Genomic DNA, 72,089 nt, shown 5'->3' with positions numbered 1-72,089 from the left:
TATTGTTGTTGTTACTAATATTGCATACAAGTAATGTAAGTGACCCGCCTTAGCCTCGTCACTACTTCGTTGAGGTTAGGCTTAGCACTTACCAGTACATGGGGTCGGTTGTACTGATACTACATTCTGCACAAATTGTGCATATTTTGGAGTTGGTCCGAGCGACGTACCATAGACTTGCTCGGATTTCAGCTACTCAGAGAAGACTTGAGGTATAACTGCACGACGTTCGCAGTTCTGAAGTCCCCATCAACTTTACTTTAGCTGTGTGTTTGTTTCCAGACAGCTTTATTTTATTCAGACCTTTATTTATATTTATTCTAGAAGCTCGTGCACTTGTGACACCAATTCTGGGATGGTATTTAGACACCGTTGTTTTTATGAATTATTCACTATATTTTAGACTTTACTTCCGCATTTGTTCTTTGTTATTAACAAATTTAAAGATTGTTTAAAAATTGGTTAATATTATTCTAACGTTGGTTTGCTTAGCAAGTGAAATGTTATGCGCCATCACGGTCCGAAGGTGGGAATTTCGGGTCGTGACAGTTGGTATCAGAGCATTAGGTTACATAGATCTCACGAGTCACGAGCAAGCTTAGTAGAGTCTGAAGGATCGGTCCGGAGACGTTTGTAATTATCTCTCATAGGCTATGAAGTTTTGGAACAATATCACTTCTTTCTTATTTTGTCGTGCGATTTTATTCTATCATCGATGATTGAACCATTCTACTCTTATTATCTCGCAGATGGTGAGAACACGTAATACCTCTACCGATGGACAGGGACCAGAACCCCCGATGGCAACTATGGCCAGGGGTAGAGGTCGAGGTCGTGCTAGAGGCCGAGGTAGAGCTTAGTCCGGAGCTCGAGCAGCTGCACCTGTTGTAGAACCTCAGGTGGACCTTCAGGAGGAGGTTCCAGTTCAGAATGTACCAGTTGGATCAGTTCAGGTCCCAGAAGGATTCATAGCCACTATAGTACTTCAGGACGCTCTAGTCCGTTTGGTAAGTCTTATGGAGGGCGTGGCCTAGAATGGTACATTTCCAGTGGCATCAGCTGCCTCACAGGCTGGGAGAGGAGCACAAACTCCCATTACTCTCACTCCGGAGCAGATGGCTCCCCAAAATCAGGCTCCAACGGCCTCGCCAGTTGGGGTAGTTCAGCCAGTGGTTGCGGCACAGATCGGTGATTGGCTCGCCATGTCTTTTGAGGCCTTATTGAGACTGGATAAGTTTACCTAGATCTTTCCAGTTCACTTCAGTGGTACATCTTCTGAGGACCCACATGATTATCTTGAACGCTGCCATGAGGTGCTGCGGAACATGTGTATAGTTGAGACCAATGGGGTTGATTTTGCTGTATTTCAGATAACGGGTTCCGCCAAGATGTGGTGGAGAGATTATAGATTGACCTGACTAGTCGGATATCCTGCACTTACATGGGAGCAGTTCTCTCAGCTATTTTTGGAAAAGTTCCTCCCTATCACACTGAGAGAGGAATTACGCAAGCAATTTGAGCGTCTACAGCAGGGCAGTATGACTGTTACTCAGTATGAGTCCCGTTTTGTGGATTTGGCATGTCATGCTCTCCTTTTACTACCTACGGAGGGAGAGAGAGTAAGGAGGTTTATTGAGGGACTCACTCATGCTATCAGACTTCAGATGGCCAAGGAGACCGAAAGTGAGATTTCTTTTCAGGCGGCTGCTAATGTCGCAAGGAGGATCGATATGGTTCTTGTACAGGAGAGAGGGTAGAGGTCTGATAAGAGGCCTCGTCAGTTTAGTGCTTTCAGTTGTGCCTCGTCTGGAGGCAGGGGTAATTTTGGTAGGGGTCATCCTCCCAGACCGTTTCTTTCAGCACTTCATGTATCTCTCGGTGCTTCAAGGAGTCACAGTCCTATTATTCCTTACTCTGGGCAGCCAGTATTAAGTGCACATTCAGCTCCTATCAGTGCATCACCACTCCAGAGTTACTATAGTGGTTATTCGGCCCATTTCGGTCAGCTTCAGCTTCAGCAGCCACGACATCAAGATGGGTGTTATGAGTGTGGAAACATTGGTCACATTAGGAGGTATTGCCCTAGATTGGTGAGTAATAGATCTCGGCAATATTCTCGTGCCATCATACCGGCACCGATTGCTTCACCGCATGCTCAGCCATCTAGAGGTAGGGGTCGGGCAACTAAAGGTGGAGGTTAGGCCATTAGAGGTGGAGGTCAGACCGTTAGAGGTGGAGGCCAGTCAGTTAGAGGCCATCCCAGAGACGTAGTTCAGAGTGGTGGGGCGCAGCCCTGATTTTATGCTTTTCCAGCTAGGCTTGAGTCCGAGTCATCTGATGCTGTGATCAAATGTATTATTCCAGTTTGCCATAGAGATGCTTTTATTCTATTTGATCCAGGATCTACTTATTCCTATGTGTCCTCCTATTTTGCTTCATATTTGGTTGTTTCTTGTGATTCTCTGAGTGTTTCTGTGTGTGTATCTACACCGGTGGGAGACTCTGTTGTAGTAGATCATATCTATCGTTCGTGTGTGGTTACTATTGGTAATCTTGAGACTAGTGTGGATCTTCTACTTCTTGATATGGTAGATTTTGATGTCATGTTGGGTATGGATTGGCTGTCCCCTTATCATGCTACATTGGATTTTCATGCCAAGACAGTGACCCTAGCTATGCCGGGGTTGCCTCAGTTAGAGTGGAAAGGAACTCCTGGCCATTCTGCCAGCATGGTTATTTCTTATATGAAAGTTCGACGTATGGTAGAGAAAGGGTGTCTAGCCTATTTGGCTTATATTCGTGATCCCAGTGTGGATGCTCCTTCTATGGACTCAGTACCAGTTGTTCGTGAATTTCATGAAGTATTTCCTGTAGATTTGCCGGGGATGCCACCCGACAGAGATATTGACTTCTGTATTGATTTGGCTCCGGTCACTAAGCCTATTTCTATTCCACCATACCGTATGGCCCCATTGGATTTGAAAGAATTGAAAGAGCAATTACAAGACTTGCTTGATTAGGGATTCATTAGACCAGTGTCTCGCCCTGGGGTGCAACAGGTATTATTTGTAAAGAAGAAAGATGGCTCTATGCGGATGTGTATAGATTATCGGCAGTTGAACAAAGCCACTATCAAAAACAAATATCCGCTGGCAAGAATTGATGACTTATTTGATTAGCTTCAGGGTGCCAAGGTATTTTGGAAGATCGATTTGAGGTCTGGTTACCATCAGTTGAAGATTAGGGCATCTGATGTCCCTAAAACAGCCTTTCGAACTTGGTATGGGCATTACAAATTCCTAGTGATGTCATTTGGGTTGACAAATGCCCCAGCAACATTTATGGATTTGATGAATCAGGTGTTCAAGCCTTATTTGGATTCTTTTGTGGTTGTATTCATTGATGATATCTTGATTTACTCCAGCAGTCGAGAGGAACATAAGCAGCATCTTCGAAGTGTGCTTCACACCTTGAAGAATAATCAATTATATGCCAAGTTTTCAAAATGTGAGTTTTGGTTAGACTCAGTTGCCTTTTTGGGGCATGTTGTATCGGCAGAAGGCATAAAGCTGGATCCTAAGAAGATTGAGGCTGTTCAGAATTGGCCTAGACCTACTTCAGTTATAGAGATCGAGTTTCCTGGGTTTAGCAGGTTATTATCGTCGGTTCGTGAAAGGGTTTTCATCTATAGCAAGCCCATTGACCAGATTGACCTAGAAAGGTATCCCATTCAGATGGTCAGACGAGTGTGAGTTGAGATTTCAGAAGCTCAAAATCGCTTTGACTATGACGCCAGTGTTGGTATTACCCACAGGTTCAGGATCGTATACGGTATATTGTGACGCATCTCACTTTGGGCTTGGTGCAGTATTAATGCAAGAGGGCAAGGTAATTGCATATGCGTCACGATAGTTGAAAGTTCACGAGAAGAATTATCCTGTTCATGACCTAGAATTCGCAGCCATTGTTCATGCGCTAAAGATTTGGAGGCATTACCTTTATGGTGTCTCGTGTGAGGTATTTACTGATCATCATAGCCTTCAGTATCTGTTCAAACAAAAGGATCTTAATTTGAGGCAGAGAAGATGGTTGGAGTTGTTGAAAGACTACTATATCACCATTTTGTATCACCCTGGAAAGGCCAATGTGGTGGCCGATGCTTTGAGTAGAAAGGCTGTGAGTATGGGCAGTCTTGCGTATATTCCGGTTGGTGAAAGGCCATTAGCTTCAGATGTTCATACTTTGGCTAATCAGTTCGTGAGGTTAGATATTTTAGAATCCAGTCGGGTTCTAGCTTACACAGTCGCTCGATCTTCTTTATATGAGCGCATCAGAGAGAGGCAGTATGATAATCCTCATTTACTTGTCCTTAAGGACACTTTGTAGCACGGTGATGCCAAACAGGTTACTGTGGGGGAAGATGAGGTTCTGCTAATGTAGGGTCATATTTGTGTGCCTAATGTGGATGGGCTTCGTGAATTAATTCTTGAAGAAGCACACAGTTCCGGGTATTCTATTCATCCAGGTACCGCCAAAATGTATCAAGATTTGCGGCAACATTATTGGTGGAGGAGAATGAAAAAGGATATAGTTTCATATGTAGCTTGGTGTCTGAATTGTCAGTAAGTTAAGTACGAGCATCAGAGACCTGGTGGTTTGCTTCAGAAGTTAGAAATTCCTGAGTGGAAGTGGGAGCGTATCACTATGGATTTTGTTGTTAGGCTCCCACGGACTCAGAGAAAATTTGACGCAGTTTGGGTCATTGTGGACAGGTTGACCAAGTCACCACATTTCATTCTAGTGGCAGTTACCTATTCTTCAGAGAGGTTAGCTGAAATTTACATTCGTGAGATTGTCCGCTTTTACGGGGTGCCCGTGTATATTATTTCAGATCGAGGTACGCAGTTTACCTTATATTTCTGGAGGGCTGTACAGCGTGAGTTAGGCATGCGGGTGGAGTTGAGTACAACATTTCATCCACAGACAGACGGACAGTCAGAGCGCACTATTCAGATATTGGAAGATATGCTCCGCGCTTGTGTTATAGACTTTGAAGGTTCTTGGGATCATTTCTTGCCACTTGCAGAGTTTGCTTATAATAATAGCTACTAGTAGAGCATTCAGATGGCTCCATATGAGGTATTATATGGAAGGCAATGCCGATCGCCAGGTGGGTGGTTTGAGCCTGGGTGGTTCGAGCCGGGGGAGGCTCGGTTATTGGGTACAAATTTAGTTCAGGAGGCCTTGGACAAGGTCAAGATTATACAGGATCGACTTCGTACATCTCAGTCCAAGCAAAAGAGTTATGCCGACTGTAGAGTTCGTGATGTGGCATTCATGGTCGGAGAGAGGGTATTACTTTAGGTATCGCCCATGAAGGGTGTTATGAGATTTGGGAACAAGGGCAAGTTGAGCCCTAGGTATATCGGGCCATTTGAGATCCTCGAGAGAGTGAGAGAGGTAGCTTATAGACATGCGTTGCCTCCAGGGTTATCCTCAGTTCATCCTGTATTCCATGTGTCTATGCTCCGAAAATATCATGGTGACCTGTCCCACGTGTTAGATTTCACCTCTGTCCAATTGGACAAGGATTTGACTTATGAGGAGGAGCAGGTAGCTATTCTAAACCGGCAGGTTCGTCAGTTGAGGTCAAAGAGTTACCCTTCAGTTCGAGTGCAGTAGAGAGGTCAGCCTGTTGAGGTAGCTACTTGGGAGTCCGAGTCGGACAATGCGGAGTAAATATCCCCACTTGTTCACCAGTTCAGGTACTTTTCTATGTCCGTTCGAGGACGAACGTTTGTTTTAGAGGTGGAGATTGTGATGACCCAAAGGGTCATCTTGTGAATTAAGACTCTATTCCGGGCCCGTTAGCCTTAAATACCTTATTTTCACTCATCTCGATTTGCGTGCGCTGTCCGGGCGTAAATCCGGAAAGCCTTTATGTGGAAATTTATGAAGTACTAATTTTTGGGATTTAAAATTAATATTTAGTTGACTTTGGTCAACGTTTTGAGTAAAAGGACCCGGATCCGTGTTCCGACGTTCCCGGAAGGTCCGTAGTAAAATATGGGACTTGGGCGTATGCCCGGAATCAAATTCCAAGGTCCCTAGCTCGAGAAATGAATTTTTGATAAAAATTGTAAAACTGAAATTCTATGGATTTAAAGAAATTGAGTAATGTTTGATCTCGTTGGTATCAGGCCCGTATTTTGGTTCCGGAGCCCGGTACAGGTTTAATATAATATATAAGACTTGTCTCTAAAATTTGGTGAGAAACAGAGTTGATTTGACGTGATTCGGACGTCTAGTTGATAAGATATGAATTTTAAGTATTCTTGAGAATTTCATTTGATTTGGTGCTAAATTCATAGTTCTAGGTATTATTTTGGCAATTTGATCGCGTGAGCAAGTCCGTATGATATTTTTAGACTTGTGGGCATGTTCGGTTTGGGCCCCCGAGGGCTCGGGTGAGTTTCAGATAGGCCACGGGATGTTTTGAACTTAGAAAATTTTGCTGGTATAACTGAACCTGTTGCAGGCCTCTGATCTCGCAATTGCACGATCAGGCTTCACAAATGCGAAATAAGCAGGCCTGGCAATTGCGAGGTATCTATTGCAATTGCGAAGAAGGCCTGGGCCAGCATGTTCTCGCAATTGTGAGAATTTCTTCGCAATTGCGATGGGAGTCTGGGAAGGGCAGGTTCACAAATGCGAACATCTACTCGCATTTGCGAGGTTCAGTGGTCGCAAATGTGACACTTTCCTCGCATTTGCGAAGGCAACAGGATTGTGAAGGGCATCACAATTGCGAGCTTCGCATTTTCGAAGCTCAGGTCGCAATTGCGACACCTACAGCTGAGTAAAAGGGGCTTAGACGGAATTTTTCATTCATTCTTCAATTTTTCGAACCCTAAACCTCAAGAGGCAATTTTTGGGCGATTTTCACGGGAAAATATTGGGGTAAGTGTTCCTTATCCTATATTGATTATATTTCATGATTTCATACTCATTTATATCATGAATCCGTGAATTTATGGAAGAAAAATCAGATTTTTATAAATTCTTCCAAAAACGAAAATTTAAGATTTGAAGGTCCATTTGATATCGGAATTGGATAATTTTTGTATGGTTGGACTCGTCTCAGAATGGGTGTTCGGATTTCGTAATATTTTTTGAGATTTGAGACATGGGTCCCATTATCAAATATTTTAATGAATTTTGGATTTTATCCGGAAAATTAGTAAATTCATGTGGAATTAATTCCTATGATTCGTATTGAGTATATTGAATTATTTGTGAATAGATTTGAAGCTTTTAGAGACAAATTTAAAAGGAAAAGCTGTGGTTGAGTAATTGATTGGAATTTGCAAAGCGAGGTAAGTGTCGTGGTTAACCTTGACTTGAGGGAATAGAACCCTTAAATTATTTGTTATGTGAAATGCATGTGAACGACGTATAGGTGAGGTGACGAGTGTCTATACGTCGTCAAATTATTTTTTTTGCGTATTTACTTGAAAAATCATAAATTGTTTTAAATTATGAATTAATTGTTATAATAATTGTTTCTCTCCTATTCTTCGTCAAATATTAATTCTTGAATTCCTGCATTAATTGTTACATGCTATTTGAATTATGTGCCTTAATTGTTATTTGACATTTGGCATATTAAATATTAAACTGCATATTTTCTCTCTGATTTCTATAATAATTTGCTATTTGCCTTTGTTTGTTTCGTAATTCAATCATAATTATTGTATGCTTGTTGTCTTATAATTTTATATTAATTATTGTATTTTTTGATGAAATTCTTCTATAAGAATTGGTAAATGAATATGTTGGAGGAGCGGGTGGCACGCCGCAACAAAATTAATTATAATGAATATATTTGAGGATCGGGTTGCACGCCGCAACAAATTTATTAAAAGTCCATATTGAAGGATCGGGTTGCACGCCGCAACAGACTTATTAAAAGTCCATATTGGAGGATCGGATTGCACGCCGCAATAGACTTATTTAAAAGTCGACATACATATATATATATATTGGGAAATCGGATTGCACGCCGCAACAGACTTGATTAAAATGAATATATTGGAGGAGCGGGTTGCACGCTGCAACAGAACTGAATGTGAATATATTGTGGGAGCGGGTTGCACGTTGTAACAAAATTAAATGTGAATATATTGTGAGACAGGTTGCACGCTGCAACAGAATTGATAGAAATGATAATTGGTTATGACTGATGAGTTGGCTTCAATTATTATAAACGAGTTACCTGATTTATTTCTACTATTATTATTGTTACTAATATTGCGTACAGGTAATGTAAGTGACCCGCCTTAGCCTCGTCACTACTTCGTCGAGGTTAGGCTCAACACTTACCAGTACATAGGGTCGGTTGTACTGATATTATACTCTGCAATTCTTGTGCAAATTTTGGAGTTGGTCCCATCAGCGTACCATAGACTTGCTCGGATTTCAGCTACTCAGAGGAGACTTAAGGTATAACTGCACGGCGTTCACAGTTCTGAAGTCCCCATCAACTTTACTTTGGCTGTGTGTTTATTTTCAGACAACTTTATTTTATTCAGACCTTTATTTATATTTATTCTAGAAGCTCGTACACTTGTGACACCAATTCTGAGATGGTTTTTAGATACCGTTATTTTTATGGATTATTCACTATATTTTAGACTTTACTTCCGCATTTGTTCTTTGTTATTAACAAGTTTAAAGATTGTTTAAAATTTGGTTAATATTATTCTAACGTTGGAATACCTAGCAAGTGAAATGTTAGGCGCCATCACGTTCCGAAGGTAGGAATTTCGGGTCGTGACATGCACGTACTCGTCACCTCGAGTACACGACGCTCACACATCACAACAGTACCAAGTCCTAAGGGGATTTCCCCCACACAAGGTTACGCAAGCCACTTACCTCGAACCAAGATCAATCAATTAGTAAGAATGCCCTTTCCTCGAATTTCCGACTCCGAATGGCCCAAATCTAGCCAAAAATAATTACATATCATAAATACAACTATAATAGACTAATCTAATTAATGAAATCAAGATTTTAACAAAAATTCCGAAATCCATCCTAAAAAGTCGATCCGGACCCACGTCTCAGAATCGGGTAAAAGTCACAAAATATGAACACCCAATCAACCACGAGTTCACTCGTACCAAAAATTTCCAAATCTGATATCAAAATCCGAATCAAAACTCAAAACTTAGTTGAAGAACTTCCAACCTTTTTTCCCAAATTTCTCAACTAAATTCCTTAATTAAATGATGAAAATAACTATAGATTAGTGGAATATAATCATAAACGAGTTAAGAATCATTACCCCAAAGTTCTCTCTGAAAAATCCTTGAATTATCGCCTCAATCCGAACTCGTAAAGACCCAAAATTGAAAATGGGATAAAACCCTCGAACTTGGCCTTTTCTACCCAGCAATTTTGCACTTGCTGACCTCTAGTCGCACTTGTGACGCCGCACCTGCGAAAATTCCATCGCAGGTGCGAAAATGACTTAAGGTGACTGGGACCGCTTCTGCGATCAGGTGGTCGCACCTGCGGACAATGGTCCGCTTTTGCGGTCTCCCTCCGCACATGCATTTCCTCTAGCGCATCTGCGGACATAGCAGATGCGGCATTTTCCACGCACCTGCGACCCCTGAACAAACCTCCCAATTCCGCTTCTGCGCCATATTGCTCACACCTGCGGTTAACCTTGCGCAGATGCGATTACACCAAAACCAAAAAGTCTTTAGCAACTAGCCTAAGTCCAAAATCAATCCGTTAAGCATCCGAAACACACCCGAAGCCCCCGGGACCTCAACCAAACATAACAACCAGTCCTAAAATACCATACTAACTTAGTCGAGCCCTCGAATCACATCAACAATGCTAAAAATACAAACCACCCTCCGATTCAAACTTAATGAACTAGAAATTTTAAATTTCTACAACTGATGCCGAAACCTATCAAATCACGTCTGATTGACCTCAAATTTTGCACAAAAGTTATATTTAATATTACGGACCTACTCCAACTTCCGGAATCGGAATCCAACCCCGATATTAAAAAGTCCACTTCCAGGCAAACTTCCTAAAAATTCAACTTTCGGCATTTCACGCCTAATTTAGCTTCAAGCCTCCAAAACACCATCCGGACACGCTCCTAAGTCCAAAATCACCCAACGGAGCTAAAGAACCGACGAAACTCCATTCCGGAGTCGTCTTCACACTGTTCCAATTACGGTCAAAATCCTAAGACTTAGGCTTCCGTTTAGGGACTAAGTATCTCACAACACTCTAAAACCACGATCAAAACCTCCCGATAGGTCACATAATCAGAAAAAAATACGGGGAAAACTGTAAACAAGGGATCAGGCCTACTACTCTCAAAACGACCGGCCGGGTCGTTACATGACTTTACGTTAATCATCTATATATATAAATGAGGGAAACAAGGAAGTGACATGGCAACTCTTATAGTCTAGGATTTATATTTCTCTTTTTTCTCAGAATTTTGGCTTTTTCCCTACCAGTTATCTGTTACATTTAAAAAACACTGAAACGGCACTTTAAATTCTTAAGCATTATGACCTTTCCATATCTATGTAGCGGTTACATATCCTCTCCAGGAAGAGATCTTCTAAAAGCTTCTTCTTTGTTGCTCGTGTTTTTCAATTACAATTGCTTAAAATTGGAGTGTCAATTGTTATTACTCCCTTCGTCCTATTTTTATTGATGTTAGTTGGAAATATTGTGCTTTTGATCTTTATTTGAGGCTTTCAGTTAGTTCGTGGTGTTTCTTTCTACCTTTTTATTTGTTTATAATTTTCCATATTTTATTGATTTTAGGTCTGTTGTTTTCTGCAGGTTGGCTTCCTTTCATTTTTGCAGTTTTGTGGTAATTGTTGCAGTGATCATTACCTTCTAAGAAGAGTAACTTCTTTCTCTTGCGTTTTTGTTTCTTTTCCCTTCTCATTTTTTTCCGATAAAGGATAAAGCTTTAATAGAGTTGGAAGACCACCACAAATAAATTTATTTTTTCCGATGACAATGGTAGCCACTTGAAATTATAAGAAGTAAAGTTACTCAAGAATTATTATGGATACTCTTGGAAAACTATGATCTTCCTCCTAAGAGTTATAGTTTTTGACTATAAATTTTTTGTATAATATGGGTATCAGAGTTACATTATTTGTAATTACATATATATGGAATTTAATTAAAATCCATGAATACTTTCATATCATTTATTCAGTTCTCCAATTAATTTTTGAATAATAATGAGCTTCTTTTCATGGATAAGTGACATCTTATGCTATAACCTATACTTGAGTTTAATTGGTTCTTTTCAGGGACTTCTTTTTTTTAGTTGTACGATTCACTAAGCGAAGAAAAAATCATCTTTCTATCTCTCCTTAATTTATAAAAGATCATTCCACATTCATTATTAGATCGCGCGAAGCGCGGTCAATTGCACTAGTTAATTAAATAATTGAAAGAATTTTTATCCAAAAAGATTAATCAATCAATCTTTGACCGAAGCCAAAGTCAAGCGAGCGATGACGTCGACGCGAGACCTACCTTCTTTCCAACCATTTAACACCAAGGAAAATATTTTCTAAATATAAACACATTCCATTTTCTTTCCACCACCACTGAAGGGCAATTGCTCTTTCCAAAGCATAAGAGAGCTCACTTCACCCTCATTTCTTCCCTCCATTACCAAACGTTAATCCCAGCAAATATTTAACCGGAAGTCTTTCATTTGAATTCTTTTATTCATCTAATAATTTGCATTTGTCTAGACATTATTATAACCCTCATAATTATTACTACAAGAATATATATGTCGCCTGAATCAGTGGACTTTTCTCTATTTTTTGTTTCGTTACATAAGATTATTATCGTATATGTGGAGGAACAAAATCACACGTACGTGATGTCGTTTCAATTTTCCCCTCCGTCTTATATCTTTCTCTAAAATTTTCTTTTAGGTGTGGGTACTGCACATGTAAATATCCCTTTCCGAAATTTATATCACATCATCAATTAAACAAGTTTTGGTTTTAGTACAAGCACTTGAAAAGTAAAACATCGATCCAAAGTTGCTATTCCATTATTCAAAGTTGTCTTCATGTCATATCCTCACTAGAATTATTAAAGTAAGTTTGAATTTTCTTATTTTTACTACTCCCTGTTTCGATTTATGTGAACCTATTTTCTTTTTAGTCCCACTATTAAAAAATAATGTAATTCCGTCCACTATTTCCGACCGAAATCGGTCAAAAATTGATAATTTCCGACCGATTTTAATTGGTCGGGAAAAGGATGATCGCAAACGTATACCGACCGAAATCGGTCGAAAACTTCAAAGCGTTGACTGACTGTCAAACTTTAATTTCCGACCGAAATCGGTAGGAAATAAATAAATATATATTTTTTTAATTTTCAAATTTCCGACCGAAATTGGTCGGAAACTATTAATTATTTTTTAAATTTTCATTTTCCGGTCGAATTCGGTCGAAATTTTTTTAAAAAAATAATTTTATTTAATTAAATAATTAGTTATAAATTGTAATAAATTGTTAATTTATTTTTAAAAATAAATATAAATTCATAATTTCCGACCGAATTCGGTCGGAAATCTGGGTAAAAATTGGGCAGAAAATACCTATTTTTGAGCTACACCACCTGCTAATTATAACCAATATCCATCCTATAATGGCAGCATTACATTGCTGCCATTCAACCATAATTAATCAACAACAATGAATATACTAACAACAACAACAATAATTAACTAACAAAAACTATTAACTAACACTAACAACCATTATCTAACAACAACAACAACTAATAACAACCACAACAACAACTACTAAAATATTCAATAACAAAATAACAATATAATCATCATTCAAAACTAGTCTCAACTAAATATTGACAAGTTCAATACTTTGTTTAGCAATACCCACCATTCAATGAGTTTTTTATCTAGCATCATCTCCATTTTCACTCCTAGAACCTTCATCGTCGGCACATGGGGAAGGCTCACGAGACCGGGGAATGGGAAAAGCACCACTAGCAAGAAGATTGGCCAGCTGACTTTGAAGAAGATTAAATTGTCCGTCCCTCCTTTCTAGCTGAACTTGAAGGTTACCAAATTGTTCATCTCGCTTTTTTTTTTCTAGCCTTTGTCTCTTCAAGCTCTGCTGTCAGCTTTGCGATCTTCTGTTCCATAGACGATATAGTCGACCTATCAATCGCCTCGCCTTGGGCGGAAGTCCCTATACCTTGCAATCCAGCCCTGTAGCGCCGAAATGATTTATCTGGAAGGCCGTATGCTATCCCCTTTTTAGGACCATCGACAACATCCAACCATATCCTCTGCACTTCTTCGTCTAAAATGGGTGGTCACTCGCCTTGCTCATTCGGTGGCAAGCTCTGAGTGTACTTTTCCAAATTAATCTTGTAGCGACCCTTTATTTAAAAGATAGAAAATTACTAACTATATAATATTATAAACATTTATAGTAGTTATGAAATTTACATGTGTAGTCTCCGCCCGGTCCTCGACCCATCTTGTAACGACCCGACCAGTCATTTTGAGTATTACAACCCCGTTTTCTCATTTACTTCTCAAATTATACTTTACAGTTGTTGTGTGAATTGCCGTGGTTCGGGTCCAGTGAGGCTTTGGAATGAATTGGAACACTTAGTTCCAAGGTTTAAAGCTTAAGTTAAAATAGTGAACGGATGCGGACTTATGTGTAAACGACCTCGAATTCAAATTTTTATGATTCCAATAGCTCCGTATGTTGATTTTGGACTTAGGAGCGTGTACGAAAAATTATTTGGAGGTCCGTAGTGGAATTTGGCTTGAATTGCCGAAAGTTAAATTTTTTGAGAAGTTTGATCGGGGGTTTGACTTTTTGATATCGGGGTCGGAATCCGATTCTGGAAATTTGAATAGGCCTGTAATGTGAAATGTTACTTGTATGCAAAATGTGAGGTCAATCAGACGTGATTTGATAGGTTTCAGCGTCGTTTGTAGAATTCAGAAATTTTGAAATTTATTAGGCTTGAATCCGTGTGTAGTTCGTATTTTTGAGGTTGTTAGGTATGATTTGAGGCCTCGAGTAGGTCCGTGTTATGCTATGGGACTTGTTGATACAATTGGTTGAGGTCCCGGAGGCCTCGGGTGAGTTTCGGACGGTTAATAGATCAAATTTGGACTTAAGGAAATGCTGGAACTGCTGCCTGCTGGTGTGATCGCACCTGCGAAGATTTTGATCGCACGTGTGAAGCCGCATGTGCGTGAAATAAGCCGCAGAAGCGGTCAAGAGTGGGACTAGGCAGTGCTCGTAGGTGCAAGGAATTTGCCGCAGGTGCGAAGGCATTGGCGCAGATGCGGATTGGGGCTGGCGTGAGGCGACCGCGGGTGCGAAGGGGAATGCACATCTGCAAAGCCTGCAGATGCGAGAATAGCGCCGCAGATGCGAGATTTCAGAGGGCCGGCTGTTTTTTATAGGCACGTATTTTTATCCGCAAATGCGGATGCGCAGGTGCGAGCCCAGGCACCGCAGGTGCGGAAATGCCTGGGCAGTGATTAAAACGAGGGTTTCGAGATTTTTTCCCATTTTCGGATTTTGGATCTCGGGTTGGGCGATTTTTGAGAGAAAATTTTCCACACAACTTGGGGTAAGTGTTCTTAACTCCCTTGTGATTATATTCTATGAATTAATCTTCATTTTTGGTGTAAGATTATTGAATCTTCAAGAGAAATAGAAGAAAATTTCTATCATGTTACAAAACGAATTTTTCAAGTTTGAATACCGACTTGGAGTCGGATTTGAGTGAAATTAGTATGGTTGAACTTGTAATTGGATGGGTTATCGTATTTTGTGAGTTTCATCGGATTTCGAGATATGGGCCCCACAGGTGATATTTGGGGCATAATTTCGGATTTTATGGAAAATTTTAGCGTTTTGATATGGAATTAATTCTTATAAATTTTGTGGACTGAGTCAAATTATTGTGACTAAATTCGAGCCATTTGGAAGTTGATACCGCATAATAGAATTTTTGGAGCATTGCTTAGCTTGCTCGATATTGGATTTGACTTGTTCGAGGTAAGTAACTCTTCTAATCTTGAAGTTGAGGGTATGAACCCTGAATATATGTATTTCATAAATTTTTGGGAGGTGACGCACATGCTAGGTGACGTGCATGTGGGCGTGCACTATAGAAATTGTGACATAATTGTTTCTGTGGAATTTTGTAGTTAAATGATCTTGGCATTTTTCATGCAATTTTATGAGTTAAAGAAATTGAGCTGCAAAGCATATTAAAAATCATGTTGAGGCTATGTGTCAGTATTATTGGGACCCACAGAGGTCATATTGTTGTGAAATAGTTATTTTAAATTTAAAATTCATACTCAGTCATATTCATTTCATTGCATATCATATCTCAGTCTCTGTTGTTATTTATTGATACATCATATCATCATTTTGGGCTATTCTCATGACATTGTGAGCCCATGAAAGAGAGACTGGAGAGATTGATGACTGAGGGAGGTTGAGGGCCTGATTGTGAGGATATATTTGGGATCGGGCTGCACGCCGCAGCAGGCCATGTTGGCTTTATATATATTATTCTTATTGCATGTGAGTTGGCCGTGCGGATCCTTATATTATTATTGCACGTGAGTTGGCCGTGCAGCACGTGAGTTGGCAGTGCAGATCCTTATATTATTATTGCACGTGAGTTGGCCGTGCAGCACGTGAGTTGGCTGTGCGGATCCAGATATTTATATTATGGCACGTGAGTTGTCCATGCAGCACGTGAGTTGTCCGTGCTTATAGCGCTTGGGCTGTAGGAGCCCCTCATGAGTCTGTACACCCCCAGTGAGCGCAGTCGACTATAAACAGGGATCGGACTGCACGCCACAGCAGGTATTGTATAGCGCTGAGTGATTGAGTGTGCTGAGCACAGTGAGAGAGAATGCGAGACAATGAGATTAAGTACTCTGATAGTGTGAGTACATGAGTGCAATCTCTGAGATACATTGCATTGACATGCACACATGACATATATGCATAGAGATGTATTTTTCTGATGCTGTACAGTATCACATTATTCATGATTTCTCTCACATATTGACAGATGTGCATAGTGATGCATTTGTTTTACACTGGTTATCTGGGAAAGAAAATGAGATATCTTATTTTTTATTGAAAGGATTTTGGAATAATTACTGTTTTCAAACTTATTCATATTTTTGGTAACTTCGGTATACGATTCAGGTTTTCATTGATGTACTTGAAAGGCAGAACTATTTTCAGAAGTCATGATTTAGCTGAGCATTTATTCTTGAGTTACTTCTGGTATTACTTGTTTAATATTGTTATGAAGTATTGTTGGTTATGGAAGTTGGACCCGACCTTGGTGGAAGCTCGTCACTACTTTCAACCTACAGATAGGTTTGTTACTTACTCAGTACATAGGGTCGGTTGTACTGATACTACACATCTGCACATTTTGTGTAGATGTTGACTGCTATTGTTGCTGTGCTCGATGGTTGCGGGATCTGAAGATGTACCCGCTTTCATGTTGTAGCTGCCTCTTGTTCAGGGTAGACTTAAATTTATAAAAGCTCTATTTATGTATTATTCAAACAGACTATGTATTTATTTTATTTCCGCTTTGTACGCTCTATTCTTAGAAGCTCATGATTTGTACTACCAGTTCTTGGGGAGATGTATTAATTTTAGATATTTTCTTTTAATTAATTTTATTGGAATTGGATAGTTAAAAATTGGCTTACCTAACGGGTTGGGTTAGGTGCCATCACGACTAGTGAAATTTTGGGTCGTGACACATCTAGTTGGATCTGTCGGTGCCTTCTTCTTCCGGACGTGAGTCTCCATGAAGAACTCATCATGACTCATCTTCCTCCCATATTTTTTTTCCCACAAATATAATAAAATGTGTTAACGAAATTAACATATATAAATATAGTTCGATAAAAATAGACCAAAATATTTTAAGGAATTACCAGTTGTCTCCTCGTATCCCCCATGCTCCTTGAACCCAGATAGTGCAAGGAGCCACCATTCTCAGATGCTCGGGCCTTCTTTCCCAGTTCACTATGCTTCTCGAATTTCTCGGTGGCCCAATACCTCTGCAGATCCATCCATACATCCGGTAGAACCCATGAAGGCTTCTTTTTAACCTTTCGAGTAGAGTTGAAGGAATCAGAGAGTCTCTTACGGCATTTGTACTCCCAATTTTTACAAATTTTACGGTTATACCGGTCCTCCCAGGCACACTTAGTTTGCAAATAAACTATGTAACGTTAGATAAAAATATTGTTAATATAATACTTAAATATATAAGAATTATGTTAAAACCTTAAATTGGTTGAAAATCTGTTGCACGAGATCCTCTGGAAAGTCACTCCAAGTCAGATAGGGTGCATTATACAACCCTCCAAGAATATCAGTGATTATCTTTGTAACCTGATGATTAGGAATGAACCAGCAACATAACAATTACATTAAATAAACAAGAGTAGCTATGATAATTCAGCAAAAATAAAGAAGTAATAAATAAATCTTACCCATTACCCTCAGGCCTGATGATGATCCTATGATAACGATCATAACGCACATCATCTGGATCATTATCCTCTGATGAATCTGAAGCGTGCGCAGAAAGGGGGGGCGCATCTGGCTCAGTGCTACTATCCCGAAGACGAAGTCTAGAAATGCTAGGAGACAAACTCAGTGGAGAGAGAGACGGGGTCCCTGATGAAGATGGCTGCATTCCACATCCCTGCATCGATCTAGACCCCTGCTGCGATCCAGATCACTGCTGTGATTCGGCCGGCTAAAATCTAGATGGATGCGATCCAGCTGGAGATGAAGAAAATGGAGCAGATGACGAGCGTACCACATAGCTCTGTGACTGGTCACCCGATGCACCCATGTTAGTACTGGTAGGATCATGAGGAGGAAGCGGGGTATATCCCTATGGCGGAAAATGGTGATAATACTGCTGGGTGGGCGAATGGTGGGTAGTATGATGAGTAGATGGATGTGGTAGAATAGATCTGTGCCTAGAAGATTGCTGCCGGCCATCAGCAGCAGAGGGATGCAAGTGTGGTGTGGAAGGAAGCGTGGGTGTAGCACCATCATCATGATCAATAGGCCTTTTATCCTTCCTAGACCTACCTCGACCCCTACCGACCATCTGCATAAATTAATGAAAATGTTAGAATTGAGAATATAAATCTATATAAGTTGAGAGCGCTTGAAAAAACTAACATGCTAGTCGTCTTCGTCGACGTATCCTTCCTCGTCTGAAAATCCTTCCTCTTCACTTATTTCATTTTCATTAGGTGATTCTTCATCCTCATTTTCTATGATTGTTATTTCCTCCATATCAACTTCTTCTAATATGCGTTGAGGATGCTCCAAGTAATTTTTTAACTGATCATCCACCATTTGGTTAACACTTGAGGTATCGTTTTGGTAAACAACATCTAGCACATTCTCAACTTCCACCCTACCAACTTGCTTCATTTTGATTACAACTAACCAATCAGCCTTATCCCTTTGCAATGGATATGGAGCATAGTACACTTGCCTAACTCTTTCTGTAATTATAAAAGGATCATACCGATCATACTCCCTCTTTTTATAAACCTCAATTATGTTGTACTGCGAGTGTACATTTGTACCTCTTCTAGGTGTTGGGTCAAACCACTTGCATCGAAAAAGTATGATCTTCTTATTTGGCCAACCTGAATATGACAATTCTAGAATCTCTTTGATCACACCATAATAATTATTTTTCCTATCCTGGTTGCCTTTACCACTTTTGACACACACCCCACTGTTATTGCTTTTTTTATACTTGGATCATTTCTCGGTGTGAAATTTATAACCATTCACATAATACTTAGACATAGTCGTAACCGTAGGTGCAGGTCCCCAAGATATGTCTTTCAAAAATTGATTAACACCGTTGTTTGAATTATTAACCTACATGTAGGGGTAAATAAATCACAAGTGAGCAAGTATATTTACAAGTATGTATATTCACATGCGAGTTAGCTGCACAAACATTCTCAACCAATGTGTAAAATAAAATCAGCAGTAATCAATTTCCAATGGAAAATAAAACTAAAAACAGTACCACTGTTTCAGATAAAACCAAAACTTGAGTCTTGTTAATTTTTCCCAAGCAGAAAAGGAATCCTCATCTGTATTGTCACTTTGCAATAATTTTTCCCAAGACTTGATAACCAAAACAGGAATAATCCACAAATGCTTAATCCACAAATGCCAACCATCTAAATCCAATAATTAGCAATTACTTTGAACCTTGAATCTTGTTAATTGGATCGTTATTATCTCAATTTACAACACAATAGTTAAGGAAAAACAAGAACCCAACCAGAGATATGAGAGCACTCACTTAGGCAAACAATTGAGTGGTTTATTATATTGGAATGAAAATCATAAAAGATCATAGTTAAATCTATCAAAATTTTGATACGCAGAGAGTGCAAGTAACAAGCAGAATAACCAAAGTCTGTCTCTAGTTAATCTAGCTAGTAATTACCACCATTAAAAGAATTGAACTTTGCAGAGTAACAGAAAAACAATTGCAACCTATGATAACCCTTTTATTAAGTGCTCTTCATTTACATGAACCATCAATTCTCTGAAACAAAGAGTCTTGCAGAGAAACACCAACCATTCCACAAATCTAATGGAAAATAAAACTAAAAACAGTACCATTGTTTCGGATAAACCCTAAATCTAATTAATCATTAACTAAACCCTAGTTTATACAATAGAAGAATTTAAATTACTTAAATTAAAAAATGTAGATAACTAACCTTGAAATAGAAGAGAAGGGGTTTGATTTTGGGTGGTAAAAGCAGTGGGTGATGGTGGCCGGCGGAGGAAGCAGTGGGTGATGGTGGCCGGCGGAGGAAGCAGTGGTGGCGGCCGACGGAGGAAGCAGTGGTGGCCGACGGAGGAAGCAGTGGAGGCTTTGATTTTGGGTGAGGAGGGAGACAAGAATTGATTTTGGATGTGGTTTTGAGAGGAGAAGATGAGAAATGGAAGAGAAATAGAGAAAATGGGGAAATGGGGAAGAAGCCCGTCCCTGGCAGATCTAAATTCGAAATTTTCGACTAAAATCGGTCGAAAAATTCGGTCGAAAATATTAAGTGACATTTGACCGTTTGACCATGCCATTTCCGACCGAATTCGGTCGGAAATGTTTAGTTAATATTTAATAATTAGTTAACTACTTATTATTTATTATAAGTTAAATATATATAGCTAAGTGTATAGTATATAAGCTATATTCGATATAACATTAACTATATTAAGAAATAAGTATTAAATATTATCTATTTAAAAGCTCTTTATTATTTACACACACAAATATATAGTATAGTATAATATATATATACTAAGTGTCACGACCCGAAATTCTCACCTTCGGACCGTGATAGCCCTAACATTTCACTTGCTAGGCAAGCCAACGTTAGAATAATATTAACCAATTTTTAATTTTTTTTTAAATTTGTTAATAACAAAGAACAAATGCGAAAGTAAAGTCTAAAATATAGTGAATAATCCATAAAAATAATGGTGTCTAAATACCATCCCAGAATTGGTGTCACAAGTGCACAAGCTTCTAGAATAAATACAAATAAAGGTTTGAATAAAATAAAGCTGTCTAAAAATGAGCACACAGCTAAAGTAAAGTTGATAGGGACTTCAGAACTGCGAACGCTGTGCAGTTATACCTCAAGTCTCCTCTGAGTAGCTGAAATCCGAGCAAGTCTATGGTACACCACTGAGACCAACTCCAAAATCTACACAAGAAGTACAGAGTGTAGTATCAGTACAACCGACCCCATGTACTGGTAAGTGCTGAGCCTAACCTCAATGAAATAGTGACGAGGCTAAGGCGGGTCACTTACATTACCTGTACGCAATATTAGTAACAACAATAATAGTAGAAATAAATCAGGTAACTCGTTTATAATAATTGAAGTCAACTCAGTAGTCATAACCAATTATCATTTCTATCAATTCTGTTGCAGCGTGCAACCCGCTCTCACAATATATTCACATTCAATTCTGTTGCAGCGTACAACCCGCTCTCATAATATATTCACATTCAGTTCTGTTGCAGCGTGCAACCCGCTCCTCCAATATATTCATTTTAATCAAGTCTGTTGCGGCGTGCAACCCAATCCCCCAATATATATATATATATATATATATATATGTATGACGACTTTTAAATAAGTCTGTTGCGGCATGCAACCCAATCCTCCAATATGGACTTTTAATAAGTCTGTTGCGGAGTGCAACCCGATCCTCCAATATGGACTTTTAATAAGTCTGTTGCGGCGCGCAACCAGATCCTCCAATATGGACTTTAATTAGTCTGTTGCGGCGTGCATCCCGATCCTCCAATATATTCATTATAATTAATTCTGTTGCGGCGTGCAACCCGCTCCTCCAACATATTCATTTACCAATTCTTATAGAAGAATTTCCCCCTAAAATGCAACAATTAATATAAAATTATAAGACAACAAGTATACAATAATTATGATTTAATTTTCGAAACAAACAAAGGCAAATAGCAAATTATTATAGAAATTAGAGAGAAAATATGTAGTTTAATATTTAATATGCCAAATGTCAAATAACAATTAATGCACATAATTCAAATAGCATGTAACAATTAATGCAGGAATTCAAGAATTAATATTTGACAAAGAATAGGAGAGAAATAATTATTATAATAATTAGTTCATAATTTAAAAAAAATTATGATTTTTCATGTAAATACGCAAAACATTAATTTGACGACGTATGGACACTCGTCACCTCGCCTATTCCCTCAAGTCAAGTCAAGGTGAACCACGACACTTACCTAACTTTGCAAATTCCAATCAATTACTCAATCACAACTTTTCCTTTTAAATTTATCTCCGAAAGCTTCAAATCTATTCACAAACAATTCAATATACTCAATACAAATCATAGGAATTAATTCCATATGAATTTACTAATTTTTCGGATAAAATCTGAAATTAATTAAAATATTTGACAGTGAGACCCACATCTCAAATCTCGGAAAATCTTACAAAATTCGAACACCCATTCCGAGACGAGTCCAACCATATAAAAATTATCCAATTCCGATATCAAATGGACCTTCAAATCTTAAATTTTTGTTTTTGGAAGAATTTATAAAACTCTGATTTTTCTTCCATAAATTCACAGATTCATGATATAAATGAGTATGAAATCATGAAATATAATCAATATAGGATAAGGAACACTTACCTCAATGTTTTCCCGTAAAAATCGCCATAAAATCGCCTCTTAAGGTTTACGGTTCGAAAAATTGACGAATGAATGAAAAATCCCCTCCAAGTCTCTTTTACTCAGCTGCAGGTGTCGCAATTGCGATATGAGCTTTGCAAATGCGAAGCTCGAAAATGAGAAGGAACACTCGGAATTGCGATTCCCTTCACAATCCCGCTGCCTTCGCAAATGCGAGAAAAGTGTCGCATTTGCGACCACTGAACCTCGCGAATGCGAGTAGATGTTCGCATTTGCGAACCTGCCCTTCCTAGACTCCCATCGCAATTGCGAAGAAAATCTCGCAATTGCTAGAACATGCTGGCCCAGGCCTTCTTCGCAATTGCGATATATACCTCGCAATTTCCAGGCCTGCTTATTTTGCATTTGTGAAGCCTGATCTCGCAAATGCGAGATCAGAGGCCTGCAACAGGTTCAGTTATACCAGCAAAATTTTCTAAGTTCAAAACATCCTGTGGCCTATCCGAAACTCACCCGAGCCCTCGAGGCCCCAAACCGTACATGCCCACAAGTCTAAAAATATCATACGGACTTGCTCGCGCGATCAAATCGCCAAAATAACACCTAGAACTATGAATTTAGCACAAAATCAAATAAAATTCTCAAGAACACTTAAAATTCATATCTTCTCAACTGGACGTCCGAATCACGTCAAATCAACTCCGTTTCTTACCAAAATTCACAGACAAGTCTTATATATTATATTAAACCTGTACCGGGCTCCAGAACCAAAATACGGGCCCGATACCAACGAGATCAAACATTACTCAATTTCTTTAAATCCATAGAATTTCAGTCTTACAAGTATTATTAAAAATTTATTTCTCGAGTTAGGGACCTCGGAATTCGATTCCGGGCATACGCCCAAGTCCCATATTTTACTACGGACCTTCCGGGAATGTCGGAACATGGATCCGGGTCCGTTTACTCAAAACATTGACCAACGTCAACTAAAAATTAATTTTAAATCCCGGACTGTGCACGCAAATCGAGGTGAGTGAAAATAAGGTTTTTAAGGCTAACGGGCCAGGAATAGAGTCTTAATTCACAAGATGACCCTTTGGGTCATCACACTAAGTGTATAATATATAAGCTATATTCGATATAACATTAGCTATATATATATATATATATAAGATGTGTATATATATTCATATATATATATATAGTATAATGTAGTATATATACTAAGTGTATAGTATATAAGCTATATTCGATATAACATTAGCTATATTAAGATGTCTATATAAATAAATATATATATATATATATAGTTAGTATAGTGTGTATATATATAATATAATGTAGTATATATATGTAACGATCCGACTTGTCGTTTTAATAAATTATGTCCCGTTCAGTGACTTAGAGTCTCGAGAAGCTTCGCAATATGTATTATGACCCGCGTGTGTGGTCGAGTTTGGTTTCGGAAGATTCGGAATTTAATTTAAAGAAAAATTCTCATTTTGAAGCTTAAATGGAAAGAGTTGACCGGGGAGTTGACTTTTGAGCAAACGACCCCGGAATGGAATTTCGATGATGGCGATAGCTTCGTATGATGAATTCGGACTTAGGCGTATGTTCGGATTTGGATTTGGAAGTCCATCGGACAATTCGACACATTTTGCGAAAGTTGGAAAAAGAAGATTTTGGAAAATCCTACCGACGGATGAATTTTTGATAACGGGGTCGGATTTTGATTCTGTAAATGGGAATAGCTCCATTACGTCAATTATGACTTGTGTGCAAAATTTGAAGTCATTCCGGATTGATTTGATACATTTCGGTACAAAATATAGAAGTTGGAGGATTCGAAAACTTATAATTCGATTCGATACGCGATTCATAATTTAGGCGTTGTTTGATGTGGTTTGAAGCCTCGACTAAGTTCGTATTGTATTTTGGGACATGTTGGTATAATTGGTTGAGGTCCCGGGGGCCTCGGGTGGATTTCGGAAGGTTAACGGAGCAATTCGGACTTGGAAGAAGCTGTTGGAAAATGGCAGCAATTGTTGGATTCGCACCTGCGGAATTTTGGGCGCAGGTGCGACCATCGCAGAAGCGAGAAGAAGCTCGTAGAAGCGAAATTGGCTGGGCTGGACTGAGGCCGCAGGTGCGAAGAATATCCCGCACCTGCATGAGCGCAGAAGTGGAAGCTCTTGCGCAGGTGCGAGGGCAGCGCTAGTGGACGTCATAGAAGCGAGAATTGACTCGCAAAAGCGAGCTTGCAGGTGCGAAAAAATGGTCCGCAGGTGCACAAACTGGGCAGAATGTTAAGGACCAAAAATGGTCATTTCGCCATTTTCGTTTTGGGAGTTTTGGAGCTCGGATTTAGGCGATTCTGGAGGGATTCTTCATAAGCTTGGTTAGGGTAAGTGTTCTATATCCTAAAGCAATTATATTTCATGAATCTATGATTATATTCATCGTTTAATTCTAATTTAAATAGAAGAAATCAAGATTTTTACAAAATCTTCCAAAAATGAAAATTTAAGATTTGGAGATCGAGTTGTTATTAGAATTCGATAAAATTGGTATGGTTGAACTCGTATCGGAATGGGTGTTCGGATTTCGTGAATATTATGTCGGGTTTTGAGAAGCGGGTCCCATGTTGACATTTTGGAATAAATTTTTAAGTTGACGTATTATTATCCGGAATTGTTTCCGATGAATTTTAATGAAGTTATACAATTAATTTGGATAGATTTGAGCTGTCCGGAGGTCAATTCAAGCAAGAAGGCAATTTTGGAATATCGGCATAACTTCAAAGAGGTAAGTGTCTTGCTTAATCTCGAGTGGGGGAATTACCCCTTAGGCATTGAGTCTTATGTGCCATTTGTGAAAATGTAAAAAGCCGTGTACGTGAGGTGACGAGTACGTACTCGGGCTTATACGTGCAAAATTCATTGAATTAAAGTCTTAGGCATTTTTGTGTAGTAAATTGGAAAATTGTGAAAAATTATTAAATCATCTGTTTGCCATGCCTAAATACTTATTGTTGAATTTGTTTTTATATGACAATTTGATGTGATTGTTACTTGATTATTTATGTAATTTCGTGAATTTGCTGGTTTGATAATTGTTGGAATTTAATTTTATTTTGAATTTTTCCCTCTGCAAACAATTAATTAAATGAGCTTAAGAAGAGGTGCTTATATAATTATTGCAAATTTGATTTTTATGAAGACTTTGCTTTATGTTGAGTAATTTCTATCTCTATTAATTATTTTTGGGTGTTGTACGCATTGTGTGGAGATTTTGGCTATTTTTTGTGAAATTAATTGACTTGGTTGTAGCTTTGGAATTTGGTTGTGGCCATTAGGCAAATTGTGATATGAATTAATTTTTGTTATGTTGCTGTGATAATTTTTCGTGTAAATTGTTGTGTTGTTTGAGTTGTTATTTTGGGGAGATAAGGGTGGCATTTCACTGTTGGTATTATGTGGTTATAAGGGTGGCATTTCACTGTTGTTGTGTTTGTTGGAATATTTTCTGGGCGGAGCGATAAGGGTGGCTATAAGAGCGATAAGAGTGGCTATTAATATTGTCTGGGCGGAGCGATAAGGGTGGCTATAGGAGTGATAAGGGTGGAAATAGGAGCGATAAGGGTGGCTAATGTCAGGGACGATATGTGATGATGTGAGGTTGTGGTGTTGATGATTTTTATGTGATGTTGTTATTTTTCTTGTGTTTATTTTTATGCCTTGTACAATTGGTCTTGTTGATAGTAAATTGATAACAATCTGTTTAATGCTGAAATTGAGAACCTGTGGCTATTGCCAGGTGGATTATGAATTGAAATGTGGGCACGAGATGCCGTGAGTAAATAATGATGATATTTGGCACGTGAATTGTCCATGCAGTTCTGATATGAAATGTGGGCACGAGTTGCTATGATGAAATGGAAATGATATTTGGCACGTGAATTGTTCGTGCAGTAGTGAGATGAAATGAGGGCACAAGGTGCCGGGGAAATATGATGATTTAATTATGGACACTAGGTGCCGTGAAAATATGGAAATGGGCTAAGACCCGCGTTTACGAAAAATATGAAAATGGGCTGAGACCCGTATTTTTATGATTATGAAATGAGGTGTCACATGGTGACTTTTTAATTGAAAGAATTATATTCAAAAAAATTATTTGGAAGGATTATTACTTAGAAAGTATTATATGAAAGAATTGTATTTGAAAGATATTTATTTGAGGAAATTATATTTGAAAAGATTTATTGAAAGAATTATATTCAAAATATTTATTTGGAAGGATTTTCACTTAGAAAGTATTATATGAAAGAATTGTATTTGAAAGATATTTATTTGAGGAATTGTATTTGAAAAATAATCACTTGAGAAAATTATTTTTGAACGAGAGCTATCTGGAAGAATTATATGTGAAAGACATTTATTTGAAGGACTTGATTTAATTGGGTGTAATTGTACATATTAATTGTTGAGCGATCTTAATGGTATTCTTGTTGTCTGCTGTGCATATCACTGGTTGTTTCATGTTGCTCTATTGTAATTTGTTTCCTATTATTTTTTTATATTATATTGCACAGGTTATTAGACTAGTGAGTGTCTTGAATGTACCTCGTCTCTACTCCATTGAGGTTGGTCTTGATACTTACTGGGTACCGACCGTGGCGTACTCATACTACACTTCTGCACATTTTTGTGCAGAGTCAGGTATTAAAGATAACAGACTTGAGCAGAGTTACAGAGGGATCGTAAGGATTCAAGGTAGATCTGCTTGGTCGTCATAGTCCCTTGGATTCTTTTCATTTCATTGTACTGTTAACTTGTAATCAAACAATATTGTAAATTCGGTCCTCGTGATCATTCTATATATTCAGTTAGAGTTCGTGACTTAGTACTACCAGTCTTGGGAGGTTGTATATTCATATTTATTCTGCTGTTAGTTTTGGTTACTTATTTAATTAAAAAAAATGGCTTCAAATTGTAATAGAAATCGGCTTACCTAGTCTTAGAGACTAGGTGCCATCACGACAACTGTGGTGGGATTTTGGGTTGTGACAATATACTATATTAAGCTATATTCGATATAGCATTAGCTATATTAAGATGTCTATATATATATATATATATATATATATATATATATATATATATATATATACTAAGTGTGTAGTATATAAACTATATTCGATATAACATTGGCTATATTAAGATGTCTATACTAAGTGTGTCTATATTTTGGGTCATCACATATACTATACTATATATACATCTATATATATATATATATATATATATATATATATATGTATATATAGTATAGTATATGTGATGACCGAAAAGGTCATCTTATATTTCAGAACTCGAATCTGCACTCTTAAGAATCTCATTTTTACCCTCCTCGATTTGCATGCGCAATCCGGATAGGTTTCTGGAAAGCTTTTATGTTGAAACTTGATGAAAATAAGAATTTATGCCTTAAAAAGTTGATTTTAGTTGACTTCGGTTAACAGTTTTGGTAAACGGGCCCATATCCATATTTTGACGGTCCCGGTGGGTTCGTATCGAATTATGGGACTTGGGCGTATGCCCGGAATTGAATTCGGAAATCCCAAGCTTGAGTTATGAATTTTTGATGAAAATTAAAAGTCTAAAAAATTAATTATTTTTAAGAATTGATTGATGTTTGGCATTGTTAGTGCTGGGTCCGTATTTTTATTCCGGAGCCCGGTACAGGCTCATTATGATATTTAAGAGTTGTCTGTGAAATTTGGTGAGAAACAGAGTTGATTTGACGTGATTCGGACGTCCAATTGAGAAGATATGAATATTAATATGTTCTTGAGAATTTTATTTGATTTGTTGCTAAATTCGTAGTTCTAGGTGTTATTTTGGCTATTTGATCGCGCGAGCAAGTCCGTATGATATTTTTAGACTTGTGGGCATGTTCGGTTTGGAGCCTCGAAGTGATGTCCCAAAATGTCATCTTTAAATTTAATAAGTAATTCTGTGATCTAAGACCTCGAAAAACACCAATTATCATTCCTCGACTTGCGTGCGCAGTCCGTAAAATTTTTCAGAAAGTTTTCATGTGATAAATGGATTAAAATGTGAAATAGAGCTTTAAAACTCAACTGAGTTGACTTTGGTCAACATTTTTAGCAAACGGACCCGGATCAGTATTTTGACAGTTCCGGTAGCTCCGTATCATGATTTGGGACTTAGGCGTATGCCCGGAATTTAATTTGGAGGTCCCTAGTTCATGTTATGACCATTTAACGAAACTAGCAATTTAAAGGCTAAAGATTTTCAAGTTTGACCACGGGGTTGACTTTTTGAAATCGGAGCCGGAATCCGATTCTGAAAATTTAAACAGCTCCGTTATGTCATTTATGACTTGTGTGCCAAATTTGAAGTCATTCCGGATTCATTTAATATTTTTTGGCACGAGGTTTGCAAATTGAAAAGTTTAAAACTTAAAGTTTAAATCGGGGTGTGAATTATAATTTCAGCATTGTTTGACGTGATACGAGACCCCGAGTAAGTCCGTATTATGTTATTGGACTTATTGGTATATTCGTATGGGGTCCCGAGTACCCCGAGAGTGATACGGATTGAAATCAGATCAAGAATTGGACTTAAGCAAAATCTGAATTTTTTTCCTTCTGTTGTAATCGCACGTGCGGATTTTTGCCCGCAGGTGCGAGCTCGCAAGTGCAAGCCTTCCATCGCAGATGTGCCCAGGCGTATCAAGGTTTCAATCGCAGAAGCGGACAGCTTCTCGCAGAAGCGTGCCCGCAGATGCGCAACAAACCGCGCAGATGCGGGACTGGGCTGGCCTGGGGTCTTCGCAGGTGCGACCATTTTGCGCAGAAGCGGATGTCGCAGGTGCGACAGGAGTGTCCGCAGATGTGGAACTTCACCTGGCAGCCTGGCATCGCAAATGCAAGCTTTGTCTCGCAAATGCGGAACTTGTATCCGCAGATGCGAAAATGACTGGGCAGAGCCCATAAATTCGGAAGTCGCCATTTTTACTCATTTTTGAGTTTCAAGTCTCGGATTTGGGCGATTTCAAGGGGATTTTCACGACTTTGAATTGGGTAAGTGTTCTTTAACCAAAAGTAATTATATTTCACAAATCCATGTCTATATTCATCATTTATTTCGGATTTAGATGGAAGAAATCAGCTTTTTATAAAATCTTTCAAAAACGAAAAGTTAAGATTTGAAGGTCCATTCGATACCGGAATTTGACAATTTTTATATGGTTGAACTCATATCGGAACGGGTGTTTGGATTTCGCGAGTTTTTTCGGGATTTGAAAAATGGGTCCTACTATCGAATATTTAAATGAATTTCTAATTTTTATTCGAAAAATTAGTAAATTCATATGGAATTAATTCCTATGATTAGTATTGAATATATCGAATTGTTTGTGAATAGATTTGAAGCTTTCGGAGTCAAATTTAAAAGGAAAAGCTGTGGTTCAATAATTGATTGTAATTTGCAAAGTGAGGTAAGTGTCGTGGTTAACCTTAACTTGAGGGAATAGAACCCTTAAATTAATTGTTATGTAAATTGTATGTGAACGATGTATAGGCGAGGTGACGAGTGTCTATACGCCGTCAAATTAATTGTTTGCCAGCTTACTTGAAAAATTATAAATTATTTTAAACCATGAATTAATTATTATAATAATTGTTTCTCTCCTATTCTTTGTCAAATATTAATTCTTGAATTCCTGCATTAATTGTTACATGCTATTTGAATTATGTGCCTTAATTGTTATTTGACATTTAGCATATTAAATATTAAACTGCATATTTTCTCTCTGATTTCTATAATAATTTGTTATTTGCCTTTGTTTGTTTCGTAATTAAATCATAATTATTGTATGCTTGTTGTCTTATAATTTTATATTAATTATTGCATTTATTGGGAAAATTCTTCTATAAGAGTTGGTAAATGAATATGTTGGAGGAGCGGGTTGCACGCCGCAACAGGATTGATTATAATGAATATATTGGAGGATCGGGTTGCATGCCACAACAGACTTATTAAAAGTCCATATTGGAGGATCGGGTTGCACGCCACAACAGATTTATTAAAAGTCTATATTGGAGGATCGGATTGCACGCCGCAATAGACTTATTAAAAGTCCATACTGGAGGATCGGGTTGCACGCCGCAACAGACTTATTAAAAGTCCATATTGGAGGATCGGGTTGCACACCGCAGCAGACTTATTTAAAAGTCGACATACATATATATATATATATTGGGGGATCGGGTTGCACGCCTCAACAGACTTGATTAAAATTAATATATTGTGAGAGCGTGTTGCATGCTGCAACAGAACTGAATGTGAATATATTGTGAGAGCGGGTTGCACGCTGCAACAGAACTGAATGTGAATATATTGTGAGAGCGGGTTGCACGCTACAACAGAACCGAATGTGAATATATTGTGAGAGCGGGTTGCACGCTGCAACAGAATTGAATGTGAATATATTGTGAGAGCAGGTTGCACGCTGCAACAGAATTGATGAAAATGATAATTGGTTATAACTGCTGAGTTGGCTTCAATCATTATAAATGAGTTACCTGATTTATTTCTATTATTTTTGTTGTTACTAATATTGCGTACATATTAATGTAAGTGAACCGCCTTAGCCCCGTCATTACTTCGTCGAGGTTAGGCTTAGCACTTACCCGTACATGTGGTCGGTTGTACTGATACTACACTCTGCACTTCTTGTGCAGATTTCAGAGTTGGTCCCAGCGGTATGCCATAGACTTGCTCGAATTTCAGTTACTTTAGCTGTGTGTTTATTTCCAGACACCTTCATTTTATTCAGACCTTTATTTATATTATTCTAGAACCTCGTGCACTTGTGACACCAATTCTGGGATGGTATTTAGACACCGTTGTTTTTATGAATTATTCACTATATTTCAAACTTTGCTTCCACGTTTGTTTCTTTGATTATTAATAATTTAAAAATTGTTTAAAATTTGGTTAATATTATTCTAACATTGGCTTGCCTAGCAAGTGAAATGTTAGGCGCCATCACGGTTCGAAGGTGAGAATTTCGGGTCGTGACACCCGAGGGCTCGGGTGAGTTTCGGATAGGCCACGGGATGTTTTGAACTTAGAAAATTTTGCTGGTATAACTGAACCTGTTGCAGGCCTCTGATCTCGCAATTGCGAGATCAGGCTTCGCAAATGCGAAATAAGCAGGCCTGGAAATTGCGAGGTATCTATCGCAATTGCAAAGAAGGCCTGGGCTAGCATATTCTTGCAATTGCGATGGGGGTCTGGGGAAGGGTATGTTCGCAAATGCGAATTTCTGCCCGCAAATGCGATGGGCCAATTGTCACAATTGCGATATATTCTTCGAAAATGCGAAGGCACCAGAAATGTGAAGGATCTCGCATTTGCGATGACCCCTTCGCATTTGCGAGCTTTACAATTGTGAAGTTCAGGTCGCAAATGCGACGTCCGCAGCTGATAACTTTGGACTTAGACGGGATTTTTCATTTCATTCTTCAATTTTTCGAACCTAACCTTAAGAGGCAATTTTCCAAAGACCAAATCTTCCCCAAATCACAGGTAAATGATTCTAAACTAGTCTCTTTCAATCTTTTACATCTTATATGAAGATTTCAACCTAGAATCTAGAATGTTTATGGTGAAATTAGGATTTTTGGGTAGAACTTAGGAATTTCGAAATTTGGGGATTTAGACCTCCAATTGAGGTCGGATTCCAAAACCAATTGTATATCCGGACTCATCTCGGAATGGGTGTTCGGATTTCGTAAGTTTTTCTGAGATTTGAGACGTGGGTCCCACTGCCGAATATTTTAATAAATTTCGGATTTTATCCGAAAAATTAGTAAATTCATATGGAATTAATTCCTATGATTCATATTGAGTATATTGAATTATTTGTGAATAGATTTGAAGCTTTCAGAGACAATTTAAAAGGAAAAGTTGTGGTTGAGTAATTGATTGGAATTTGCAAAGCGAGGTAAGTGTCGTGGTTAACCTTGACTTGAGGGAATAGAATCCTTAAATTATTTGTTATGTGAAATACATGTGAACGACATATATGCGAGGTGACGAGTGTCTATACGTCATTAAATTAATTGTTTGCGTATTTACTTGAAAAATCATAAATTATTTTAAATCATGAATTAATTGTTATAATAATTATTTCTCTCCTATTCTTTGTCAAATATTAATTCTTGAATTCCTGCATTAATTGTTACATGCTATTTGAATTATGCGCCTTAATTGTATTTGACATTTAGCATATTAAATATCAAACTGCATATTTTCTCTCTGATTTCCATAATAATTTGCTATTTGCCTTATTTGTTTCATAATTAAATCATAATTATTGTATGCTTGTTGTCTTATAATTTTATATTAATTGTTGTATTTATTGGGGAAATATCTTCTATAAGAATTGGTAAATAAAAATGTTGGAGGATCGGTTCGCAACATAATTAATTATAATGAACATATTGGAGGATCGGGTTGCACGCCGCAACGGACTTATTAAAAGTCTATATTGGAGGATCGGGTTGCACGCCGCAACAGACTTATTTAAAAGTCGACATACATATATATATATATATATATATATATATATATATATATATATATATATATATATATATATATATATATATTAGGGGATCGGGTTGGACGCCGCAACAGACTTGATTGAATGTGAATATATTGTGAGAGCGGGTTTCACGCTGCAACAGAACTGAGTGTGAATATATTGTGAGAGCGGGTTGCACGCTGCAACAGAACTGAATGTGAATATATTGTGAGAGCGGGTTGCACGCTGCAACAGAACTGAATGTGAATATATTGTGAGAGCGGATTGCACGCTGCAACAGAACCGAATGTGAATATATTGTTAGAGCAGGATGCACACTGCAACAGAACTGAATGTGAATATATTGTGAGAGCGGGTTGCACGCTGCAACAGAACTGAATGTGAATATATTGTGAGAGCGGATTGCACGCTGCAACAGAATTGATGGAAATGATAATTGGTTATGACTGCTGTGTTGGCTTCTATTATTATAAATGAGTTACCTGATTTATTTCTATTATTGTTGTTGTTACTAATATTGCGTACAAGTAGTGTAAGTGACCCGCCTTAGCCTCGCCACTACTTCGTTGAGGTTAGGCTCAGCACTTACCAGTACATGCAGTCGGTTGTACTGATACTACACTCTGCACTTCTTATGCAGATTTTGGAGTTGGTCCCAGCGGCGTACCATAGACTTGCTCGAATTTCAGCTACTCATAGGAGACTTGAGGTATAACTGCATGGCGTTCACAGTTCTGAAGTCCCCATCTACTTTACTTTAGTTGTGTGTTTGTTTCCAGAAACTTTATTTTATTCAGACCTTGTGACACCAAATTTGGGATGGTATTTAGACACCGTTATTTTTATGGATTAATCATTATATTTCATACCTTACTTCCGCATTTATTTCTTTGTTATTAATAAATCTAAAGATTGTTTAAAAATTGGTTAATATCATTCTAACGTTGGCTTGCCTAGCAAGTGAAATGTTAGGCGCCATCACGGTCCGAAGGTGGGAATTTTGGGTCGTGAGAGTTGGTATCAGAGCACTATGTTACATAGGTCTCTCGAGTCACGAGCAAGCTTAGTAGAGTCTGAAGGATCGGTACAGAGACGTTTGTACTTATCTCTCAGAGGCTCTGGAGTTTAGGAACAATTTTACTTCTTTCATTCCTTATCGTGCAACATTGATTTATCTTGAATCATATATCTCATATTCCTTTTTATCCACTCGTGTATGATATTGCGCACTCGGTATCAATTATGCGTTAACGGTTCGTGATGCCGCAATGTGATGACCCAAAAGGTCATCTTATATTTTGGAACTCGAATCTACGCTCTTAAGCCTTAAAATCTCATTTTTATCCTTCTCGATTTGCGTGCAGAGTCCAAGCAGGTTTCCGGGAAGCTTTTATGTTGAAAACTAATGAAAATAAGAATTTTTGCCTTAAAAGTTGATTTAAGTTGACTTCGATCAACTTTTTTGGTAAACGGGACCGGATCCATATTTTGACGGTCCCAGTAGGTCCGTATTGAATTATGGGACCTAGGCGTATGCCCGGAATTGAATTCGGAGGTCCCTAACTTGAGTTATGAATTTTTGATGAAAATTAAGAGTCTGAAAATTAATTGTTTTTAAGAATTGATTGATGTTTGGCATTGTTAGTACCGGGTCCGTATTTTTGTTTCGGAGCCCGGTACAGGTTCATTATGATATTTAAGACCTGTCTGAGAAATTTTGTGAGAAACGGAGTTGATTTGACGTGATTCGGACCTTCGGGGTGAGAAAATAGTAATTTTAAAGTGTTCTTGAGAATTTCATTCGATTTGGTGCTAAATTCGGAGCTCTAGGTGTTATTTTGGCGATTTGATCGCGCGAGCAAGTCTGTATGATGTTTTTAGACTTGCGTGCATGTTTAGTTTGTGTCACGACCCAAAATCCCACCACAGGAGTCGTGATGGCACCTAGCCTCTAAGACTAGGTAAGCCGATTTCCATTGCATTTTTGAAGCCATTTTTATGTATTTATATAGTAACCAAAACTAACAGCGGAAATAATTACAATATACAACCTCCCAACACTGGTAGTACTGAGTCACGAACTCTAACTAAATACATGGAATGATTACAAGGATCGAACATACAAAACTGTTTGATTACAATTTAACAGTACAATAAAATGAAAAGACTCCAAGGGACTGCGACGACCAAGCAGCTCTACCTTGAATCCTTACAATCCCGCTTAAACTCTGCTCAAGTCCGTTATCTTCAATACCTGGCTCTGCACAAAAATGTGCAGAAGTGTAGAGTGATCACACCACAACGGTGCCCAGTAAGTATCAAGACTAACCTCAATGGAGTAGAGACGAGGTACAGTCAAGACACTCACTACTTAAAAAACCTATATAATATAATATACAAAAATAATAGGAAATAAATAATAATAAAGGTAGTATAAAACAACCAGTGATATGCACAACAAACAACAAGAATACCAATAATATCACTCAGCAATTAATAAATACAATTACACTCAATTAAATGAAGCCTAATTCCTCTACGGACTTCCAAATAATATTCCGGACACATTCCTAAGCCCAAAATTACCCAACGGAGCTAACGGAACCGTCAGAACTCCATTCCGGAGTCGTTTTCACACATTTTCGACTACGGTCAAAATCCTAAAACTTAAGCTTCCGTCTTAGGGACTAGGTGTCCCAAATCACTCCGAATCATCCGTAATTCCAACTCGACCATACACGCGGGTCATAATACATATTGCGAGGCTGCTCGAAATCTTAAGTCACTGAACGGGGCATAAATTCTTAAAATGAAAAGTTGGGTCGTTACATTCTCCACCTCTTAAATAAACGTTCGTCCTCGAACGTGCTAAGAATCTTTCTGAGGACTTTAAATTACTTTGTATATTCTTGCACACATACTTGTGAGTGATTTTACATTCCCGCAATTTAACACGAGTCCGACAACACCATCTCAATTGAGATTATTTCTTTTCTCCATTCTTATAAGCTTTAAAGCAAAATCCCTAACTCTCCAATCATTTCCAAAAATGCCTGAATTCTCACAACAACACACAATATTAGTCTCAACTGACTATAGCAACTCGTGCCTATGCACATATAAATTTCCTCAATAGTGTTGAAGTAATTCAAACCTTTCTCTGGGGTGCTACATTATTCCCTGCTTAGGATCATTCGCCCTCAAACACATAATATAATTTATCTCTTCCTTTGTAAATCTCAATCCTCCAAATTTTACTAACTCCCAAATTTTTCAGAAATTTCGGCAGAGTCTCCCCTGTAATTGGGCCTATCCACCTTCCAGAGTAACACCCAAACAACATATCCACAACCTAACAAAATAACACAGGGTATATATCAATAACATTAATCTCAGCAATGCCTGATCATAATGATATCAGGACATTAAGCACATCATATGTATGCTCATCACCACATCTCTGGTCTTAAAAAGATGTTCATAATTAATTCCAACATCATCAATTAATCTCATATTAACCATCACCTCGTTTTGAATTTTCACAATACTGACAACAGAACGTGAGGCATGAAGACCTCATGATTACTTACTCAGATTAATGAGTCACAATTAACGCCACCTGGGCACTCATCTCATAGGCTAAAACTCAATATTTACAGCACAAAAATGGATGAATATGAACAGAAAATATACAAGCATTATCAAATAAGCCTAACAGGCATGACTCCCTATTAATATTATTGCACAAATTAAATTTCACAAGGGAGAATTTTAAACTCATAAACATTTCACCACAAAGACCTTGTCCTTATATAACTTCCATCGCGGCTTGCAGCCTCACATCATATATAAAATTCGAGGATCTCGCCCTCAACTCTGAGTCACAAGTATTGTGCACATTGTGCCAACTAAAATTTTCAATTTCCTTTCTTTCTTCTTTTCCATATACTTCATAAATAATTTTCACAACATATAATAAATTCTCATACCGGTAGGGTGTATAATTCATAAAAATTGGAATCAATTATTCCGAAACACATTAAACTCACTGTATTAAATAATAATTTTTTTTTCTTTTGGACTTATAGCCCTCAATGGTGCACAAAAATAAAGTGACAGACACAGGCTCACATCTTTAAATCTCCCAACAGGGATACACATATAAGTGGGTCACAAATTTACGAAGCTCACCATAAGTGGAGCATAATAGGAGGACCCACCTCAATATTTAGAACCGAATCAAATTAAGGAAAATATCCTTTATCATAAAATCAGGATCGTACCTGTAACGACACCATCTGGTGTATTGGCCTCAGCCAAATCATAGTGATTAAATCAACGGGTTGGGCCTCCACCTCTTAGGCGCCCACTACCCGTCTGTCCTCCACCTCTAGCTGACTGTGCATGTGGAGTATCAATTGGAATAAAGCTTGTAGCTGGAGTGTTCTAAAGAAATCCACCCCTCCCAAGTCTGGGATAATCTCTCATTATATGCCAAGTATCACCACACTCATAACAACCCCTTTGAGGTCTCGGCTACTCGTACTGAGTCTGTGCCGGATAACTAGAATAACCATGTAAGAATCTCGTGTCGGTGGTGCACTGTAAGATGGAGCACTCCGAGTATTCTGATGTGCGGACTGAGCTGACCGACTGCTCGAGCCTCCGCTATAATGGGTTCTAGCTGAAGAGTAAAATCCACTGAACCCTCTAGATTTTTGAGACCTTTTGTCCTTCTTAGACCCCCTTTCCTCACCCAAAACACCCTCAATCTTCCTTGAAATCTCCACTACTTGATGAAATGAAGCATCAGTTTGCAATTCTCGAGCCATGCATATTTTGATATCATAATCGAGCCCCTCAATGAATCTGCGGATCCGTTCTCTGATTGTAGGAACTAGGATAGGTGCATGACTGGCTAACTCACTGAACCTGGTAGCATATTCTGACACTGTCATAGTGCCCTGACGTAACCGTTCAAACTCTGTGCGCCACGTATCTCGGAGAGTCTGGGGAACAAATTCTTTCAAGAACATTTCTGAAAATTGAGCCCAAGTTGGTGGTGTGGCATCGGCTGGTCTACCTTCTTCATAGATTTTCCACCACCGGTACGCTGCGTATGACAGTTGAAACGTGGTAAAGGAAACTCCGCTCACTTCCACAATACCCATGGTGCGGAGAATACGGTGACAGTTTTCTAGAAATTCTTGGGCATCCTCTGTAGCAGTGCCACTGAAAGTTGGTGGATCATATTTCTTAAACCTTTGAAGTCTCTTTTGTTCTTCTTCTGATGCCTCGGGCCTGACCTTAGGCCGAACCAGAATAACAGATTGCACCAGTACTACACCCGAAACCTGACCAACGTGAACCTGCTGTTCTGGAGTTGTGATAGGAGTCTGAGCTACTCCCCCAATCTGCGGAATATTTGGTGCAACAGAGATCAATACCGCCTGAGTTAATGTACCAAACATACTCAGGAACTGTGCTAAAGTCTCCTGAAGTCTTGGGGTAACAACAAGTGTTTTCGGTACCTGTCCCCCAACTGGAGCTACTAGTGGCTCCTCAATTGTTATTCTGATAGGTGCTCTAGTCGCAGCACATGCCCTTCATCGACCTCTACCTCGACCCCGGCCTCTTGCAGCCCTAGCAGTATGTGCGGATGCCTGCTCAGCTAACCCAGTAGCACGTGTCCTCACCATCTGTGAGAGAATGGATGTACAAAGTTCAAATTTCAAATTCAACAAATTTCGCACGACAGGAATGAAAGAAATGGAAATTTGCTAACAGTTCTGTAGCCTCTCAAAGATAAGTACAGACGTCTCCTAACCCAATTTCACCTATAGGTCGTCATGGCGCCCAACACTACAGCTAGGCAAGCCAACTTAATAAATTAAGCATATATTGACAAAATTTAAAACCAAGAAAATAATAAAATACCAAATTTTACCAATGTGTGTGCCAAGACCTTGTGTCACAAGTGTATGAGCATCTAGTAGATTATACAAAGTCTGAAATACTGTCTGAAATAAAAATAGACGGAATGAAAAATACAAGGAGAGACACTAGTAGCTGCAGAGCAGCTCAGAAAGGCAACTCACCACTATGCCCCTGGATAACGTGGGTGTAAGACGATAAGTCCCCCACTAATACTTGCCTCAGGTCCTGTACAAAAAGTGCAGCAAGTGTAGTATGAGTACGTAAACAACGTGTACCCAGTAAGCATCAAGCCTAATCTCGAAGTGTTAGAGACGAGATGACCGACTTTGACACTCACTATGAGTCAATAATAATAATAATTGAAATACAACTAGGATATTTAAATTAGCATGATTTACAGAATTTACAATAATTTATTTAATCAGCAAAAATAATCAAATTCCTTCAAATGCAACAATTCTCAATATATTAATTAAATTCCTTAAATTCAAATAATTTCCAATTTATCAATTAATCTCATTTACAGGAATAACAATTAATTCATTAACAAGCGGGAATAATAATTCATTAAATTTCAAGGATTCTCCAATTTATCAATTAGCTTCGCAAGCTGAAATAACTATTAAAGTATCGTGTAATTATTATTATTAAACACGATTTCTGCTGAGGACGTACGGCCCGATCCAAAGTGTCGTGTACACTGCTGAGGGACGTGCGGCGCGATCAATAGATGCATCTATCCTGCCGAGGCGTTCGGCCCGCTCCACAAGAAAGGAGGACATTTCTTATGTACCTCCGGAAGGAGAGTATATTTATTATAAGATAAGTTCGGGAGGAAGAACAATTTCTTTTAACAATTAATTAATTTAAACAGAAAATCAAGCATATGAGATTTCCATCCTTTAATATCTTTATCTAACAATTCACAATATATTCATATATATCAATTAATATTAATTAAACAAAGAATATAATTTACACAAGTAATTCATGCTTTGAGTCCTAAACTACCCAGACTTTAGCATTTATAGTAACTACGCATGGACTCTCGTCACCTCGTGCGTACGTAGCCCCCGCAATTAGCAACAATTATTCAATTTAATCCCTATGGGATAATTTTCCCCTCACAAGATTAGACAAGAGACTTACCTCGTCTTAAAGTCCACTTTCTGCTTACCACGCCGCGTTGAATTCTTGATTCGACGCCGAAATATCCGAAACTATCCAAATATTATACACAATAATTAATATATGCTAAATGATTCAAAATTTATCTATTAAATAAATTACCTTATCCAAAATGGTAAAATTCCTAAAATTCACCCCCGGACACACGTGCTCGGATTCTTGAAATTTTCGGATGGAAACGTTACCCATAATCTCAAGAACTCAAATATATAACTTCTATCCAATTTCATAACTATTTTCGTGGTTAAAATCCCATTTTTATAAAAATCTAGGTTTTTCATCTAAACCCTTGATTTCTAAGATTTACTAGTTATAATCTACCCATAATCTAGGTATTTAACTCAAAGGGTATAGAATTAACTTACTTCCAAGTTATTAGTTGAAATCTCCTCTCAAAAAGCTCCAAAATCGCCCAAGAATGGAAGAAAATGGGCTCAAAATGACTGAGCCCCGATTTTTAACACATTCTGCCCAACAGTCATTTTCGCACCTGCAGACAGTGTACCGCACTTGCGGCTTTCGCACCTGCGGAAAATCCTCGCAGGTGTGAGTCTCACTAGCCTTGGCCAAACTCGCATCTGCACACACTGCTTCGCACATGCGCGATCGCAGGTGCGCCAAAATTCTGCATCTGCGGCGATGGCCTCCCCTTCCCTTTTCCGCTTCTGCAAAGAAATCTCGCATTTGTGAGTGCCGCACCTGCGAGCTTCTGTCGCATCTACGAATGTCGCACCTGCGACTGGCCAAGCACAGGTGCGATTCTGACAGTAGCTGGGAGCTTCAGTTTTGGCTCCCAACTTCCAACTTGGTCCGAGCCTCGTCCGGTTGACACTCGGGGCCCCGGGACCCCGCCCGAACATACCAACAAGTTTGAAATCATAAAACGGACTCGCTCGAACTCACGAAACGTGTAAAACAATATCAAAAGTATGAATCACACCTCAAACCAAATTGATTCAAACTTAAGAATTTCAAGTTCATCAATTTACTTCCAATGCGCCGAAATATACTTAAACTACTCGGAATGACACGAAATTTTGTGTGCAAGTCTTAAATAACTATACAGAACTATTCCCAAACTCGGAATTCCAAACGGACTTCAATTACTCAAAACCCTACCCCAAAACAAATTTAAAGAATTTTAAACCTTCAAATAGTTAATCTTTACTATTACGCGTCAAAACGCTCCCGGGTTTTCCAAAACCCGATTCGGACATACGCCCAAGTCTAAAATCATCATATGAACCTATTGGAACCGTCAAATCCCGATTTCGGGGTCATTTTCTCAAAATGTTGACCGAAGTCAAACTTATCCATTTAAAGCTAACTTAAGGAACCAAGTATTTCGATTTCAACCCACACACTTCCAAATCCCGAACCAACCATCCCCACGAGTCATAAATTAATATAAGCATGTTCGGGGAGTTTTATTTTAGGGAACAGGTTTCTAAAAGTTAAAATGACCGGTTGGGTCATTACAAGCCTGCTCGGCATTGGATTTGGCTTGTTCGAGGTAAGTAACTCTTCTAATCTTGGAGCTAAGGGTATGAACCCTGAATGAATGTATTTCGTGAATTGTTGGGAGGTGACGCACATACTAGGTGACGGGCGTGTGGGCGTGCACTATAAAAATTGTGACATAATTATTTCTTTGAAATTTTGTAGTTAAATGATCTTGGTATTTTCCATGCGATTTTATGAGTTAAAGAAATTGAGCTGAAAAGCATATTAAAAATCATGTTGAGGCTATGTGCCAGTATTATTAGGACCCACGGAGGTCATATTATTGTGAAATATATATTTTAAAATGAAAATTCATACCCAGTCATATTCATTTTATTGCATATCATATCTCAGTCTCTGTTGTTATTTATTGGTACATCATATCATTATTTTTGGGCTATTCTCATGACATTGTGATCCCATGAAAGAGAGACTGGAGAGATTGATGACTGAGGGAGGCCGAGGGCCTGATTGTGAGGATATATTTGGGATCGGGTTGCATGCCGCAGTAGGCCATGTTGGCTTTATATATATTATATTATTGCACGTGAGTTGGTCGTGCAGCATGTGAGTTGGCCGTACGGATCCAGATATTTATATTATGGCAAGTGAGTTGTCCGTGCTTATAGCGCTTGGGCGGTAGGAGCCCCTCATGAGTCTGTACACACCCCCAGTGAGCGCAGTCGACTATAAACAGGGATTGGGCTACACGCCGCAGCAGGTATTGTATAGCACTGAGTGATTGAGTGTGCTGAGCACACTGAGTGAGAATGCGAGACATTGAGATTGAGTTCTCGGAGAGTGTGAGTACATGAGTACAATCTCTGAGATATATTGCATTTACATGCACACATGACATATATGCATAGAGATCTATTTTCCTCATGCTGTACGGTATCACATTATTCATGATTTCTCACACATGTTGACAGATAGGCATAGTGATGCATTTGTTTTACAATGGTTATCTAAAAAGAAAATGAGATATTTTATTTATTATTGAAAGGATTTTGGAAAAATTTCTATTTTCAAACTTATTCACATTTTTGGTAACTTTGGCAAAAGATTTGGATTTCCACTGATGTACTTGAAAGGAAGAACTACTATTTCTGAAACCATGATGTGACTGAGCATTTATCTCTGAGTTACTTTTGGTATTATTTGCTTTATGTCGTTATTAACTATTGTGGATTAGTGTTTTTGGACATGACCTTGGTAGAAGCTCGTCACTACTTTCAACCTAAGGCTAGGTTTGTTACTTACTCAGTACATGGGGTCGGTTGTACTGATACTACACTTCTGCACATTGCGTGCAGATGTTGACTGTTGTTGTTGTCATGCTCGACGGTTGCGGGATTTGAAGATGTACCTGCGTTCCTGTTGTAGTTGCATCTTGTTCATGGTAGCCTTATATTTATAAAAGCTCTATTTATGTACTATTCAAACAGACTATGTATTTATTTTATTTCCGCATTGTATACTCTATTCTTAGAAGTTCATAATTTGTACTACCAGTTCTTGGGGATTGTATAAGATTAAGATCTTTATTCACTTAAATTGCTTTAATAATTATTATTGGAATTGGATAATTGAAAGTTGGCTTACCTAGCGGGTTGGGTTAGGTGCCATCACGACTAGTTGGACTTTGGGTCGTGACAGACCCGACTTGTCGTTTTAAGAATTTAAGCATTGTCTGGCGGCATAAGGCCCTGAGCAGCTTCTTATTATATGTATTGATTTGCGTGCATAATTGAATTCAGTTACCGAAAGAATTTAGAGTGATTTGGGACACTTGGTCCCCAAAACGGAAGCTTAAGTCTTAGGATTTTTACCGTAGTCAAAACTATGTGAAGACGACCCCGGAACCGTATGGTGGTTATGGACTTAGGAGCGTGTCCAAAAAATTATTTGGAGGTCTGTAGAGGAATTTGGCTTGAAATGGCGAAAGATGAATTTTTGAAAAGTTTGACCGGGGGGTTGACTTTTTGATATCGGGGCCGAAATCCGATTCTGGAAATTTGAATAGCTTCGTTATGTCAATTATGACTTGTGTGCAAAATTTAAAGTTATTCCGGATTGATTTGATGTGTTTCGGTACAAGATATAGAATTTGAAATTTCAGAATTCATTAGGCTTGAATTGGGGTATGAGTCGTCGCTTTGATGTTGTTTGATGTGATTTGAGGCCTCGAGTAAGTTCGTGTTATGTATTGGGACTGGTTGGTACGATTGGACGGGATCTCGGGGGCCTCGGATTTGATTCGGGGTGGTTCCGGACCAAGTTTGGGTGTTTTGATGCTGCTGGTTGCTGGTTCTGGTGTTGTTCTTCGCGTTCGCGAGAAGCCTCTCACATTCGCGAAGAAGAATTTTGCTGTTGGGACTTTGTTCTTCACGTTCGCGAAGAGGTTCTCGCGTTCGCGAAGAAGGAAATTTTATTGTTCGTTGTCTGATTTTAGAGGCTCATATCTCACAATCTATTAAGAATTTGGAGATGATCCAAAACTAAAAGTTATAGCTCTTTGTGTCTAGTTTTCATAAAGGTAAACCATTTGGCATTTGGAGTTGTGTACAAAAAGTTATGGTGGATAAACTATAGGCTATCCGGGAAGAATTTGGAAATCTCTGTTGCACATGACTGCCTTTGGAAGCTTATATCTCATAATCTATAAGGAATTGGGAGATGAGCAACAAATGATAGTTATAGCTCTTGGAGTCTAGTTTTCAGAAAGTTAAACCATTAATCATTTGGAGTTTTGTATAAAAGGTTATGACCATTATACTAGAAACTGTCTTAGAAGAGTTTGAAAATGACTTTTGAAGAATTTGTTCATCGCGAACGCGAGGGGAGTCTCGCGAACGCGAAGAACAAACCCCTGGGCAGCAGAATAAAGTCCAAATTCGTGTCACTCTTCCATTTTTGGACCAAGGAAGCTCGGGTGAGGCGATTTTTCGAGAGTTTTTCAAGGAAAATATTGGGGTAAGAATTCCTAACTTGATTTTGGTTAAATTACATGAATCTATTGTTATTTTTATCACTAAATTAGTGAATTGGGTTGAAAAATTTAGAAAACCCTCTTGGTTTAAATTTAAGATTTGGAGGTCGATTTATTATTGAAATTCGATAAAATTGGTATGGTTGAACTCGTATCGGAATGCGTGTTCGAATTTTATGAAAATTATGTCGGGTTCCGAGAGGCGGGTCCCGCGTTGACTTTTGTTGACTTTTTGGAATAAAATTTTAAGTCGACATATTATTATCCGGAATTGTTTCCGATGAATTTTAATAAAGTTGTACAATTAATTTGGATAGATTTGAGATGTCCGGAGGTCAATTCAAGCAAGAAGGCTATTTTGGAATATCGGCCTAACTTCAAAAAGGTAAGTGTCTTGCCTAACCTCGAGTGGGGTAATTACCCCTTAGGCATCGAGTCTTATGTGCTGTTTGTGAAATGTGAAAAATTGTGTATGCGAGGTGACGAGTACGTACTCGGGCTTGTATGTGCAAAATATATTGGGTTTAAGTCTTAAGCATATTGTGTAGTAAATTGGATAATTGTTGGCATTTATTTAATCATCTATTTGCCATGCCTAAATCCTTGTTGGTTGAACTTGTTTTTATATAATAATTTGATGTGATTGTTATTTTAATACTTATGTAATTCTGTGAGTTTGTTGGTTTGATAATTCTGGGAATTTAATTTTATTTTGAATTTTTCCTATGCAAATAATTAATTAAGCAAGTTTAAGAAGAAGCGTTAATATAATTATCTAAATTTGCATCAATGAAGGTTTTGCTTTATGCTGAGTAATTTCTATCTCTATTGATTATTTTGGGGTGTTATATACATTGTGTGGGGCTTTGGACTATTTGTTGTGAAATTAATTGATTTTGTTATATCTTTGAAATTTGGTTGTGGCCATTGGGCAAATTGTGATATGAATTGATTTTATTATATTGTCGTGTTAATTTCCCGTGCAAATTATTGTGTTGTGTGAGTTATTATTTTGGGGAAATAAGGGTGGCATTTCACCGTTGATATTATGTGGGTATAAGGGTAGCATTTCACTGTTGTTGTATTTGTTAGAATATTGTTTGGGCGGAGCGATAAGGATGGCTATCGGAGCGATAAGGGTGGCAATAGGAGTGATAAGGGTGGCTATTGATATTGTCTGGGCAGAGCGATAAGGGTAGCTATAGGAGTGATAAGGGTGGCAATAGGAGCGATAAGGGTGGCTATTGTCAGGGATGATATGTGATGATGTGGGGTTGTGGTGTTGTTAATTTTCATGTGATGTTGTGATTTTCTTGTGTTTATTTTTATACCTTGTGCAATTTGTCTTGTTGTTGGTAAATTGATAACAATCTGATTTATGTTGAAATTGAGAGCATGTGGCTATTGCCAGGCGGATTATAAAATGAAATGTGGGCACGAGGTGCCGTGAGTAAATAATGAGGATATTTGGCACGTGAATTATTCGTGCAGTTATGATATGAAATGTGGGCACGAGGTGCCGGGAAAATATGATGATTTAATTATGGGCACGAGGTGCCGTGGAAATATGAAAATGGGTTGAGACCCGTGTTTATGAAAAATATGAAAATTGGCTGAGACCCGTATTTTGATGATTATGAAATGAGGTGTCACATGATGACTTTTTAATTGAAAGAATTATATTCAAAATATTTATTTGGAAGGATTTTTACTTAGAAAGTATTATATGAAAGAATTGTATTTGAAAGATATTTATTTGAGGAAATTATATTTGAAAAGATTTATTGAAAGAATTATATTTGAAAAATAATTATTTGAGAAAATTATATTTGAAAGAGAGTTATCTGGAAGAATTATATGTGAAAGACATTTATTTGAAGGGCTTGATTTATTTGGGTGTAATTGTGTTTATTAATTGTTGAGTGATATTAATGGTATTCTTGTTGTTTGTTGTGCATATTACTGGTTGTTTTATCCTGCCCTTATTATTATTTGTTTCCTATTATTTTGTATATTATATTGCACAGGTTATTAGACTAGTGAGTGTCTTGATTGTACCTCGTCTCTACTCCACTGAGGTTAGTCTTAATACTTACTGGGTACCGACTGTGGTGTACTCATACTACACTTCTGCACATTTTTGTGCAGAGCCAGGTATTGGAGATATCGGACTTGATCAGAGTTAAAGCGCGATCGTAAGGATTCAAGGTAGAGCTGCTTGGCCGTCGCAGTCCCTTGGAGTCTTTTTATTTCATTGTACTGTTAATTTGTAATCAAACAGTATTGTATATTCGGTCCTCGTGATCATTCCATATATTCAGTTAGAGTTCGTGACTCAGTACTACCAGTCTTGGGAGGTTGTATATTCATATTTATTTCGTTGTTAGTTTTTATTACTTAGTTTTAAAAAAAAAAATGGCTTCAAAATGCAATTGAAAACAGTTTACCTAGTCTTAGAGACTAGGTGCCATCACGACGCCTGTGGTGGGATTTTGGGTCGTGATAGATTTTCACGAAAAATATTGGGGTAAGTGTTCCTTATCCTATATTGATTATATTTCATGATTCCATACTCGTTTATATCATGAATTCGTGAATTTATGGAAGAAAAATCAGATTTTTCAAAAATCTTCCAAAAACTAAAATTTAAGATTTGAAAGTCCATTTGATATCGAAAATTGGATAATTTTTATATGGTTGAACTCGTAGCGGAACGGGTGTTCGGATTTCGCGAGTGTTTCCGGGATTTGAGACGTGGGTCCCACTGTCAAATATTTTAATAAATTTTAGATTTTTATCCGAAAAATTTGTAAATTCATATGGAATTAATTCCTATGATTAGTATTGAATATATCGAATTGTTTGTGAATAGATTTGAAACTTTTGGAGATAAATTTAAAAGGAAAAGTTATGGTTGAGTAATTGATTGAAATTTGCAAAGCGGGGTAAGTATTGTGGTTAACCTTGACTTGAGGGAATAGAATCCTTAAATTAATTGTTATATGAATTGCATGTGAACGATGTATAGGCAAGGTGATGAGTGCCTATACGTCGTCAAATTAATTGTTTGCATAATTATTTGAAAATCCTAAATTTGTTTTAATACATGAATTAATTGTTATAATAATTGTTTCTCTCCTATTCTTTGCCAAATATTAATTCTTAAATTCTTATAATAATTGCTACATGCTTATTTGAATTATGTGCACTAATTCCTACTTGACATTTAGCATATTAAATATTAAACTGCCTATTTTCTCCCTGATTTCCAAAATAAATTGTTGTTGCCATTGTTTGTTTATAAATAAATTGTAATCATTGTGTGCATTGATGCTTAATAGTTTCTCATTGGACGTGGTATTTATTGGAGTAACTTTTATTTATATTATGAGCTGTTTAAAGTTATATATATTGGGGGAACGGGTTGCACGCCGCAACGGAAATGAAAGTAAATATATCTAATTTGGAGAATCAGATTGCACGCCGTAATAAACTTATTTAAAAGTCAATAATGAGGGATCGGATTGCACGCCGCAACAGACTTATTTAAAAGTCTATATATATACTTGATTGAAATAAATATATGACAGACTTGATTAAAAGGAATATATTGGGAGAGCGGGTTGCACGCTGCAACAGAATTGAATGTGAATATATTGTGAGATCGGGTTGCACGCTGCAACAGAATTGGTTGAAATAATAATGGATTATGATTGCTGAGTTGGCTTCGATTATTATAAATAAGTTACCTGATTTATTTCTATCATTTGTTGTTATTATTAATATTGCGTACAGGTTAATGTAAGTGAACTGCCTTAGCCTCGTCACTACTTCGTCGAGGTTAGGCTCAGCACTTACCAGTACATGGGGTCGGTTGTACTGATACTACACTCTGCACTTCTTGTGCAGATTTCGAAGTTGGTCCCAGCGGCGTGCCATAGACTTGCTCGGATTTCAGCTACTCAGAGGAGACTTGAGGTATAATTGCACGGCGTTCGCAGTTCTGAAGTCCCCGTCTAATTTACTTTAGTTGTGTGTTTGTTTTCAGACAGCTTTATTTTATTCAGGCCTTTATTTGTATTATTTTACAAGCTCGTGCACTTGTGACACCAATTCTGGGATGGTATTTAGACACCGTTATTTTTTTATGAATTATTCAATATATTTCAGACTTTACTTCCGCAATTGTTCTTTGTTATTAATAAATTCAAAAATTATTTTTAAAATAGATAATATTATTCTAACGTTGGCTTGCCTAGCAAGTGAAATGTTAGGCGCCATCACTGTCCGAAAGTGGGAATTTTGGGTCGTGACAGACATAGTGTCCATATAAAAGTAATTTTAAAACACACACACAAATATCTATATATATATATATATATATATATATATATATCAAATAAGTATTAAATATTGTTTATTTAAAAGTTATTTATTATTTACACACACACACACACACAAATATTCATAAATTTATATTTTAATTATTTTAAAATTATTTTTCCGACCGAAATCGGTCGGAAATATTTAATTATAACTTATTTTGGTTGTTTAATTAAATATATATAATTTTTGTCTTGGGCGGGAATTAATTATTTCAAACTTTCCAACCGATTTCGGTCGGAAATTTGGAAAAGTTTTAATAAATAATTATTTTTGTACATTATATACACGTATGACCAAATATTTGACCAATTTCCAACCGAAATCGGTCGGAAAGTTAGAAAAATTTAATAAATAATTATTTTGTACATTATATACAAGTATGACCAAATATTTGACCAATTTCCGACCAAAATCGGTCGGAAAGTTGGAAATATTTTAATAAATAATTATTTTTGTACATTATATACAAGTTTGACCAAATATTTGACCAATTTCCGACCGAATTCGGTCGAAAATTTGGAAAAATTTTAACAAATAATTATTTTTGTACATTATATACAAGTATGACTAAATATTTGACCAATTTCCGACTGAAATCGGTCGGAATTTTTATTTTTTTGCTGTCACAAAAATTTTGTTGACTTTTGCGACCAAATACTCTTATTTCCGACCGATTTCGGTCGGATTTTTTTTCTGACCGATTTCGGTCGGAAAGCCTTGGGCGGAAATCACCTGATTTCTAGTAGTGTCCGTGCAAAAAAGAATGACATCTTTCCATATTTAAAAATAATTTACCTTTATACAATGATTTATAGCCACACAAAATATGCGTACCTCATTTTACACCACAAGTACAAAAGTCTTCTCTTGTTTCTTAAATTTCGTGCCCAGTCAAATAAGTTTAGATAAATTGAAACGAAAAGAGTATTATATTTCGTTTGCGTATCAATGAACTTATCACTAAGAGAACCGAGTCTAGAACATGAGTGAATATATATATATATATATATATATATATATATATATATATATATATATATATATATATATATACATACTTGTTAATAATATAAATATAATAGAAGAATTAACCTAAATAGCCTCTCACCCAATACGTAATTAAAAGTATTTGGCGCATATATAAAATATATCTAATCCATATATAATATATGTGTAACCGTATATGATCAATGTATACCAGCTAAGAAAAGTAATCATCCGTCCGACTATTTATGTAAAGATCTCATAATAATACCTCAAGAAAACACAACATAAAGTAGACAACTTCAAGCCAAAATGCCAAAAATTAATTAATCTTGGAACTTTTGAAGAGTTGATAAAAGTATATATTAAGCATAGGAAGAAGGATTAGCAAGGAGATAAGCTTCAACAGCCTTGAAAAGTTCCACAGCTTTCTCTTCACCTTCTTTAATCTCCTCTTCCTTTACCACAAAATCATCTTTGGTATGGTAGTTGCTTATTGTCTTGCAAATACAGCCTCCATTTTCAGATCCCTCAAAACTAACAACGTACGAAATGTATTCAAGATTTTCTCCTAGAACTTCTCCTTCGATCAATGAATACTTGATTACCATGTTCTTGTCGTCGACGATATGGATCTTGTGTTTCAAGTACTTTATCGGATATCCTGCCATTTTCATAAGGAAGATTATTTTCTTGCTATTCCTATTTAATTAGAGTACTATAAGTCGTTTATTAAATTTATTTTTTCTTCATGTTGGAGAAGTTATAATTGACTTATTTTTTCAGCTTCCTAGCTTACTTTTGTGCTTTTAATGATATAAAATTTTATGAAATTAAAGAAACACAAGAAGAAACCGAATGTATGCAAGGAAAGTGGCCATAAGAAGTGGAAAAGTTGTCAAAAAAGACTTTTCGTAGTAAAGGGATTGTCACGTAAAGTTGCCATGGAAAATCTCATTTCTTGTAGGGAAGAAATTCTCACTTTTTCATCGATTAAATGATATTATAGCTACCTCTTTTTTTTTATAGCTAGATAATTATATAAAAAGTTGATCATTGCACTAACAAATCATATAAATGAGTTGTTCATTGTCTGACAGTTCACACAACCTATGATAATAGAACCACTTTAACCTTTTAAGGCAAAATCTTTTTTTCGAAAAACTTTAAACAGCAACTTTTAGCTTAAAGAACTGTTTATTTCATTTCTTTCGTTAACCACTACGAAAATCAAGATTCTCGATTTGAAATGAATTAGTAAACCTAAAAGCTAAGAAGAAAAGTAACCTTCAACAAAGTTCATCTTCTTGATGCTTTGAGCACCACCATCACCTTCAACAATCTCAATGTTTTTCACAGCTTTTGGCATTAACTTTGGTACAACGTTTTCTGCATCAAGAACCAAAGCCTTGAAAACCCTATCAGGAGCAACTAGAGTTGCAATATCTTGTGTATATGTGGTAATACCCATAAATATTTTTGCCTAAAATAAATGAGAAGGTTAATTTGAGCTAAAGGATAAAGTTTCTAGTTGAGAAAGTTATTTTGAGCTGTGTTGGTATAGTGAAATTTTAGATGGTATTTGTAGGAAAAATGAAGTGAGACTTTAGATTTCAGTCAACAGGTCCACTTCATTCAATTTCAACATTCAAAGCACTCCATTTTGGACTTCCTTTACCCAATTTAGAGATGTCTTCTATACGGTCTCTGAATAAAGTTTTAGGTAATTCACCCTAGCAAAAATTCAAAGGGACCTTCGAGAAAGGATAAAGTTAATTTCAGTGTAACCTATAGGCTATAGCAGTGGCGAAGCCAGGAAATTCAATAAGGATGTTCAAGTTTTGAACACCCTTTGCCAGTAAGCTATGCAAGGTGTTCAAAGTCTATTTTTAATCAATAACAAGTAATATTTTACCTTATACGTCAGTTGACCACCCTTGGGCCAATATAGCTTCGCCCCCGGGCTATGAGTTTGAGCAGTAGAATCAATCAGTACTGATACTTGTATCAAGTTAGGCTGCCTACATAATATCCCTTGGGATGTTGCTCTTCCTCGGATCCTGCGTGAGTGCAGGATACTTCGTACACAGATGCTTGTATCAAGTTAGGCTGCCTACATAATATCTCTTGGGATATTGCTCTTCCTCGGATCCTGCGTGAGTGCGTGATACTTCGTACACCGGAATGTACTTTTACCCTAGCAAAAACCCCATGCTTTTGGAAAAGTTTTCTTTACGACTGGTCAAGCACGTCTAGAATATATTATGATGGATTATAATGAGATCCTAAGTCAAGTGTATTTAGAACAATGTTGAAAATTCTGAAAATAGTACGTATGTAGTATTAGTTATAGAAGATGTTGACTAGCTAGACTACAGAGTTTAAGGGAAAAACAAATACTTTTGGATTTTTTTTTTGTTGTTGAATAAAGATGCATACTTTGGGAATTTGATTTGTGAAACTAAGATTTCTTAGCTATAAAAAGCATATTATCAAGAGTAAAATAAAATTATATTGATAACTACTTGGTTTGTCCTCTGTGTGGTCTAGCTGATGAAAGTCATGATCATCTCTTCTTTCTGTGTGAGTTCTCTACTAATGTTTGGAGTAAACTATTACAATGGCTAGGAATCTATCAAACTGTACAAAACTGGATTAATGGAGAAATCAGTTGGGCAACTACTCATGCTAGGGGAAAGAACGTGCAAGCTGTGATCTTTAGAATGACACTACCTGGTGCTGTATATCTTATTTGGCAAGAAAGGAACATGAAATTATTTCATAACAAGTAAAAGAACACCTGCGATAATAATTAGGCAACTCGTACAATAAGTATATTGCAGGGGGGCAATGAAAAGTAGATTAGCAAGAGGTTTGGAACAGTTTGATTTTTATCCTAGTTAGATGTTGAGCTGATCTAATAGGATAGTACAACAATCTTACGTAAAGTTATCAGAGTACGATTAACCTCTGGATTTGAAATCACTGCTTATATATCCAGTATTGGCCATAATTTACAAGAACATTCTGTAGTCTTAGTAAGAGGGGGAAGGGTTAAGGATTTACCCAGTGTGAGATATCACATTGTTCGAGAAACCCTAGATGCTGTTGGAGTAAAGGATCGTAAACAAGGGCGTTCTAGTGCGTTGTAGATTCTTATCCAAGACTTGTATCATTTGATGATGTCATGTGAATCGCTAGAAACATGTAAAGTGTATAGCTAACCCAATAACGAAAGTTTCGTAAGGGGATTGGAGCATGCTACCATGAGACAAAAGATCTTCTTTCTAAAGAGATTCGATTCGGAACTCTTATACGTCCAAGGTTCAATATTGAAATAATTTCAGAGGTTTTTCCTAACTTTGTCCGTGTCAACAAACAATTCGAAATACCTCGACTTTTTTAGAACAGGTCCAAGTCAAATAACAATGATTCCAAACACTTTTTTTTACACTCTTTCGGAAATCCAAAGACTCAATCGTATAAATATGTAAAATAGAAGTTTGCTGGGATTAGCATGTTTGGGGCAATTGTCCAAATCTTGCTTTTTTGTTTTGTACTGTTATACTTGGTAATAAAAGTTTCTTTATTTACCAAAAAAAAAAATTAAATTATTCTTAAATATCAAAATATATTATTATTGTTGTACAAATTAATATGAAAATAGTGTCACATCAAATAAATTGGAGCAGAGTATAAATTATGTCCTAATACGGAGAATATAAATCGATAACATCTTCGATATTCTAGGCTTTTACTTTTGTCTGTCTTTTAGTCTCTGTTTCCCTTTTCATCTACAGTCACTCCTCATATATGTCCCATCTGATTAAATCCAAAACATCGAATCTAGTAAATAGTAATCATGTTAACCTAAATGGCGTAATTATATTTTTAGAGTTCATTATTCAAAAATTACTCAATTATCTAAACTTATCTAGTAAGGTTGTGCTTATTTTGTTTGTAACAGAAAAGTCATTTAACTATTTTTATATCACTTAAAAAATTATTCAATTAGATTTCTCAAACTTTCGGTGGTCAAATCCATATTTACTCTTTAAAGTATCAACTTTTATATTTGTAATACTTTTTGAATATTATAAGTTTTCTCGTTTTACTCTATATTATGGACTTACCTATAAAATAAATAAATCTTATTTATAAATTTAAAAAGAAAAAAATAATTTTCAAGGCATGTATTAATATTGGAAGAAAATAATTGAGTAAAGTTTTCAACCATATATAATGTATATTATAAATATACCTCTATTTTAAATAATTAGTATTTTTTATCATGCATGAAATTTATCCTTTAAAAGCTTTTATTCTCTTTCATTGTCAATTGTGTAAATAAATTTTTGAGTTTTTCTTGTTATTATCAAAATTATTGATACGAACAAATTATTCTAATTAAACTTCTTACCGTGCTCAATTATTTTATTCATCAATTTAAGGTGGTTAAACTCTTATTTTATAACTCAAATATAGTTTTTAATATAATATTTATGTGATTTAAAAAAAATTATTCATCAAAAAAAAGATACACACAACCATAAAAATCAGCGATAAAAGACAGCAAACCATTTTTTTTTTGTTTTTTTGAAAAATAAATAAATTCGGACAGATGAAATTTTCTTTCTTTCTTTCTTTTGAAGTTCTGATCTTTCGGCTGTTGGGACAACTGGACAATCTCCCTTCTCCATCCAAAGTTCTTTCCTTTTCCCCTCATGCACATAACTAAAAACAGCAAAATAATAAGCATCCCTTTCTACATTCACGTTCTTTAAAAAAAGAAAACCATTGTTTGTTCTCAATTTTAAAGCTTCTGAATTGGGTAGCAGCTAAAAATAGGGGGGGGAAGGAAAGAAAGTGGAAAAAAGCTATGAATGCCATAAAAGATACAGTTTCTGAGAAGCTTTCACGTCTTTTTTCTGATTCTCCTTCTAAATCTTCTGATCAACAACCTCCTGTTCAGGTTCTTTTTCTCTCCTTTCTCTCTTTCTCTATTTCAAATTCTTATTATAAAAACCCCTATATTTTGTATGAGTATGTTGTTATGAGATTGAGATCTTTGCTTTTAATCTGTTTTTGAGGTAGATATTTTGATTATTAAGCAATGTCATTGTAGTTTGGATATTATTGTTTTGATTAACGTAGTGTCCCGGCCAGCTTGCGCTCACTGCAAATCTCCTGCCAACAGAGATACCGGGTAACTCGGACCACTAATTTGTAGGCATATGAGGAAGAACATTGTAGTTTCAATATTAAAGTTTGAATCTTGATGATCCCTTAATGAGCTGACTAATCTGAATGTATTAAAATTAAATTGTTTGTCCTTAAAAAATAAAGATAGAGAGAACTATGTATTATGTGATGGGAATTATTTTTCTTTCCTTATTAGAAGGATTGATTGGTTTTCATTATTGTTTGCTTTTCCATGGGGCTTTGGTCTAGTGTTAAGAGCGCTACACGATGTTGTGGATTAGGCGCATATCATGAGTCAGAATCTTGCGCAGAGTCGCAAACAAAGCCTAGTATTTAAGTGGATAAGGGTAGAGGAGCATATGCCCATTATCCACAGAGTTTCGAACTGTGCGGACGCTCGGGGATTTCCTTGGTTAAAAAAAAAAATATAACCCGTTCCTTAGTTTTTGATAACAAAAGACAAGTTGAGTTAAGCACTAGTCATGTTGGTGTACTTACATTAGGTGTTTGCGAGCTGTCTTTGAAGTCTTTTTGAGACTTGTATGTCAGTAGAAAGTGCAGAGAACCTCTAATGTTAAAGACCTCCAAGTTATTGTGTATTGGCATGAAACAGGTCCAAAATGAGTGACACGGATATTGAGGATTTATATAGCCACACCAGCAAGCTTTATCATGTTCCAAGAACAAAACTTTTATCGCAAAGAACACTGGACATTCTAACTGAAGTCCATTGATTTCAATTTTCTGCTAAGTTGAGCAACATCCTACATATTTTCCTATTTGATCCTTTTGAGGTAGGATTTTGGTTTATTCAAGCAGAAATTCTGAGACTTTTTTCCCCTTTGCGTTTCCATATCAGGAGACTTACTGTTTTCTAAAGTATTTTAATATGCAACCTTTGATTGACCTATTATTTGTGACACTGTGCTTCTCTGTGTTTAGGCCAGGCCACACACCAAAGAGGGTAGATCTTTATCATCTATACTTTCTTTCTTTCTACCGTCGACAAATTTTGTTAAGCTCAGAGATCAAAATGATGCCAAGTCACTTAAATCTCATTCTTTTACATGGAGAAGTAAAAGTTTCTCATGGCGCGATAGACCTTTGGAGAGATACACAGATTGTGATCATGATGATTACAAAGAGATGCCAAACGAACCATTCTATACACCTAGATATAATGGAGAACCTAATTCTGCAAGGAGTGTCGCCAGCGGTTTCGAAGCTTTTGAAGATGCTCCTGATGGAGACAATTTAGAGCAATCCGTGCCTAATCTCATTGATGATTCTGTTTTCATATCGCCGGGCTTGTATGATTTTTTCCAGTCTTCCCTCCCTAATATAGTGAAAGGTTGTCAATGGGTCTTGTTATATAGGTAACTTCGACTTAAAACTAGTTTCTACTGCAAAATCTATTGCAACTCTCGGGCTTGAATATTCATATTTATTCTGTTTATTTTAATGAAGGGCAGCACTGCGAAACATGGTATATCACTTCGTACTCTAATTCGTAAGAGTGCTGATACTTCTGGTCCTTGCTTGCTGGTATTTTCGCCTCCATAATACTGCAAAAACTATCTGTGCATGCATTCCCAATATTTTATCATTTCTCAAAATTCTTTTTCCTTATCTTCAATGTGAATTTTTCATAATCATGCTTGTTACAGATTACTGGTGATAAGCAAGGTGCTGTCTTTGGCGGATTGCTCGAGGCGCCACTCAAGCCTACTGCGAAGAGGAAGTACCAAGTAATATCTTTTTTCTCCTTTTATATGACACAAGTGATAATAGCCAGTAATTTGATTTTCTTTAATCAATCCGAACTAAAGGTAAACTAAGATTCAGAGAGCAAACACCATCTTTTGTTGTCTAGTGTTGAACACCCTTCCGCAAGAAGAAATATTGTATATCCTTAGCAATCAAGTAAAACAGTTTGAAAGGTGCTGTATTTGGTGGATTGCTTGAGGCACCACTTATGCCAACTGTGAAGTGAAAGTTCCAAGTAATATTTCTTTTCTCCTTTTATATGAGACATGTGACAATACCGCATATTCACTTTCTTTAATCAATTTGAACTAATGGAGTAACGGTAAATTAATATTCAAAGAACAGATTACCAGCTTTTGTTCTCTAGTGTTACCCTTGGTAACTTTGCTTAGTCAAACACCCTTCCACAAGAAGAAATATTTTATATTATTAGTAGTCACGTAAATATTTGAAACAAGTAGATATTTTTTGCCTTTTTCATCCTAACCGATCTCTTTTTTTTTTTTTTATATGCTTATTTCCAATGCTAAGGTACCTTCATTCTATGACTATGACAGGGAGCAATTCAAACATTTGTATTCACAACTGTATATGGTGAACCAAGGCTATTTAGACCTACGGGTAAGTATATCACCAGGCTACAATACAAGTCCTTAAAAAGCAGTAACTGGAAATTTCCTTTAACAAGAAATTTTCAAGCTTGAATGGACTTTGTAATCCCAATTAAGTACATAGTTAATTTGTCTAAACATTTTTGTATAGAAAATGGCTACTCTGAACTGTTGCATTTTGTTGGATAGCCACCTCATGACTGAATTTCTGATAAAAATTTCATGATTGAAAATAGAGCGGAGTTTAGCCCATTTTCCTTTCCATGTCAACTTGACTTGTAGCAGACTCCACTCTAAATCCTGTGAGCTTCATTTAGGAGTTGAATCAGATCGATAAACCCTTAATTTATATATTTCTTGGATAGCAGTTCTCTTTGTTACATCTGTGAGATCAAGCTACTTATCTTCAATATAACCTATTTGAATTTACAGTTAACTGTTAAGACCAACTTCAAACTAAATTGAGGTGATAAACATATCTTATAAAGCTAACACTCTGTGGTAATTATCAGCAAAGATGCTTTTCCTTAGTCCAATGCCTTCCATATGCAGTTAATCTGTCACTTTATGAGATTCTTTCTGATCCATTAGTGTTGTATTTTTCATTTTTCCCCCTTTCTTTTCATTTGAGGAGCAGTGGTAATGGGTCAAAGTTTCCCTTTTCTATTGGCTTGTCTTTCTAAGTTAGTCTAAGATTGACTCGGCGCCTTGATATTAATCTTTAAGGCAGTTGAGGAATTCTAACATTCTATGTATTTCGTCTATATTCTCCATTATACAAAGTCGAACGAGATTATATTGGTCTAATATGTGTGTGTGTATATATACACATAAGATTTTCTTCAACTATCACATATACTGATCATGTAGCTGTAGTCTTGTTGTATGATACTGCTCGAGCTTGCTGTGTAACTATCCATATGGTTCTTAATATAAAAGGTAAACATTACTGACCTGTTTGATACATGTAATGCATAGTACAAAGACAAATCTCAGGAGCAAATTATCACTGAAGTAATGCATGAGAGGGTGCATTCATAAGCTAATCTTCTTTTCTTTTCTTGGATTAGGTGCCAACAGATATTTTTACTTGTGCATGAATGATTTCCTGGCACTTGGAGGCGGTGGACATTTCGCTTTATGCTTGGACGGAGATCTGTAAGTTTCTCTCCCTTGCATTCAACACTGCAGCTTGCAGATTTCTTCTTTCTTACAATTTTCTGAAGTTCCATTTTTGTGATAAAATAATTTTTAATGAAGGTTATCTGGCAATAGTGGACCTTGTGATACATTTGGGAACTCGTGCTTGGCACATAATGAAGAGTTTGAGTTGAAGAATGTTGAGGTAATGTCTTCTTTAATTATTAGTCTTCTCGACCATTGATTATTCATAAATATAGCTTTTGTCTCTAGTTTCCAGTACTCTTTGAGAAACATCGCTGAAAGTAAAATTAATCCTTCTTCATACAAAGCTTCTCTGGTACGAAATGGGCCACTTCAAATTGGTTCATTGCTCCGGCCCAGAATACGATTAATCCAGCTTGGGCTGCATGAGCTCTCAGATTTTAGCTCCATGTCACCTATCTGGCACAGAATAATACGAACCAAAAAAAGTCGCACCCGTGCAAAAATAAGAGGTAGGAAAGGGAACTTAGAGGAAAGGGAACTTAGGTGTACACTCATTTATAATTCCTAGTTGGGTCTGTATTCAGAAAAAGGGGAAAACTCTTGTCTGGTTTTCAGTATTTCTACCTCTCCCCTTACTTTTCTAATCTACTAAGGATAGTCCACACATGGATGCATAATAACTGTATAACAAAGGCACTTCTATTTTAGAAAAGTTCGATCTCACTTGGTCCAAAGATGAGGACAACTAGAAACCATAGTTGCTTGAATTTTTCAAGACTGCTTTTTCTGAAGCTCAACAAAATTCAAATGGTGTAATAATGCACTCATAAAAAGGTCTCTTAGAGAAGGATAAAAATAGAAAATATATTGAAGAACAATTCTCAACTGATGTGCTCTCGTTTAGAAGGGGAGCCTTCGAGCAACGGTCAAGTTGTCTCCGTATGACCTATAGGTCATGGGTTCGAGCCATGGAATCAGCCAACATCAGTCAAGTTGTCTCTGTGTGACCTATAGGTCATAGGTTCAAGTCGTGGAATCAGCCATTGATACTTGCATCAGGGTAGGCTGCCTATTTCTTGGATAGCAGTTCTCTTTGGGGTCCGGCCCTTCTCTTGACCCGTGAGCGTGAGATGCTTAGTACACTGAGCTGCCCTTTGTGTTGTTCTCGTTTACATTTTAAGGTTATAGATTAGGGCAGGAAAAGATATCATTTTATAAGGTTGTTCTAGTGTTAGGGAAGCTTATAAAACGCAAGCTGCTCTGCTCTCATACCAAACCAACCTATTATTGATAAGGATTATGGCTTAAATAAGTCAAATAGGATCATTCACCAATGCCTGAAAGCTTAAGCTGTCTCAAACTCACTAGTAAGGTGTTCTAAAACGCGGACACTTTACACGTCGTAGCAAGACTCAAGAAAATTATTTAGACAATTTGCTCAAAATTGTACTACCAATCTTGTCCAGAAGGTATACTGTTTGGATTTAACATTCTATTACCGATGTTTGACAATTTCTTTTTCTTGGGTGCAGCTGTGGGGTTTTACACATGCATCTCGGTACTTTACCTCGTAGCAAGCCTGAAATGTTATTTTTTTATTTATCTGTTAAAAATTATAAATATGATTATTTATTCTTTCATGTCCAAGAAGCAGCAGTCCATTTTAATCTTGGAGTGTTCCTGCTGTAAATGGACAAGTTGATGAGATTCTAGTTAGTGTAGAATGTAGATTAAATCAGCTGATCATTATGCTTGTAAGTACTCATTCTTCTTGTTTATGACATTATGAGTCCTTTCTAATCATACAAAATACAGGTCTTAGCACTCGAGTGTTATTATATGACCTCTTTATAATAAAAATGAGTGTTATTATACAAACCACAGCAGTTAAATATTCTGCACATAATTTGTAGTTAACCTATTTGTGTATTGCCTTTTGCTTATTGAGTGTCTTGGCAATGGCTTTCCTTTTCGAAGGCCAATATATTTTTCTTAAATCTACCCACAAATGCTGGTAATCGTAATCTCACGAGGATTATTATCGATAACTAGAAAATAGATTACACTATATCCAGTTCATCTTGCGACTCTATAATTAGGATTGGATTATCTACGAATCCGTTCTTTAGTTTTCCCACAACGCAAACAGACGCAGATGAATGTGTGACAACATTCATTCTTTTTGATGGTTTTATAAAATTGTAACCAATCTTATTATTTTCCAAAAATTGAGAAATCACCACCAAGTTCAAGCGAACCAGATATGGTGCTAATAGCATTAAGATGATGGATAGTTGGATCAACGATGCTTCACTGGTTCAGGTCCGTTTTGCTCCTCTCACCAATAAGGTCGTAATGTTAGATTCTGAAGAACCAACAGTTCTGTTGGAGAAGACAGTTTTGCTGTCGTTAGATTGTGTCAACGTGAGGAGAAGATAGAAGATTGTATTCAAAATCTGAGTCCGAATTGGCCACTTAAGCAAGTTCTAATTTTCCTGGAAAATGGACAGCGGATACATATGAATGAATGATACATCACTATTCAAGAATTGTTTTACATCACTTCTATATTATCCCATGTTAGTGGGTACAAATGTTTCCCTGCTTCCCCTACTAGAATGAAACTATACTGAACAAAAAACCACTGAAGTTACACTTGAAAGAACAATAAATCTCTATCAACCTTTCTTCACCCTGCAACATAAATGTGCCGACCCCGCAACAGGACTAGTATCTCCTTTAGCAGCTCTAACTGAGCCTAACTTTCTGATTGATCCTCCCCAGGCAGCCCGAATATTCTTAAATTCCGATCCATGGATCCAACAGCTATGTACTTCGCATCTGGTCCGAATTTCAGACATGTTGCTTTACCTGCACGTGACAATAACAGGCTCCATCTAAATAAACAGGGATGAAACAGAGGACATCAAAAGCACAGATAGGCAAAAAGAGCGAGCAGAGAAAGCTTACCTGTGCCTGACAAGTCAGGGAAAGTTTTGATGAGATTCCATTCGGACTTGACACTTGCAGCTTGATGAACTCTGATTCAGAGCAAAATTATATTGATATTAATTCTAATGTATCAACAGAAAGCTCCAAACAGCACTCAGCATTTAAATACATAACGGAATAGAGGGCAGTCATAATCAAAGTAGCAACAATGACAAAGACACCTACACCTTAATCCCATTCTAGTTGGGGTAATAACTAAAGCCTCATTGATTTTTTTTCATTTTGGAGGGCTAAAGATCCTCGGAACCCAGTAAGGCGTAGGGTGATGACAAAGTACAAAATATAAGTTCAAGCAAAATTAGGAGACTTTAACAACATATGGTCTAAGGGGGTAATGCTCCTTCCTTATTCAGTACCCAGCATGGGAAGTTTGTAAAGAAGTCTTACCTTATATCTGAGCCTCCTAATGCAAGATAACTTCCACTGTGGTCAAATTCCACTGCAAGTATAGGAGAAGCAGCTGGTCAGTTTTTAAATGCATAGAAATTTCCATATAAGACACATTTACCTTAGAAAATGATTACAAACTGCAGTAATGAAAGACATTTCAGATATCATTTGTACAAAAATTATCTTTAAAAGCAAGTTTGACAAGTAACCTTAACATTATGAAACATCAGAAAGGAAAAAGGTTGAAGTATCCCAAGAGGGAAATGATCCATATGTACATGCAACTCCTAAAGATAGTATAATCATATATATATTATAGTTCATATATAAAGCAAGAAACTTGGCTTTTAGACTGCTTAGTGCGTACTAAAAGTAAAATTTTGCTACACCACTTAGCGAAGTCCTTTTGATTAACACAACTCTTCTAAAATATTTTTCATGTCAAACTCCAGTAGAATGCACTTAGTATTTATACCTGATTGAGTTGCTGTATCTTCATCATAAGGAGTAAAGCTTCTGAAGTTTCTCAATTTGCGTAAATCCCAAAGTTTGACACCATCTTGAGCTGCAGTCTGAAAAAAAATGAAAAAAGGAAACCCACCAGTAAAAATTTTAATCATAAAACTCAGGTAATGCTGGTAAAAGAATGGTCAACAAAGGTTCATTCAGTAACAGAATACTCACTGCTAAAAAATAACCATTTTCTGAGAAGGAGATTGCAGTTACTGCTCCAACATGGCCATCAAATTTTGCAACATTTGCCTATATAGCAAGCACCAAAAGGGAACCCAAGGAAAAAAAAAAGGATGAGGAACTGTAAAAACACTGAGATAGAAGAGGAATTATATCAGTAGCTTATGCAGCTCTTCAAGAATACACACCTGGCTTTTTACATCCCATATCTTGACCAGAGCCCCCGAAGTTCCTGCTCCAAGGATCAGACCATCAGGATGAAAAGCTGCAGATGTGTAGCCCTCAGATTCTGAAGCATCTGCTACCTGCATTAGAACTTTAGAGTTGATGACCCAGAAATCTGAAAATTGTTTCTGGAAACGAGAGCAAAGGAGCAAGATACCTGAGCAAGGCATAAACCAGAAGCAAGTTCATAAAAACACCATGTGCCATCAAGAGAAGCCGTCACAAAGTACTTATTGGTTGCATGGACTGTGACAGCTTGCACCTGAATTTATTGGTAGATGCATTAACGTTAAAAATTCACTATAGTTAACAGAGAACTAAAATTTCAGTTGCGGGACCATATTGTGAAGTCGAAGTAATATTCATGCTCTGAAGAACTCGTATAATAAAACAAGGCAGGGAACAAGGTATTACCAATTTCCACAGAAAATCTTTTGTTTTTCCTACAAGCATGTGGAATGGTGTTAAAGAGCTTTCCTTCCTTTGACCCACCCAAGTATGTATTTTAGAGGTGGAAAATAGCAATGCGGCTAGCTCTGGTAAAGAAATAATGATATCTACAGCCAGCTATCTTCTCTCTTTTCGCTCCTGTCTTTCTCTAGCTAAAAATGTTCCTTGTCTCTAATTTTGTTTGTATTGCTTCCTCACAAATATTCATGGTGAAATATATACAACCATTATGTCATACAACTAAGCATCAGCCCCTATGGAATGACTTCCATCCCAATCTTTCACCACTTAGGAATGGATCACTTTCCAATGATATTCCAGCCTAGGAAAGAAACATTCAAATGGCGAACCTAAGGCGGAGCTCGAATATCAATGCAATCAACCACAAAGTGCATTCTAAATTTGAGAGCCCAAGCAAAAGAAGGTTTTACATAATCCATCTTAATTCGTCAAATCAGGATAACTAGTAGCACCTTGTTAAAATATTTAAAAAGCCAAACAACATCATAACTTTCAGTATCAATAAATGAGATAAAAAGATGAAGTACCTCAGCACTGTGATCCTTCAAAGTATGCCTACAGTCATAATTTCCATTTTCAGAGCTTTGCCACACACATACTGTCTGCAAAGGTCAACTGCAGAAGTTCAATAGAACATGGAAGGCAAGAAAAATACATGCACCAGTTATTGAATTGAACTTCAAGCAATAACAGCATTTAACAAACCCATCTAAATTGATAAGTAACATCTGAAACTAAAGCTGTTCTTATGTTTCATATGTACCACTTTTCAATCCTACCTCAACCAGAGCTTAACCTAGATCCTACCTCAACCAGATCTTAACATAGAAATGAAGGACACAGGAATCACTAACGAACGCACAAGTTTGACCAACATGCCCTTTATCTTTATTTAGCATTCTGTTCTTTAAAGCATATCAAATAGTATAATTTTGTGGCAAAGCAAATTGTCACCAAATATTTCCGATTTAAAGAGATTATGTACTTTCACAGTTAAATCTTGGATACCATGTATTTCTATATCCTTCACAAGTAAACCCACCTTTCATTAATTCCAAACAACTATTACCGATCCATACCACCATATGATAGGAAACATTGGGAGAAGTAAATGTTCTAACTGACAAAGAAGAAGATGAAGTTGACTATCAAGGAGAATACGATCATGACAACTGAATCCAAAAAACAACACACAGGAAAGGAACAAGTCAATTGCAACTTCTGATCAAAGAGAGTCAAACAGGTTTACCTTATCTGCAGAGCCAGTAACTACTAGTTCACCCTCAGCAGCAAATCTGACACTGGTAACCTAAAAAAGAAGAATGTGAGCCACAAATTCGTTTCGGGTAAGGTTAATGAATAAATATGTATTAATCAGGATATCAGAAAAGGAGGATATCATGAATCAGACATTCTTGCTTGTAATAAAATAATGACGTATTGGAAAAAGATAACAGACCCTCTTTGAGTGACCACTTAGTGTCGATACAATCTGCCCTGAAGGCCGATCAAAGACCACAGCATTTGAATCAACCCCACCAGTAGCAATGATGTCCTAATACATAAGTAAAAAGAAATTTGAGCTACCAATACTGTGTTTGGTGATACATCTTCTACATTGAAAGAAGACATAATTTTTAACCGAGATAACAAGATGCAAATGCAATGTCTGATAAGTGACAGCATTTGACACCAATACAGCGTGACTATATATTTTGGTAAAGCACAATGCATATATTTAAATTTGACAATAAATTTATCATGACCAATTAAATGTGTGAAGATTCAACAACAGGGAACATCCTCGAAAATTATGCAAAAGTCCTAGCACCAGACTAAGCCTACCCATTAAAAATATATATAGTACAGTTTAACAGTAAAGTATTTTTGCTCATTGACCACAACGGTTTTAGCTTGATAGAATCCAAGAGGTAATCCTTAGATCTACATTTTGGTCCTAATAAAAGGTTAGTGACCTGTGATTAAGCAGGAATACAGTAATAAAATTGGCTTTCAAGATTTCATTAGCTTTTCTACATCAGATTTACTACTCACATCCCCTCTTAGAGGGACATATGGAGTCTATCAGATAGCGCACCTCTACAAAAGAGTAGCCATGGTTTGAGAATGTACAGAAGGGTAATAGCTTTGCGAGTTGCACAAAAATCACAAGTGTTTCCTGTTTCGTACATCTAAAATGAAATTGTGAACTCAAGACAACTAAACATGAAATGCAATCAAGCATAGTATGTTTTTTCCTTCTTCTCAAGAAATGAGTTCTCCAGAACAATACTCAACAGACATTAAGTGAACATCATATGCATACTTTTGAGAAGGTTAAGAATATAAATTACTAGCTCACTTTTAAGTCCTTAGTCAAAGCACCTGATACTGTAAAAGCGTTGGACAAAGTCCAGTGAAAACTGCTGATATTCTTAAGACAAGCACTCACAATTCATGTAGAAACAAAGAAGCAACAAACCCTAGGCAACTATACATAGCCAGAAGTTTTGCTAACAAAATGACTCATATATCCACTTCTGTAGTTCAGAGATGCAATCATAATCAAAATGATCAGTTGCTCGGCCTCGTGTATGAACAAGAAAGGGAAGGGAATAGATGAACAAGAATTGAAAAGGAATCAATAAAAATAGTCCAGATAAATATGGAGCCCATACCTTAGGATAATGGATATCCAGAGACAAAATGCCTGGTTTGTTTGTTTTATGAAGAGGATAACTATTCAGCTGGGTATATCTTTCAACAGCATCAACAGGAGCCAATGTTGCAGGAATCTAGGTGGCAAACAAAAGTTGTATAATCATTTTGCATTCAAACTGGGGGAAAGCTAAATAGCTCATATACTAGTGACTTTAAAATGTTCATACAATTAATTTAAAAGAGGAAAGCATATAAGCTAGAAGATGAGCGGGGAAAGAATAACACCATAACAACATCTTTCCGATTTATAGAGTTTTTTCCATAGCAGATATTACCTGTCGCCTTTTCCTTTGTTGTGAAAGAGCAGCATTACAATCTTGAAGCTCTTTAATAACATCGCCTGATATTCCTTGGCGAATTTTCTTACCACCAGGACCCATCTCCTCCTCCTCCGCAGCTATTGATACAAGTTGATAACACAAATCAGCAAGTATGGAAAGAAACATGGCATATTATAGACCTAACAGTAAAATTACAAAAATCAAGGACCTCTTTTCCCATTGCTTAAAGCAGCACCATTAGGTGCAGTTGTAGTTGCTGCCATGGGTACTTGTCTTTCAGCCTGCGCAAGCAATGCTCTTGCCTCGTCCCTTTCCTTTTTCAGCCTAGCAATTACCCGGCATGCAGCATCATGCTGCCAAGACAGGGCAGATACTTTCAGCAAAGAATACTTTTTTCTATAAAGAGCAAAGAATGCAACAGATAAGACATGCATGTCCATACAAGAGGCAAACAAGTAGGCAACAGAGGAATATGAAAGAAAGGGAAAGGGCCATATTTCAATCATAGAATATGAGAGAGAGAACATTTGAGATACAAAAGAGTAAGATAAAAAATGAGAAATATGATTGAGCACTTTTTGGTGTCATAAAATCATTTGATTCATTCACAAAGACAGTGCTAAAAAGATATGGTAGGAAGGCTATCCATGAACCCCTATCAAGCCCAACAACCTATATAAACAAACAGGAATTCTTTATTTGCACCAAGAATATAAATGAGAAAAGGAGCTCTATAAATTCCTTAAGCTTGTCTCAATTCTTTGAAAGATGCTCTATATTACCTGATATAGAGCATGACTCAGCTCTTGCCTTGCAGTATGTAATTGTTGTTCCAATGCAAAATTGGATAGCATCAGACCATCCCACTCCTATAATACAAAATAAAACTACGACTTGAAACCCATCAATGTAAAATATAAAGATTTTTATATAGTTACTAAAAAGAAATCTAATATTACAGATCCACGTTTGACTCCAACTACCAACCTCAACACAGAATTGTGTATAGTATACATGAAATTAAAATGTGCAAGATGTAAATTTTTATCAGATATTGCAAACATGCTAACGGGGGTAACAATAAGAAAAGGAAAAAAAAGACACAAGAGCTAAAAAAACTAAATAAAGAGATCTCAATTGTGCAACAAATGCTGCCTTTGAAAGGAGAAGGAAGAGGACATTAATCATTTGTTTCTTCACTGCAAGTACACAACACAGTTTTGGCATTTCGTTTTCAATTTTATATCATGGGTCTAAAGTGGTGCATGCCTGTTTCTACATTTCAGTTTCTTCAAAGTTGGCATAGGAAGGATCTATACAATGCCTCATATCCTTATAGAAGCACCATTCCAGCTGCTGCTTGGTGAGCCATTTGGAAGGAAAGTAACATTAGATTTAGACTCTCTAGCTCATTACACAACTTGTAATAGCCTCAATATTTTGGTTCTAACTCCCCCCAGCTTTACCTTTTTGCTGGTAGTTCAATATAGGTTACACTTTACCTATCAAAAAAGACTGATTTCATACTACGCCTCACCTCAAAGTTTTTGAATCTATTTATGTTGCAAATAATGCATAGAAAACGGAAGCAGAAAATCTAGGATCAGAAATACATACTATCTGAAACATTCCCAACATCCCAGGAATACTGGCGGCCTGCACAGGTCGGGGCTTCACTATCTGCAAAAGGTCCCAAGTAAAGGAAGCTGCACTATAAAAGCCCATTTGGCATCATATGGTATAGAAACTTCAGAATTGCTGTCAAACACTACAAGTAAATCATGCTAATAAACTTCAAATGGATTTGTACCTTGCCAGTTTTAACTGGAATAATGTCATCCTTTGTCAGTGGCTCTCCAGTGACCGGACATTTACCATAATCCTATACGAACAAAAAGAAACGGAAATATAGAAGAAACACACCAAGCAACAACAACAACAACAACCCAGTGAGATCCCACAAGTGGGGTCTGGGGAGGATAGTGTGTACGCAGACCTTACCCCTACTCCGGAGGAGTAGAGAGGCTGTTTCCGGTAAGAAACACACCAAGCAAACATGAGAAAATGCAAAATATTTTTCTCATAAATCAAATGTATTTATTAATGTTACTCCAAGTTCGCATCGTATTACAGAACTACATCATACAAGCACGCATTAAAACTCCCGAAAATCTAAACAATTATCTATACAAATCAGAATTTCATGTACACACCAAATATACAAGGTAGACAAAAGAGAATTCGTAATGCAACAATGAACTCTTGACTCTTGGCCCCTTCAAAAGTTTTCAATCTCTCTATATAATCCAAAAAAGAAAATACAAAAGGGTGCCATATTATAACAAATTAAATGAGAAAATGGAGCATATACCTAAAATCATTAGACACCAACATTAAACATATTTTGAAACAAAAATTATGATATAGTTTACTAAAAACTAGGAAAATTTTCCAATGATCAAATTGAAAATTAAGCGTGTAAATAATTTCATCGCTCTGTTCAGTTATTTTCCTCCGGAAAGAAGCTGATTTGACCCAAGTCAAAGATAGGGAACATCACATCAACCTAGCTATCAAGATAACCTAGGTCAGTACTCTTACTTCAGTAGGAGGGGCAGCGATGGAAGTTCGAAGAGATAGAGACCAATAAATTCCAAATTTGTGCTAATGGGTAGACATGTAGAATCATCCAACCTAATAACATTCTTAGTCGCAATTATGTAATCATAATTTTGGGTTCTAATTTTCTTTACATATAATCAATCAATCATTTTTTTAGGACGGTGGTATTCAGGCTAGTTTGTGAACACCTCGACTATTCCACCGGGTACCTGTTACCTTATACCAGCAAAGATACCAGCTAACTACAATCAATCAATCATATTAAACTTTACAGACCAATATTTCACTCAATATGGGAGCTATATGAATCTTCTACTATTCACTCCGATTTTATCATGTCCATTTGGTTTTAATATTAACCAATTCTCTTTACTTTTTTGTTTATGACAGTGATGTCCGGGCTAGCTTGCTTACACCTCAACTAATTCCATTTGTACCTGCTACCAGTACAAGTACCGAGTAAGTATGTTCATCAAAGACTTAGATATATGGGAAAAACTACTTAGTATTTTTTATTCCATTGGGATTTGAACCTAAGACCTCATTTTAAGCGGTTCTCTTTACTAAGCACTTATTCTCAGATTTTAAACCTTTTTTACTTCAAAATTTACTTTAATGACTAAGATAAGCAAAACAAAACAACTTCCACAAAAAAAAAAAAAAAATCCCCATGAAAATATTTTCACGCACTAAACACACAGAGAGTAATAAAAAAACTAACCGAGATGTGTCTTTCGATTAAACGCTTCTCAAAAATAAGTCCAGATTTCATTGACACTACTGGATCTTCCGGTACCTCACCAGAAACTGTACGGACAATTGAAAAAACATAGAAAACGATAAATCAGATATAAAAAACATAAAAGCATATATTAAAGCTATGAAGATTATGCATAAAGAGTACGTATATAAGGGATTGGGAGTTACTTGAACAGTTCATTGTTGAAAATTGAGAGCTAGGGTTTTGGATTGAGAGCTGAGTTTCTAGTTCGCCGTGAGCAGAAGCAAGAGCAGCTGATGAGCAGTGAGAACTAAAAGGGAAAAAAAAATCAAAATGAATTCTTGTAAAAATAGAATTGATACCCGACCCGAAGTGAAACGGACGGATCATGACCCGTCTTCCTCTTTTTGTATTTTTTATTTTTATTCAAAATACTTTTGAATTAGGAAACTTAACTAGGTAAGTACTACTCGCTCTTGTCCCTTTAAACATTAAAAAATAACTAATTAAAAAATAATTTAACTGAATTGTGTACTTATTTATTCTTTGATCTCATTTAATCACTATTATTTTTTCACTATGTTAATTTATTTTCATAATTATTGGAGTAAGACAAAATTAATTAATGCTTTCTTCATTTTTTTACAATGACAAGTATTTTGAACTAATTATTTTAGTAACTATAACAACTAAGAGAGAGAGAGAGTATATTTAACACACCCATATTTACTATAGCAGCTCCTTGTAATCAGCTTTTACATTATATGGTATTATCAAATAATATTTTTAAATTATTAGGTCGTTATCTTGTAAAATAGTATTTTCAGCTACATTATTATATAAATAGTAGTTATGTCATCAAATTGTATTTTTTTTATATCATCAGCGTATGAAGTTAAAGCCATCAGTTAATTAGAATACCTAAAAGTTAAAGTTTTAAATATAATCGTCTTGATCATATATTACAATTTAATCTCAGTGCGAATAAATATAAAGTGGCATAAATCCCTCACTTTATACCAACAAAGATATTTCCTTATGTTTGACTTAAGAAAAAGAATCAAATATTTCCACGCGTTTGCAAATCTATAATAAATTACTAATAAACATATAGCATCCTTTTCAATTGTTTAAATTTCTGGGTGTGTTTCATTCATTTAAGAGGTTTTAGGCCTTCTTGCCTTTTACAATGTTAAATTTAAGAAAATATCTTTTTTAGATCTCTTACGTGTAAATGAAAAATCTCTTACGTGTAAAAGTAAATCTCTCATGTATAAAAAAAAAGGTATGGTCATAAAACTAAAAACAAGTTTGTAAAAGGCCAAAAAACCAATTGAATACGTCCAAAACATGAGGCATGTGACTCTTGGCACAAATTTTGAATTTTCATACCCAAAAGATAGCAATGAAGCAAACTGCAAGGAAAGAAAAAGGGGGAAAGAATGAAGGAATTTTGCAGTCACTTCACATTAGAATCTCAGTGTCTTGTTTGCCCAATGTAAGCTGATGCTCTTCTCCACTCCCTTTGGCTTGAAAGATCAAGAAATAGTTTCTTCTTAAAAGTACTCTTAAACAGCTTATTAATTATTTATATTGTGTGGACTCTTCAACACAGTTGTCGCATCCGTGTCGGATCCTCTAAAAATATATTACTTTTGGATGATCCGGCATGCACTCATCGACATTTCCGAAGAATCCGAGCAACATAACTAATTACAACCATCTCATCAATGGTTCGTTGGAATATATTTTCCAAACTATAAAACATGACATATATATATCTTGGATTCCAACTTAGAACTTGTTTGGATGGTTGTTACATATCGTTTCATAATGTATTGTATTATATTGTATTGTACTGTATCGTTTAATGAATATAATAGACTGTATCGTTTGTCGTTGTTTCATGATATCACGCACCAACAATATGAAGAATAAACTTGCAACATTATAAAGAAAAATTATGATACTGGATAAAATTATTATATAAAAAGATAGGGTAAATGATAAAATAAAATTATTTAATCATAATGAAGGGTAAGATGAAAGAAAAAGATAAGGTAACGATGCGACCACATCAAATCGGTCGTTACATAAAGTGGCACATTTCTTCGTTACGTAACGATAAATTTAACGATACGATATAATAAAATTTAAATAACAATCAAAACAAACATCATATTT

General features: G+C 36.7%; 3 protein-coding genes and 1 long non-coding RNA gene across 6 annotated transcripts; 1 reads left to right on the top strand and 3 right to left on the bottom strand.

Moving 5' to 3' along the window:
- Positions 1–12,819: 12,819 nt before the first annotated feature.
- On the bottom strand, positions 12,820–19,057 carry LOC108943226 (uncharacterized). Its single transcript, XR_011413027.1, has 4 exons — positions 18,354–19,057; positions 17,648–18,268; positions 17,084–17,546; positions 12,820–13,503 (listed from the first exon to the last, which is right to left on the bottom strand). It is a non-coding gene; the product is annotated as an uncharacterized lncRNA (long non-coding RNA).
- A 31,196-nt stretch (positions 19,058–50,253) lies between these two features.
- LOC104091144 (pathogenesis-related protein STH-2-like) lies at positions 50,254–51,600 on the bottom strand. The gene is made up of 2 exons (XM_009596425.4): positions 51,349–51,600; positions 50,254–50,725 (listed from the first exon to the last, which is right to left on the bottom strand). Exons 1-2 carry the CDS (start codon positions 51,530–51,532, stop codon positions 50,427–50,429), a joined length of 483 nt encoding a protein of 160 aa, XP_009594720.1. The 5' UTR covers positions 51,533–51,600; the 3' UTR covers positions 50,254–50,426.
- Positions 51,601–54,710: 3,110 nt separating this feature from the next.
- LOC104091135 (uncharacterized) lies at positions 54,711–60,579 on the top strand. The gene is made up of 8 exons (XM_009596417.4): positions 54,711–55,033; positions 56,206–56,639; positions 56,736–56,808; positions 56,931–57,011; positions 57,588–57,651; positions 58,712–58,799; positions 58,902–58,986; positions 60,302–60,579. Exons 1-8 carry the CDS (start codon positions 54,941–54,943, stop codon positions 60,341–60,343), a joined length of 960 nt encoding a protein of 319 aa, XP_009594712.1. The 5' UTR covers positions 54,711–54,940; the 3' UTR covers positions 60,344–60,579.
- Positions 60,580–61,283: 704 nt separating this feature from the next.
- LOC104091116 (pre-mRNA-processing factor 19 homolog 1-like) lies at positions 61,284–70,252 on the bottom strand. 3 transcript variants are annotated; one of them, XM_009596394.4, is made up of 18 exons: positions 70,112–70,252; positions 69,906–69,991; positions 68,373–68,444; positions 68,180–68,242; positions 67,345–67,431; positions 66,771–66,915; positions 66,557–66,678; positions 66,239–66,355; positions 65,020–65,115; positions 64,810–64,869; positions 64,088–64,162; positions 63,247–63,351; positions 63,053–63,169; positions 62,856–62,933; positions 62,647–62,743; positions 62,169–62,220; positions 61,740–61,810; positions 61,284–61,640 (listed from the first exon to the last, which is right to left on the bottom strand). In XM_009596394.4, exons 1-18 carry the CDS (start codon positions 70,122–70,124, stop codon positions 61,528–61,530), a joined length of 1,569 nt encoding a protein of 522 aa, XP_009594689.1. In that variant the 5' UTR covers positions 70,125–70,252; the 3' UTR covers positions 61,284–61,527. The 3 variants fall into 3 exon arrangements, with proteins under 3 accessions (XP_009594689.1, XP_070047766.1, XP_070047767.1); XM_070191665.1 differs by having other exon boundaries at positions 68,180–68,273; positions 70,112–70,233; XM_070191666.1 differs by lacking the exon at positions 70,112–70,252 and having other exon boundaries at positions 68,180–68,268; positions 69,906–69,922.
- Positions 70,253–72,089: the final 1,837 nt, after the last annotated feature.

The sequence above is a fragment of the Nicotiana tomentosiformis genome, chromosome 12 (assembly GCF_000390325.3).
Source record: "Nicotiana tomentosiformis chromosome 12, ASM39032v3, whole genome shotgun sequence".
In the NCBI taxonomy this organism is placed as follows: domain Eukaryota; kingdom Viridiplantae; phylum Streptophyta; class Magnoliopsida; order Solanales; family Solanaceae; genus Nicotiana; species Nicotiana tomentosiformis.
The sequence above is the reverse complement of the archived record's forward strand: the minus strand, read 5'-3'. Positions and strand labels throughout refer to the sequence as shown.

Coding starts and splice junctions, on each gene's coding strand:
- LOC104091144 (XM_009596425.4), bottom strand. CDS start 51,532: ATGGGTATTACCACATATACACAAGATATTGCAACTCTAGTTGCTCCT. Junction 50,726..51,348: donor GAAGATGAACTTTGTTGAAG/GTTACTTTTCTT, acceptor TGAAAATGGCAG/GATATCCGATAAAGTACTTG.
- LOC104091135 (XM_009596417.4), top strand. CDS start 54,941: ATGAATGCCATAAAAGATACAGTTTCTGAGAAGCTTTCACGTCTTTTT. Junction 57,652..58,711: donor AAGGCTATTTAGACCTACGG/GTAAGTATATCA, acceptor TTCTTGGATTAG/GTGCCAACAGATATTTTTAC. Junction 58,800..58,901: donor TTATGCTTGGACGGAGATCT/GTAAGTTTCTCT, acceptor TTTTTAATGAAG/GTTATCTGGCAATAGTGGAC.
- LOC104091116 (XM_009596394.4), bottom strand. Junction 68,243..68,372: donor TTCCAGTTAAAACTGGCAAG/GTACAAATCCAT, acceptor GACCTTTTGCAG/ATAGTGAAGCCCCGACCTGT. Junction 66,916..67,344: donor TGAGTCATGCTCTATATCAG/GTAATATAGAGC, acceptor CTGTCTTGGCAG/CATGATGCTGCATGCCGGGT.